The sequence below is a fragment of the Nelumbo nucifera genome, chromosome 1 (assembly GCF_055504915.1).
Source record: "Nelumbo nucifera cultivar China Antique chromosome 1, China Antique-T2T, whole genome shotgun sequence".
NCBI classification, from domain to species: Eukaryota; Viridiplantae; Streptophyta; class Magnoliopsida; order Proteales; family Nelumbonaceae; genus Nelumbo; species Nelumbo nucifera.
Genome location: NC_142649.1, coordinates 137,159,291 through 137,216,036, shown reverse-complemented (window position 1 = coordinate 137,216,036; position 56,746 = coordinate 137,159,291). Strand labels below are relative to the sequence as shown.

Here is a 56,746-nt window from a genome sequence, read left to right as displayed (position 1 = left end):
ATGCAATGAATGGATGACGATACGATGTCGGTAAATGTAGATGGTACATGGTGTCATGCATATATCAATTTCAATTTCCATGCACATTAATTTAACCTAGCTAGGTGGTGGTGGATGGAGATAAGCTAATTAAATTTACATTTAGGTGGTGTTTGATAAATTTGAAATCTAAAAAGTTAAAAAGATATTATGTGTTTAAAATTTGAAAAGAAGCATATATAATTTTCTACTTTTTAGAGGCTCTAAATAGATAAGGTTATTTGTGTTGGATAAATCATAAGGTTTAAAGTATCGGAAATGTAAGTTGTATCGAAAAGATAATTTTAAGAGACGTTTCGAGATACACTTTGGATATGCATGGACACATACAAAAAATCAAAATATGCATGAATACATTAGAGAACTTATATAAATCTTAAAAAATACATTAATAACAATAAATATAAATTTTATATGACCTTAAATAAGTTATTTAAACACTTATAAAGAAAACAATTTATTTAAACATATAAACCCATACCTCAATAGTTTATATGAAATGTGAGATATAGTGACAAATTGGTAATCATTGAAGATAATGGAAGCAGTAAAATGTGTATTAATTTTCAGAAATCAATATAATTTATATTAATATTTATTAGAATATAAATTTTATCAATTTTAACATTGAACATCCATTAAGAAGAAAAATATTTGCTTAAGAATAATAATATATACAATTATAATCAACAATTGAATATGGTGCAGTGGTTCATTTATGTTTATTATAATCAAATTACTAGGGTTCAATTCTCCTTACCTTTTTAATTTGTAGTTTTAAATATGTTGGTTTAATGACAAGTTAACTTCCAATTTATTGCTTTAATGGTGGGTCATTAAAATTTGAATTTGAATATTGTTATAAATGTAATAATTAATTATTAATTAAGAGAGAAAAAGAGTTATTAAGAGAAAGGTAATAATTATAGGGGATTTGGAGTTATTTAGGGGGGCAAGTTTCCTTAAATGAGAGAGAGAGAGAAAGAAAATCTAATATTACAATATGTATGGGCCGATACATTCAAAATACTGGTCTGTATCAGTCCTGTATCGGCTGTATCAGTCGATATAGACCCGAAACATCTGATAAGGGTTCATATATACAAATGAAAAGGAACGAAACTACTAGATTTGTAATGTTCTATGTATCGGGATGTTGCTGGAATGATACGTATTGGCCCGCATTGGCTGATACATCGCTATTATTTAAACCTTGATGAATCTTTCAACATCTGAAAATGCCTGATTTTACTACTTCACCCCTAGAACAGATTCAGATTTAAACAAACGAATGATCAATCTAACAACAAATAACGGGAACCAGGGAATTTTAAACATGGAAGCAGCATTTGAAACAAAAACGAACAGTGATATTGGCAAACAAACACACAGCCCCTCTCATTACCGTGCATCATCGGCCATGGATCTTACGAAGGACAGTTCTATAGAAACCAACTTGGCAGAGGTTTCATCACCTGACTCCAATGACCTCCTCAAACCCCCGTTGTTATGTAATAAAAAGACATGGAAAATAAATAAAAGAAATGAAAAGAAAATGAAATAACCAAATCGGAGGAACCAAACCTGACTTTGATGACTTCCTCAGACCCCCGTTTCATCACCTGACTCTGTCGATCCTGTTCAATCAACGAAGAAGACAAGGACGAGGGGAACGAAGAATGGCTTGGGGGATCAGAGGGGGTGAGGGAGAGAGAGAGAGGCCGGTCGGAGTATAGATTAGAGGGACGAAAAGCTTCCACCTCCCTTATTCTGTCGTATCTGTGCCTGGCTTGAGTTCGGGAGGTTGGAGGAAAGAAGCAAGGGATTTCAGACGGATTTGGATGATCAGAGAGAGAGAGAGAGGATTCATCCCTTCGTGCATTCAATGAGGTAGCGAACTAGCAGTAGAAGCAGTGCAACAGCTCACTTCATTGTTCAAGCAAAAGAGTTTGAATGAAAAGAAATTTGGGTTTAAAAAGGGACATACACTGTCCATTTAAATATTATCAGGGGCATTTTAGACTTTTGCATACATTGAAATGCATTTGAGCACGTTCAGTGATGGCCTGCGGTCTTATTGCTTTAGATCTGAAATTCAACTTCAGATGAACTTTCAAACATATATCTAAATACTTTTGGGTTTGAAAAGTAACATTTTCAGATTTAAGACATCTTAAAAAGATTATGAAACGTGGTGAACCAAGGAAAAGTACTATAACCTTAAGAAGATGGTGCCAACTGGACACAGGATTTGTGGTTCTAGTTCCTCCATACCTATGATTCAATTTCAATATCCTCCTCACCCCACTTGACACGGTGCGTGTGCGCCTTGGTTTCTCCAGGTCGCACGGCCAGGTCTGGTTTTGTATGGTGTTATTGTCTTCATCCTGCTTACTTATGGTGTTACGTCTAGATACCATGGAGAGTGAAGAAACTCACAAGACAACAACATTACTTGGTCTTGGTCTACATCTAGTATAATACAAGGGAAATAGAGTTAGGGGTGTCCATTATACGGTTCAAACCATAAAATTGAATTGAACCAAACCGAATTGTGGTTTGGTTTGGTTTATTGAATTTTAAAAATTGAATTAAACCGTAAACTGAAATTTTATATATATATATATATATTATATCTAAATGAAATGTGTAAAATTATAAATATATAATGAACTCTTTATTTTAAGTTTTAATTTTTAGGAGAATTATTTGAACTTTCTAAATTGTTATTATCTGTATATAGATATAAACAGGATAAGGATAGATGCGGGGATATCTCAGTTGGGAGAGCGTCAGACTGAAGATCTTAAGGTCGCGTGTTCGATCTACGCTCACCGCATACATATTTTGTTTTATTTTTGATTTCATCTGGGTGTACAGAGCACAGACGATCCTTCTTCTCTTCCCTGGTAACGGAAAGCCAATCATCTTCCGACTTTCCTGCTGTGTGATGGGTTGATGACAGACAGTCTCTCTCTCTCCCCACCTAGAAAGCATTTCTCTTTGTTTGGTTATCCAAAAACAGGGTTCACTTTCAAAAGCAATAGCAGATTGTTCCTTCAATATACAGAGAAAGAAAGCCATTATTCATGAGATGTTCCTAATGTGCTATGAAATCGGTGTAAGGAGCGCTCTGTGGGGAGCATATCCCGATTCCAATTCCACGAGATGATACACCGTCGCTGATGACCTCCTCTCTTCACCACCTCCTCAAGAAATGCACAAACATGATACAAATCAAGCAAATTCATGCACAGCTCACCACCACTGGACTCATGCTTTCCGACGTCCACCTCCAAGGCCGCTTCCTCTCCTTAGCCGCCAGCTTAGATTCCGGTGACCTTCACTACCCCGCCCTCATCTTCTCCCAGCTCCACCACCCAAACATCTTCTTCTACAACACTATGATAAGAGCCTATTCCATGACTGTCACCCCATTAAACTCCATTTCCGTGTATACCCAAATCCTCCAGGCAAACCTCCTCCCCGATATCTACACCTTCCCTTTTCTCCTCAAAGCATGTTCCCAAGGTCCCGCCTTTGTGCAGGGTCAGTCGGTCCACGGGCAGGCGGTCAAATTTGGCTTGGATTCGTACATTTATGTTAACAATGCTCTCATTCACTTCTACTCCATAACTGGCCACATCGAAGATGCAAGGCAATTGTTTGATGGTGCCGAAGAATTAGATGTCGTTTCTTGGAACTCTATGATCAGTTCTTATGCTAGGATTGGCCATATTAGGACAGCCAAGTCCCTGTTCGATCAAATGCCTGATAGAAATACAATCTCCTGGAGTGCTTTGATTGCTGGGTATGTCCAATGTGGGCTGTCCAGGGAGGCTTTAAGTCATTTTTCTAGAATGCAAGCTGAGCTAATTAAACCCAATGAGGTCACTTTGGTGAGTGTGCTATCAGCTTGTGCCCAGTTGGGTGCACTTGAACAAGGCAAATGGGTGCATGGATACTTGAAGTCTAACAACATGGAAGGGAGCGTTTTCTTGGGTACTTCACTAATCGACATGTATGCCAAGTGCGGAGAAGTAGAATTGGCTAAAGAGGTTTTTAATGGGATGAAAGCTAAAAATTTGTTGGCTTGGACTACTATGATCAAGGGGCTTGCTATGCATGGTCGAGGCCAAGTAGCACTTGCTCTCTACTCAGATATGGAGATGGCCGGTATAGTGCCTGATGATGTAACCTTCATTGGGGTCCTCTGTGCCTGCACACATTCCGGCCTGGTTGATCAAGGGCGTCAAATTTTCGAGTCAATGAGTAGAAACTACGGCATTTTGCCTAAAATTGAACATTATGGTTGCATGGTGGATCTTTTGGCACGCTGTGGGCTACTTGATGAGGCAAAACATATGGTTGACAACATGCCAATGGAGCCTGATGCCCTTATTTGGGGAGCACTCATGGCAGGTTGTAGATATTACCGGAATGTCGAACTGGCAGAGTATGTGGGGAAGCAATTGATTCAGTTAGAGCCTGATAATGGTGGAGTATATGTGCTTCTGGCCAACATATATGCAGCATCAGGAAGGCTGCAGGATGCGAGAAAGGTGAGAGAGATGATGGAAACAAAGGGTATTGTTAAGGTTGCAGGTTGTAGCGTAGTTGAGATCAGAGGAACTGTCTACCAATTCATTGTGGGTGACACCACGCATCCCCAAATAAGGGAAATTTTAATGAAATGGGAGGAGATTGAGAAGAAATTGGAATTGGAAGGATACTGCCCTAACAAAACAGAGATTTTTCTCGACATTGACGAGGAAGACAAGGAAGAAGCACTGGCTCGTCATAGTGAGAAGTTGGCGATTGCTTTTGCATTGATTGATAACGTAAATGGAGTCCCCATTCGTATAGTAAAAAACCTACGAGTTTGTAGTGATTGTCATACTGTCACCAAACTGATCTCTAAAATTTATAATCGAGAAATAGTTGTTAGAGATAGAACACGGTTCCATCTTTTCAAGGATGGTTCTTGTACTTGTAAAGACTACTGGTGAAAAATGAGACCTCTGTATAGAACTAAAAAGCTTATATCTCGATAGCTGTAAGAACATATGCAAGCGATTGCGTTAACTGCTGCATCAAAAGCTCCAAGATATTGCATTCTTTTTCGCTGCTACCATGTTTCAATCCCTGCCAGATGACCTGTTTTAAATATTGCAGTCTCTAGTGGTTTTCAAAACCAGACCGGACCGGACGGTCAGACCGGAAAAACCGGTAACCGGTCAGCCCCCGGGTCCAGTTATACTAGAAACTGGAAATTCTTAAAAACATTGAAAAAGTCAAAAAACCGCTGACCCGAGCAGTTGGACCACTAAACCATTCGACCTGGGCAGTGGTTCCGTGAGTTATCTTTTTTATTTTCACTGTTTTAAATAAAACAAAAAACAAAAAATAAAATGACTTCAATATCCCCAACCCAAAATCAAATGTTTAGGCCCTTTAGGGTTAGAGCCCCATTTTCGTTCTAACCCTTCCTTCCTCTCAACCCTCACACCCAACCAACCACCTACAGCGGCCAGCACCTTCGGTGTCCGACGGTGACCGATAACAGTGAGTTTGCAGTGGCGGCCAGCGTATTTTGCAACACTTTCAGGTTTCAGCAGTAAGAGTTGCGACAAGCAAATTTGCAGCGGTGGGCGACGAATTTGCATCAGTGGGCAGGGAGTTTGCAGTGGCAGTAATTGCTGACTATTTACAAACGGGTCTATTTACAAACGTTTTATTTCTTCTAATTAGTTTACCATAAGGAAGTTTTGCTTTCAGTTAAATAGGATAATAAACTACGAAATGACATCAAACTTCCGATTATTTAAACTTTTGAACAATCCTATTTCTTAGAGGCTGGACTGAACTAAAAATCCGAGTGATTGATGATTCCAAGAGTTCATCTGGTAGGTGCAGGCTCAAAATGTGATACTTTGGGAAGTTCGTTTGATTTTTCTTTTGATTTCTAAGTAACACAATGCATATTAGATTCCAACTAATAATAGGATCTCGTATGGTTCTTGGTTCTTGATTCTTGAATCCAAATATAGAGCTTTTTATTCTTGTAATTTGACTTGAATTTTTTGAGGGTTTTCTTCTTGAAATCTCTATATGTTCTGTTTTATTTTTCTGTACTTTTTTTTTGTATGTTCTATTTGTTATGCACTTTGTTATTTTTGTATTTAGAAAGTTTTATTTTTCTGTTTTTTCTGTATTTTTTATTTTTTTTGTGTTTTTTCTGTATTTTTTATAATTTTTCTGTATTTTATTTTTATATTTTCTATGTGTCTTGTAGTGTATTATTTTTTTATTTAGATAGTTTTATTTTCTGTATTTTTTCTATTTTTTATTATTTATAAATATATTTTTTATTTTTAATTTAGTTATGACATCATGGGTCGAACTGTTCGACATGAACGGTTGAACCGCTTAACTAGAAACCAGTCCCCTGACTGGTTCTATTTCTGGTTTGTTATTAAAAACCATGTGCAAAAGTTACTTATATGCCAAAACAATTTTTTGCCTACTTGTGTTATGGGCAAATTTATTAAATTACCCTTATGGTTTATCCTTATTATTTACATATTACCTTATAGTGCTTTTAAATTTTCTGACAATTGTCTAAAACCTCCTTGTCATTGATGTGATAACGAAGAGAAAGACTTTTACCCATTATTCTCCTTCAAATTTTTAAAATGAAACAAAGAAAAAGATGGAAAAAGAGACAGGTCAAGAGAGAGAGTATGTACCAGCGATGCAACCGTTGCTGGTGGATGGTGGAACAAGGGATGGCGGAGGTCAGCCAACTGTTTTCTGTCACTTAAAACAGTGGAAAAACTCTGAAGAAGAAGAAGAAAAGGCATCTACTCAAACTCCCATGTTGGAATCTTCACAATGGATGTGCAATGCTGAGGATGGCACCTGGTTTACTTTCTTACTTGCGCCCACAATTAATGTGCAATGCTCGGGATGGCACTGCGTTTCCTATGGAGCCTTTCTCATCTGGATCCACCATGTTCAGATGTTTGATGTGAAAAATGAATCCACAGACCATGGTGTATTGTCAAAACGAGAGAGAGAGAGAGAGGGCCATAACAAAATCAGGTTGTAGTTGGATATAAGGAAGGAGAATTTGACACTTGTCTTCCTTTCTCCAAGCAATTAAGTGATGGTTTCTTTTTGGGTTTCGACCTCCAAGTAGTAGCAAATATCTTAGACATCGATTGGAGGTATCTATTGTCCAACCACTTGGGTTCCTCCATTCTAAGAATTCCATTCTTGTTCACTTGCAAAAATCAAAGAAAGTCGTCGCCTTCTCTGCCATCGCAAAAGCTAGAGATCTTCGTTCCTCCACATCTGCAGGTGAAGGAGATGGGGATGGGGAACAGGTAAGGGAGAAACCCATCCCGGTGGGTGCTCGCTGCTCTTTCTCCCCTTTGTCCCCTTCGTCCCCTTCGTCGGTGGCTGCCGTCACCTGCGATGGTTGTGCCTGCGACGAGTCCTTTTGGTGTAGCTTTGGATTCTGGGTTTGCAGCTGGGGCTACTGGTGAGGAGGTCTTGTTGAGTTCATAGCTCAACCTATACCTCTACTAGTCCACCATCAGGCGCCAGTTAGTGCATGCAGGCGACGGTAGCCACTGACGAATGGCTCCCTCCCTCTCTTTCTCTCTTCCTCCCCTTCGTTCTCTTTCTCTCTTTCTCCTCCATTCCCTCTCGCCCCTGTTTCATCACCGCCACTGCAAGTTGCAGCAGGGGCAGACCCTTCCACGGACTGAGATACAGACGACCAAATTTTCTTCTCTTTCTCCTTCTTCCTCTGCTTCTCCTTTCTCCATCTGGGTTGGCGAGAAGGAAAGAGGGTTGACTCTAGCACTGGTAACCCAGAGTGGTTCACTGTAGCTGTCGCCAGGGAGAGATGGTGAAGAAGAAGGGAGAGGGATATTCGCCATTACTTACGACGACGAAGCAAGGGAGGTTGCAGAATGGTTCACTGTAGCTGCCGCCAGGGAGAAACTGTGAAGAAGAAGGGAGAGGGACGAAGGACAAAATTGGGTTTTGAAGAAAATTTATACATGGTGTCACGTGTGTATGAATTTCGACAAAATATTAATGAATATTAAGGGGAGGAGTTAGACAATTGTCAGAAAATTTAAGGATAGTGCACGACAACAGCTAAAGAGTAGGGGTATCATCTGTCATTACGCTAAACAATAGGGGTAGTTTAAGAGATTTACCCAATAAAAAATGTAAAATACATCACAAAAATGCAAAGAGAAATTTACCAAAAAAATAGGATAATAATTCTAATTCACATTACTAATAAAGAAATAACTTAAATTTCAGGTTAATAGAAAATGTAAAACACATCACAAAAATGCAAAGAGAAATTTACCAAAAAATAGGATAATAGTTCTAATTCACATTAGTAATAAAGAAATAACTGAAATTTCGGGTTAATAAAAATGTAAAACACATCATAAAATTATAGGAGAAACTAAAACAGCAGAATAATAATTTTTCATGTCATTAAAAAATAAATAAAATTTTGGTTTAATAAAAACAATGTAAACACATCACAAAAATCAACAAGAATGTAATCACAATATTCATATTAAAAATCAACAAACACAAAACTGTGAGTAATATTCAAAAACAATATGCAAGAAAATATTTTATTCACATTAAAATTCCAAAAACAATGAAGCAAAATTCAGAATATGCAATAAAATAACAAAACAATTTCAATTAATTACATATTATTTGTGTAATATTCAACAAAAATGAGAAAGAATATTGTAGGTATTCATACAAACAATTGTAGAACCAAACACACATACAACATGCATCAAGTATACCCGACTTTTTAAGAGATTGGAACGTCCTAGATTTTTAAAGAAGCACTTGTTGAAGATGTGCTTAAAAAAAGCCACTTTCAATATGCTTATTTGTTAAGTACTTTTTTTTTTTTGAAAATAAGCACTTATACCTGACTTTTTATACCAAACAAGTATAAGTGTTTTTTTCCACTTGATGTGTGGCCCCCAATACTTCTTTTAAGTACTTATAAGAATAAGTACTTCTTAGCAGCGATTAAAATATTGATACAATACGCCCGATACTGGGGTATCGTATCAATATTGGACTTGACCGGCATAGGATGCGTCACAATTGGATACTTATCCTACCAGTTGTGTGTATCAGTTTGATACGCTACTATGTCGACGCGTATCGTACTATATGACCAAGAGCATGTCTCTTAAATCACCACACCACTTATAACTTTTTAATAATAAAATAAATACATTAACCTTTATCAACATTAAAGTCTAGTAGTCTACATACAACCCTAATAAATAATATATAATAATATTCAACAACTCCAACTATAAATTAAAAAGAATAATTTTTTAAATTAGTATTTTATCAACATTAAAGAATAATTTACCAAATCTACATATATACCAAAAATTGATTTTTAATTTCAAGAAATTTATACAAATAAAATAATTATTTTAATGCTTAAAATTTATAAATTTTCACATTATATGTATATTCAAATTTTTATAAATTATTAATTAATATTTTAATTTGCGTTAATAATATTGTCTTTACTATTTAAAAAATAAAAATATTATTTACAAAATATTTGAGAATATAACATAAATTGAATTGGTCAATCCACTAATCTACATTTATATAAAAATAAAATAATTTTGTATTTTAGAATTTTTATAAAATAAAATATTAATAATGGAATAATTATTTTACTAATTAAAATTTATAAATTTTCATATGATATATATCTTTAAAATTTTAATAGATTTGATATATTTTAAGTTAAGATTATATATTTTTATAAATTATTAATTAATACTTTACTTTACATTTTATAATAACATATTTATTTGAGAATTGATTTTTTTGTATGTTAAAAAATAATTAAAATAGAAATATTGATATAGTAATTCAAATAAAATAGTTGCATATATTTTGTGCATTGGAGTTTAATAAAAAAATAAAATAATAATGGCTTTTGTTCATGTACTAATTTCTAAGAATCTATATAATATGTTTTAGATTCTTGATTGATGCACTATCAATAAAATTGCATAATATCTATGCATCTCGCTATATTAGTTGTAATATATTTCTTCATATATACCATTAAAATATAAAACTCCTATGTATTTATATATTATTTATAATTATTTTGGCATTAAACTTAATATTATTAATATATTTATGGAATTTATGTGCATTTTCCTAGTGTATCCAAACGTTTCCAATTTTTCGTTCATATCCATGTGTTTCCTAAGCGTATCTATATCCATATCCATATCCAAGTTATCTGATATGATATCCGATACCGATACTTTGATCCTTGCTTCTTAGAAGTGAAATAAAATAGGGCCTTAGTCAGTTGTGGAAATACCTCTTGCACTTTGAATTGGCAAAGAAGTAAACCTGTGAATTTGCACAAACAAATCTGATACCCTAAACAGTATTGTTTCCAAAACCAGATTGGACTGGACGGTCGGACTGGAAAAACTGGGAACCGATCACCTGACTGGTTTCGTTTCACCCCAAAACCATTGATTTGGTTAGCAAACCACTAACTCAGGCAATTAAACCGTCGACCCAAACAACAGTTTTTTGTCGTTTTTTTGTTTTTTTTTTTATTTTTTTGTCAGTGTGAGTCGTTCATTTAGATCAATCGGACCATTTGATTTGAGAACCAGACCCCAGAACGGTTCTTTATCTCATCCAATTTTAAAAACCTTGTTTACCAGGGTATATATCTTGGCACCGCTGAAGCGGCAGAGTTCAATATTCAGAACCTTAACTACTGCTGCTATTACTGCTCTACCTCTCTACTCGTCTCGCCAATCCTAATCAAGGCATTATATCAAGACAGCTAGCGCGTTAAGAAAAAAAACACAGCTTTACAAGTTCAGATCTGTCTTTTTTCCATCTCCCTATGAATTTGTGGCGCTTCTGCTCTCGGTTAAGCAGTTCATCAACAGCTCCAATCAAGCTGGAGTTACATCGCCATCTTCCTTTCCTCCCACACAACACCCTCAACTACAGTCTGCAGCCATACACACTAACCAATTCAACTATGAATAACATTGGGTTTTAAAAAAAAATTATTGGCCACGTGATGTCACATATACACGGATTGTGTATAAACATTAAGGGATGCTAACGGTGGAGATAGAGCTAATCAATTATCAGAAACTTAAGAATATTCTAGATAGTACATAAAGAATAAGGGTAGAGTTAATCAATTAACTAAACAATAAGACAATAGTAGGCAATAAAGAAATTTAGTTATTATTACTGATAAACTACATCAGGATCGGTTGTTTAGCGGGATCCATATCTGAATAAAATGATATAGAGAATTAGAGTTACAAGGGAAGGAGATAAAAAGTCTTAACTCCCAGCTACCCAAGGAACATCCTGACCATGTAGCAATTACAAAGCAGCCCAAAATATAATGTTTTTGTTTACCCCTTGCCTAGCTAGACCGTTTGCCAATGCATTTGCACTTCTCTTTATCCATGTACAATGAATTTCCATGTCATTGGTGAGCCACTTGAACTTCTTCTTTTCATTGTTGTAATTCCAAAGCATAGAACTGTCCTCTTTTAGCCAATTTACCACAGTTTCATAATCACCTTCTATAATCAACTTTTTGATATTCATTTCCTTAACCCTTTGTATCCCTTCAATAGCTCCTAAAATCTCAGCCCTCAAGGAGTCTCCCACCCCAATCGGACCAGAGTACATGGCTAACAAATTCCCTATTTCATCCCTTATCACTCCCCCTACTCTGGAAGGCCCTGGGTTGCCTATGTTGCTACCATCAAAGTTCAATTTGATAAACCCATAAGGTGGAGGTGTTCAGCAAGAGTTTAAAATCTTTATACTTCAGCCTAAATCTGCGATCTCCTTCCAATTCCTTATCAACTCATCAATTGATTACACTTTAAACAATTCCAATGTTCTCAACCAATGTTTCATCCTAATGTGGATAATCTCCATGATTTCTTCCACACTTCTCTCCTTATTTGAGAATATCCTTGAGTTCCTCTCCTCCCAAATAGACCTGTTCATGGGTCGGGCCAGGCTTGGGCCGAGCTTTTACTCTTCATAAACATAATTTTGTTAGGCCCAAGCCCAAGCCCGGCCCTAATAAAAAGCCCGAAGTCTGGGCCTGAGCCCGAAGCCAGACCTAACAGAAGAAAGAACTCACTGCCGGTGACTGTGTTCGTCGGTGCTGAGTTCGTCTGTGTGTGTGAGTGTGTGTGTGTGTGAGAGAGAGAGAGAGAAAGAGAGGATTCACCGCCGCCGTCGATGCTCAATTCATGGTGAGATGCAATTTTGACAGTGAAAAGTGGAGTCAGTTCGCGTCTGAGAGAGAGAGAAAGAGAGAGAGAGAGAGAGGACTCACCGCCACCGCCGGTGCCTATGTTCATCGCCTTGCCGGTGTTTGAGATTTGAAAGAGAAGAAGTGAGAAGAGGAACGAGAGAGAGAAAGAGAGAGAGATAGAGAGAGAAAGAGAAAGAAAGAAAGAAAGAAAGAGAGAAAAGACTCACCGCCGGTCTGCTGAAGTTGTTGCACCGGTGAATGTTCGCCAGTTCTGTGGCTGCTTGAGAGTGTGAGGAGGATGTGAAGAGAAGAGAGGTTCGGCATTGGGCAGGGCAATTCGGCTAACTGGAAAAGTAGAAAGAGATAAATGAGAAGGGTTACTTAGGATAGGGTTGTTGGGTTTAGTCTATAGGTCGGGTCGGGTTATTTTGGCAAATCCCGAGCCCAACTCGAATTTATTGTGGGCTAGGTTTTTTGGCTTGAGGTCAAGCCCGCGGGCTCATTTGCGTGTTCAAGCCCGTCTAGGGGTTGGGTCAGCCCGTCGGGCCACCCGGCCCATGAATAGGTCTACTCCCAAACAGTCCAGCATATCGCAACTCTACCACACCTCCACATGATCTTAGCCCTTTTGGTTGGCCAATTAGGCATGGAGGTAAATAAACTTGGCACATTCAAAGGGGGAATCCACCTACACCCAAACAGAGAAGTAAACCATACCCAAATAACTTTAACAAACTGACAAGAAATTAGTAAATGGTATCTAGATTCACCATCGGATTTATAGAGAACACACCAGTGAGGAGACAAGCAATTGTTGGGTCTTTTCCTTTGGAGTAGATCCCCTGCATTAACTCTTTCCAGAAAGGCTTCCCAACAGAAACTCCCAACCTTTGGAAGTATAGGTCGACACCACACTTCTTTAACAGGGAAAGATGATTCAATAGGAGGAGAGGGTAATAGTGCTTTGAAGAAAGAGGCACAAGTGTAGGAACCCGAGGGAGTGAGTGTCCAAATTCTGCTATCTGTCTTTGAAGGCTTAATGATGACCCCTTCAAGAATGGATAGTAAGGCTAAAGTACAGGCTAACTCTGTGTCCTTGACATCTTCTCACAAACTTAAATTCCATCCAAACCCAGAAAGTGAATTAGGAGGAATAAGAAAGGAGGAGACTGGTTCATTTTTCAGGGTAGAAATAGCAAAAAGGCCTAGAAATTGATTTTTCAAAGAGAAATCCTCAACCCAAACATGTTCCCAAAACTTAATGAGGTTACCTGAGTGCAAGTCGTACCTGATCCATGGAGAGAATAAGGGCAAGATGGCTTGAATAGCTTTCCAAGGAGAAGCTCTTGTAGTCCTATCTAGAATTCCTGAATCCCATCCATTATCTGCCAGCCCATGTATACTCCCCACTATCTTAACCCACTGTCTTTCTTTCTCCAATGAGAATCTCCACAGCCAATTCCCTAGTAATGCTAGGTTCCTAGTCCTAATGTTCCCAATTCCCAAACCTCCCTCCTTTTTACCCCTACAGATCACCTCCCACCTGACCCTATGGTCCTTCTCCTCCTCCCCTAGCTCCCATAGAAAATCCCTCATTAGTTTTTTTAACCTACTGGTCACCTTAACCGGAATCCTAAAGACTGACAAAAAATATATAGGAAAGTTAGTCAGAGTAGACCTAATTAAGGTGATTCTCCCTCCAAGAGACAAATAAATTTTCTTCCAATTGGTAAGTCTCTCTTCAAATCTCTCCACAACAGGGGCCCAAAAATCACCTTTCTGAGGATTATCCCCCAAAGGTGAACCAAGGTAATTTAAGGGCCAGTTAGAAACTACATATCCCAAAATGTCTGCATATTCACCAATCTCCCCTTCCCCCATATTGACTCCAACTATACAACTTTCCTCAAAGTTCACCCTAAGGTTTGACATTTGCTCAAAAAGTTGTATAGTGAGTTTCAAGTTTTTAATCCAATTGATATCCCCTCCTTCACAAAACAGAATCGTGTCATCTGCAGATTGTAAGTGTGTAAGTGATATGTTATCTCTTCCAACTCTCCACCCTCTTACTAGTTCCCTAGAATCTGCTTTGGACATCAATCCCCCAACACTTCAACAACCAATGTAAACAAGAAATGGGATAGGGGGTCTCCTTGTCTAATCCCCTTCAAAGCTGGGAAATAGTCCCCCACTGTCTTGTTCACCAAAATAGAATATTGATAATCCCTAATGCAACCCATTACACATTTGCACCAGATGTCTCCAAACCCAAAGTTAATTATCACCTCCAATAAGAAGGACCAGTCAACCAAGTCATAAGCCTTTTCCAGATCTATTTTGCAGACCACACCTCTTCTTCTAAATCTCTTATAATTCTCTAAACTCTCATTTGCTACAAGTTCCTTGATTTGTCTCCCTTTCACAAAAGCTCCTTAATTGTTTGAAATGATAGTTGAGAGCACCTTTCTAATCCTAATTAACAGCACCTTATTGATCATCTAATAAAAGCTATTTACTAGACTGATCGGTCTATAATCCTTTGGATGACTTGCATCACTTTTCTTGGATACTGATGTAACCGTTTTTGGTCACGTACCATTTTTTGTGATGTATAAATTTTTTGGCTAAGTACCTCGTTGTTTGACCCAGGGGTGATGTGCCTTGGTGATGAGCTACTTGGTGGCGAACTCCCTGGGGGAGAACTGCTTGGTGATGAACTGCTTGGTGGCGAACTACCCAGTGGCGAGCTCCCTGGTGGAGAGCTACTTGGTGACGAACTGCCAGGTGGCGAACTGCCTGGTGGTGCTCCCTGGTGGCGAACTGCCTGGGGGCGAACTGCCTGGTGGCGAACTCCCTGGTGGCGAACTGCCTGGGGGCGAACTGCTTGGTGGCGAACTCCCTGGTGGCAAACTACCTGGGGGCGAACTGCCTGGTGGTGAACTGCCTGGTGGCAAACTGCCTGGTGGCGAACTGCCTGGTGGTGAACTCCCTGGTGGTGAACTGCCTGATGGCGAATTGCCTGGTGGCGAGCTGCCTGGTGGCGAACTGCCTGGTGGCGAACTGCCTGAGGGTGAACTCCCTGGTGGCGAATTCCCTGGTGGCGAACTGCCTGGTGGCGAGCTGCCTGGTGGCGAACTGCCTGGTGGCGAGCTGCCTGGTGGTGAACTGCCTGGGGGCGAACTGCCTGGTGGCGAATTCCTTGGTGGCGAACTGCCTGATGGTGAACTGCCTGGTGGTGCTCCCTGGTGGCGAACTGCCTGGTGGTGAACTCGTCACTTGACTTGCTCCTAGGTGGTCTGCAACTCAAAGGATGGTGGAGCTCCCTGGTGCAGCGCAACCCGACTACCCTCCGCGTGGGGTGATTTTCTCTCCTTTGTAGACGGCGGGAGCTGAGGGATCTACGAGAACTAAATCAGAGGACCCGGGGGTATTTTCCCGGCGGGGCTCTCCGATGCCTAAGTTAGCATTCTGATTACAGAGGGCTTGGAGAGAAATGAGAGAGCTAGAGAGCGGGGGGGTTACCATCCTTTTTCCTCCCCTTTGGCTTTGGGGGTCGGAGTCCTTATATAGTGGTGCCCTCGCGGGTTAGGTGGGTGAAAAGCCATCAAACGGTAAGACGTCATATCCCGTCAGAACCGGGGTACGGTGATGAACTCCTCGAGGTTGTTAGGCTGGCGCTTATGCCAGGCGGCCAGGTCGGCGCTTGGTCCAGGTTTTCAGGTCGGCGCCTGTGTTAGTTGGCGAGTCGGTGTCCGGGCCAGGTTGCCAGGCCGGCGCCTGTGTCTGTCGGCGGGTCGGTGTCCGGGCCAGGTTGCCAGGTCGGCGCCTGTGTCCGGGCCAGGTTGTGAGGTCGGCGCCTGTGTCCGGGCCAGGTTGTCAGGTCGGCGCCTGTGTCAGTCGGCGGGTCGGTATCCGGGCCAGGTTGCCAGGCCGGCGCCTGTGTCCGGGCCAGGTTGTCAGGTCAGCGCCTGTGTCAGTCAGCGGGTCGGTGTCCGGGCCAGGTTGCCAGGCCGGCGCCTGTGTCTGGGCCAGGTTGTCAGGTCGGCGCCTGTGTCCGGGCCAAGTTGCCAGGTCGGCGCCTGTGTCCGGGCCAGGTTGTGAGATCGACGCCTGTGTCCAGGCCAGGTTGTGAGGTCGGCGCCTGTGTCCGGGCCAGGTTGTCAGGTCGGCGCCTGTGTCAGTCGGCGGGTCAGTGTCCGGGCCAGGTTGTCAGGCCGGCGTCTGTGTCCGGGCCAGGTTGTGAGGTCGGCGCCTGTGTCCGGTCCAGGTTATCAGGTCGGCGCCTGTGTCAGTCAGCGGGTCGGTGTCCGGGCCAGGTTGCTAGGTCGACGCCTGTGTCCGGGCCAAGTTGTTAGGTCGGCGCTTGTGTCCGGGCCAGATTGCCAGGTCGGCGCCTGTGTCCGGGCCAGGTTGCCAAGTCGGCGCCTGTGGCAGGCTGATCCGGCCAGGTCGCGCGCATGCTGCGCGCGTAGGCCGCGCGCAGGCCGCGCAGATCGCACGCATGCCGCGCGTAGGTCACGCGCAGGCCGCGCAGGTCGCGCGCATGCCGCGCGTAGGTCACGCGCAGGCCGCGTGCAGGCCACCCGTAGGCCCCGTGCAGGTCGCGCCAGGCCAGCCAGACCGGTGCCCGGGGGGGACACCAACTTGGTAAGTTGTTGCCTGGGTGCTTGCCTTGTTGTCACGAGGTGCCACATGTCGCAATTTCACTGGAGGGCCAAATCTGCCCTCATCAATTGCCCCCACTCCCGAGCTGAGAGTAACTCAGCGAAGGGAGTAGATTTCTTTTGGCCCGTAAGTCGACGAGCTAGTAAGTTTTGATCCAATTCCTTAGGCTTTGGGAGCTGCCTGTATGTGGCGAGCTGCTAGTAAAACGAGGGGGTCTCCACCAGTTCAGTAGTGTAGCCCTTAGGCTCTGGGGCAACTTATAGTTCACTTTTGCTGATTTTGTTCCTGCTGAGGAAGCGACTGGATATTTAGCAATAGTGTGGCCCGCGGGATTTTGGGAGTGACTCGTAGTCTAGTCTTCTTTGACCTTTGCTCGTGCCGGAGAGGCGACCGGGCCTTAAGCAGTAATGTGGCCCATAGGCTTTGGGAGTGACTCGTAGTCTACTCTTTTTTGACTTTCCCGTGCCGGAGAGGCGACCGGGTCTTAAGCAGTAATGTGGCCCGTAGGCTTTTGGGAGTGACTCGTAGTCTACTCTTTTTTGACTTTTGCCCGTGCCGGAGAGGCGACCGAGTCTTAAGCAGTAATGTGGCCTGTAGGCTTTTGGGAGTGACTCGTAGTCTACTCTTTTTTTACTTTTGCCCGTGTCGGAGAGGCGACCGGGTCTTAAGCAGTAATGTGGCCCGTAGGCTTTTGGGAGTGACTCGTAGTCTACTCTTTTTTGACTTTTGCCCGTGCCGGAGAGGCGATCGAGTCTTAAGCAGTAATGTGGCCCGTAGGCTTTTGGGAGTGACTCGTAGTCTACTCTTTTTTGACTTTTGCCCGTGCCGGAGAGGCGACCAGGTCTTAAGCAGTCATGTGGCCCGTAGGCTTTTGGGAGTGACTCGTAGTCTACTCTTTTTTGACTTTTGCCCGTGTCGGAGAGGCGAGCGGGTCTTAAGCAGTAATGTGGCCCGTAGGCTTTTGGGAGTGACTCGTAGTCTACTCTTTTTTGACTTTGCTCGTGCCGGAGAGGCGACCGGGTCTTAAGCAGAAATATGGCCCGTAGGCTTTGCCTATGAGGTGTCGAGCTATGATTGTGCTGCATCAGCTTCGTAATGCCGGTCACCCACTCCTACAAGAAGCTACTAGGAGCTTGACCTTCGGGGGCAGCACTACTAACTTTAGGTCGCCAGCTCACTCGGGAACCTTGGAAGGCTCGACCAATAAGGGCGTCTATGTAGTCTGTTGGCTGTCAACTCCCGCGGAAGCCACGAAGAGCTCATCTTTGTAGGGGGGACCTTGCGGAGAGGACTGATGAGGCATTATCTGAATTGAAAGTAAGGTTGGTAGAGCTACTTAGTCTATTAGCTCCCTGCATAGTTTTTGAGTTCATAAAAAATGTAAACTATAAAGTGATAGCTTCAAAAAAGTGAGGACTTAGCTTTGGTAAGATGAGAACTTAGCTTTTGTAGGATGAGAACTTAGCTTTTCGTAGCGTGATCCCACAGACAACGCCAATTGATGTAACCGTTTTGGTCACGTACCATCTTTTGTGATGTATAAATTTTTTGGCTAAGTACCTCATTGTTTGACCCAGTGGTGATGTGCCTTGGTGATGAGCTACTTGGTGGCGAACTCCCTGGGGGAGAACTGCTTGGTGATGAACTGCTTGGTGGCGAACTACCCAGTGGCGAGCTCCCTGGTGGAGAGCTACTTGGTGACGAAACTGCCGGGTGGCGAACTGCCTGGTGGTGCTCCCTGGTGGCGAACTGCCTGGGGGCGAACTGCCTGGGGGCGAACTGCCTGGTGGCGAACTCCCTGGTGGCGAACTCCCTGGTGGCGAACTGCCTGGTGGCGAACTGCCTGGTGGCAAACTGCCTGGTGGTGAACTCCCTGATGGCGAACTGCTTGGTGGCGAGTTGCCTGGTGGCGAACTGCCTGGGGGCGAACTGCTTGGTGGCGAGTTGCCTGGTGGCGAACTGCCTGGGGGCAAACTGCTTGGTGGCGAGTTGCCTGGTGGCGAACTGCCTGGTGGCGAACTGCCTGGTGGCAAACTGCCTGGTGGCGAATTGCCTGGTGGTGAACTCCCTGATGGCGAACTGCTTGGTGGCGAGTTGCCTGGTGGCGAACTGCCTGGGGGCGAACTGCTTGGTGGCGAGTTGCCTGGTGGCGAACTGCCTGGGGGCAAACTGCTTGGTGGCGAACTGCCTGATGGCGAACTGCCTGATGGCGAACTGCCTGGTGGTGCTCCTTGGTGGCGAACTGCCTGGTGGTGAACTCCCTGGTGGCGAACTGCCTGATGGCGAACTCATCACTTGACTTGCTCCTAGGCGGTCTGCAACTCAGAGGATGGTGGAGCTCCTTGGTGCAGCGCAACCCGACTACCCTCCGCGTGGGGTGATTTTTTCTCCTTTGTAGACGGCGGGAGCTGAGGGACCTGTGAGAACTGAATTAGAGGACCCGGGGGTATTTTCCCGGCGGGGACTCTCCGATGCCTAAGTTACCTTTCTGATTACAGAGGGCTTGGAGAGAAATGAGAGAGCTAGAGAGCGGGGGGTTACCATCCTTTTTCCTCCTCTTTGGCTTTGGGGGTCGGAGTCCTTATATAGTGGTGCCCTCGCGGGTTAGGTGGGTGAAAAGCCATCAAACGGTAAGATGTCATATCCTGTCAGAACCGGGGTACGGTGATGAACTCCTCGAGGTTGTCAGGCTGGCCCTTGTGCCAGGCGGCCAGGTCGGCGCCTGGGCCAGGTTGTTAGGTCGGCGCCTATGTCAGTCGGCGGGCCGGTGTCCGGGCCAGGTTGCCAGGCCGACGCTTGTGTTTGTCGACGGGTCGGTGTCCGAGCCAGGCCAGGTTGCCAGGTCGGCGCCTGTGTCCGGGCCAGGTTGTGAGATCGGCGCCTGTGTTCGGGCCAGGTTGTCAGGTCGGCGCCTGTGTCAGTCGATGGGTCGATGTCCGGGCCAGGTTGCCAGACTAACGCCTGTGTCCGGGCCAGGTTGTCAGGTCAGCGCCTGTGTCCGGACTAGGTTGTCAGGTCAGCGCCTGTGTCAGTCGGCGGGTCGGTGTCCGGGCCATGTTGTCAGGTCGGCGCCTGTGTCCGGGCCAGATTGCCAGGTCGGCGCCTGTGTCCGGGCCAAGTTGCCAGGTCGGCGCCTGTGCCAGGCTGATCCGGCTAGGTCATGCACAGACCGCACGCAAGCCGCGCAGATCGCGCGTAGGCCGCGCGGGCCGCGCCAGGTCGCGTGCAGGTCGCGCCAGGCCACGTGCAAGTCGCGCCAGGCCAGCCAGACCGGTGCTCGGGGGGGACACCAACTTGGTAAGTTGTTGCCTGAATGCTTGCCTAGTTGTCACGAGGTGCCACATGTCGCAATTTCACTGGAGGGCCAAATCTGCCCTCATCAGATACCAAAGTGCACATTCGAATGTATGTTTGAACACGGAATTACAAAGTACATACTGTATTTATGTGACAAGAACGTTTTTCAGACAAGCAATGCCAAATCATGTTTCATCAAAAACTTATTTATATGATCCAAACTAGGGTAAAAAAAAAATTAAGGTACCTTTTCTATTTTTATCTTCTGGTAACATGGATTTCACTACTCAAAGAGTAACAAGGCCAGATACAACCATATTACTCTCTGAAGTCTAAACATATCGAAAGCAACCGCTGAGAAGGGTAAAATAGTCTATTCTCCCATACAACAGGATTTGGTCACCAAAACAAATAATTTCCTCATGAAATGATTTTAATAGAAAGATCAATCATTTTCCTATTTGTGTTTCGATTAACTCAGAAAACAGACGTTTCCCTACAACTATTACTTTTTTTTTAAATGTATGTTTTCCACGCATGTTTTAGTAGTTTAATGCAACCACCAAACACCAAAAGATTAGCACTTAAAATTTTTTTTTTTGACAGTCTGTTTACCTTCATTATAGTGTATCAAAACAGATCCCTGACCAAAAAAAAAAAAAAAGGAATTCACCCAAAGCCATAATCATGGTTAACGCCCATGAATTTATGAAAGAGCCTTTCAAATGTTAGTAACAGATTACAAGCTCCTGGTAAAAGCATATACACAAGGTTCCACATCCTTCTACTTGGATCAGATATACAAGGTTCCACAATAACATGACATTAGCTCCTGAACCAAAAAGGAGTATCACTTTAAGTTAAAAATAAAATCTTGAAACCAACTCCTGTAAAAATGGCTATTCTGTTTTTCCTCGCAGTTCTTGGTAATGCCAACTTCAATTGTGCCCAATGAAAGTGATTATGGCTTGGATAAGTGTTAGAAGTAGAAATCATCTCCAACAGTATATCGACATTAGCACCGAAGCAGGTCCAACTATCATTGCTCAAATTAGTAGTACCTTGGACCAGGAGGAGCGCATCCTCCAGATTGTCGCCATTCACTGGTTGGAAAATTTTCATAGGAAGGTCTGGGAGGTGGTGTTCCATTAGGGGGACCTGCAGACAAAGGTGGTGTTCCATAAGGTGAACCTGCAGACAAACAATCAAGTCTTCCATTATCTTTACAGAAGTGATGAAATAAATAAAAAAAAAAAATTGTGGAGAGACAAAAGAGACCAAGAAAAAAAACGGGAGACAGGACTGAATATGCAAATAATTAATACGGCCGCTGATAATAATGTTTAACGGGAGACAGGTTCCTCTTAGAATCAATCAGGAGACCCCCATAGTATTTAATAAGACCATATGAAAGACCGGTGAGAATGTAATGGAAGTTGTAAGTATTCTGGAATGTAGGTTCAATCATAACCAAGGAATGCCGTGGCCAGCCACAATATCATAGATTCGCACTGGACCTACTTGTGTCCTGGAAAGTAGCATGGCTTGACCTTTTGTCTGGAAAGTACATGAAAGGATGCTTACCACAGCCTCTCTAGTCTATTACTTACAAAAAAAAAATTGAATTCTTGTACATTGACATTGTGCTGCTAGAATGGCTGAGGGTACGTTAACAGTTTTTTTTTTTTTTTTGATAAGTGGATAAAGAGAATTGTGTTACTATAAAGAGGGCAAGATGCCCACAAAGCAAAGCTGTACAAGAAACTATACAAGTAACATTAAAGCATGTACAATGATTTCACAAAAAGAAATCAAAAGATAATTGAAATCCAATCCTCTTTAAAAGCTGACAAATGAAACTCCAGAAAATTGATGGCAACACTCTGGTTCATCGGACTAAAGACCACTCAATTTTGCATAGCAGTTCCTCTGCAATAGTTTTTCCTGAGAAAAATCCTGCTGCCTCACAGGGAAGGGCATCAGATCCCACAGAATTCTTCCCTTAGCAGAGGAAACAGCCATCTCTCCAGGAGCCCAGTCACTGACTGGGGAACTACCATTACCTATGAAAAGCTTTAGGAAGTGATTCCAGATATGATGGGTAACTGGACACTTTGAACAGTATATAAAGTATAAACAGGATAATATATGGATTTTCATTTTTTTTAATAGGTAATATATGGATTTTCATTGATAAGCACAAGGGCCCAGAAGAAATGGGGGCAGACCAAAAAGGATAATAGGTTGAAGTTGTGTCAAATGATTTGACGATCAATACTTTAACAATGGATTTGGCACTGAAGACAGTGGAACAGCGAAACCCGATTCATTTGATCCCAAATTATTGGGACAAGGTTTCATTGGGTTGAGTTGTTAGTTATGTTTGCAGTGTCTAATACTTGTATATTTCATAATGTACTGCATCATTTATATAAGAATGTTTTATGATATCAAAATATTAAGAGTAAGAAATTAAAGTACAACTGATTTCTATCCAAAAAATAATAATAATATAGTATGACTGATGATCGGATGAGTTTGCTATCATTGATTAAGCCATAAGTACCTAAAAGCATAGTTTTCAAGGCGCCAAGGTGAGGCTAGGTGACAGAGGGGCGCCTTCTCGCCTAAGCGATGGATTTTTTTATGTAGAAAACATAGATGCTAGGGTAGTTCCCTAGGTACCATAACCATATTTCCTTAATAATTATTCATAATTTTCACAAGTATAGAGTTCATATTAAAGTATAGAAAATCAACATTTTTTTTTGATGAATGAAGAAATTTATTAAATCAGAAGAAACACCACTGAAGAGGCACGAGCTGTTACCTCTTCAGAAAAGTATTGCATCAAAATAAAACAGAATTAACCATAAATAAAATTACAAAGCAGCCCAAAATAGCTGCTCCCTTGTAGCCCCCTGCTTAGCTAACCCATCCGCTAAGGTGTTTGCTGATCTTCCCACCCATAGAGAGGTAACAGTCATATTTCTTGTAAGCCAGTTTACTCTCCTTAATAAATCTCTATGTTGCCACATGGCTGAAGCTGGGTCTTTCGACCATCCCACCACAATTTGAGAGTCTCCTTCAACTACCAAGTGCTGAACCCCTAATTGTTCTGCAATCTGAATACCTTGTACCGCCGCTAAAATCTCAGCTCTATTAGAGTCTCCTATTCCCATGGGGCCTGAGAACAAGGCTAATATGTTGCTCTCCATGTCTCTCAGCACCCCTCCTATCCCCGATGGGCCTGGGTTTCCTTGGCTGCTGCCATCAAAGTTCAACTTTGCCCATCCTTCAGGCGGAGGGGTCCACACTACAGATTCCCTGTCCTTCCTTGTATGGCTGTTAACCACCACTACCCAGTTTCTCCAAATATCATCAAAGGAAAAGGTATGAAGTCCAAAGTTCTCAACCAGTGAATGACCCTAGTCAATATACAATCCTCAACGGCCTGAATGCTTCTTTCTTTTTCTTTGAAAATCCTTGTGTTCCTTTCTTCCCAAATTGTCCACAATGCAGCTGCTCTAATACATCAACACATCAATTTTCCTTTTTTTGTATGCCACACAAAAAAGGAGGGATCGAACAGTTGGCTTAAGTCTGTGGACAGATTCCACCTACACCCAAATAAAGAGAAAATCCAACTCCAAATAGCTCTAAAAAAGGAACAAGATACAAGTAGGTGGGAGCAATCCTCACCACTAGCCCTGCAAAGTACACACCAGTTAGGGGATAAACACATGAAATGCCTTTTCCTCTGCAAGAAATCCAAGGTATTAATCTTTCTATAAAACACCTCCCACCAGAAAATAACAACTTTAGGTGGAACAGGTCCAGACCAAATCTCCTTAGATGGAAAACCCCACTGACTGAAGGAAGAACAAAGAGCCTTGAAAAAGGAAGCACAAGAAAAGTAACCTTTTGGATGAGGGGACCATAATCTCACATCCACACTAAGTGGGTCCAAAAAGACATTGCCAAGCAAAGACAACAGGTCTGAAACACTGTTAAGTTCATCATCCCTCAACCCTCTCCGAAAGCCAAGGTTCCAACTTAAGGACGAGGGTGAAAAAGGAGAAGGGAGAAAATGAGAGAACTTTTTCCTTGTAAAGGGAAATAGAATATAGGGACGGAAATTGGTCCTTTAAAGCAACAGAACCCACCCAAGTGTCTTCCCAGAATAAAACAGAGTTACCAGAGTTGACATCATACCTGACAAGGTTGAGAAATTGAGGGAGGATACTCTGGATTGCTTTCCAAGGAGATGCCAACGTTGCTTGTCGTGATACATCCGCATCCCATCCATTTTCCAGTCTGCCATGTATACTCGCTATCACTTCATGCCACAACCTCTCCCTTTCTCTAGGCCATCTCCACAACCATTTTCCTAAGAGGGCTTTATTCTTGAGAGTTAACCTTCCTAACCCCAGTCCACCTTCCTCTTTGCTCCTACGTACTATTTCCCAATTAATTAAATGATCTTTCTTTTCCTCCCCCGGCTCCCAAAGAAAATTTCTCATTAATCTCTCCAACTTCTTAGCCTCCCTATTAGGAATCCTAAAAACAGATAAGAAATAGATCGGTAGTTCGCTAGGGTGGCTCTCAATAAAGTCACTCTACCCCCTATAGAGATATAGTTCCTTTTCCAAGCAGCTAATCTTTTCTTAAACTTTTCCAAAACTGGGTTCCAAAAACTACTCTCTTTTGGGTTAGCCCCTAGAGGGAGACCTAGGTACTGCAAGGGCCACGAAGAGACAGGACAACCTAGACAATCTGCCACAGACTGAATACTCTCCTCATCCATATTGACTCCTACCACACAACTCATATCCATGTTTATCTTCACATTGGAAGCCTTCTCAAACTGCTATAACAATGCTCTAAGGTTCCTCACTTTTTGCCTGTCACCCCCTTCACAAAATATTATGATATCATCAGCAAACTATAGATGGGTTACTCGAACATTGTTCCTTCCTATCCTCCAATCACTCACCTCCTCTTCCCTATCTGCCTTAGAGATTAATCTATTGAAAGCATCTGCCACTAAGGTGAAAAGAAACGGGGAGAGTGGGTCACCTTGTCTAAGGCCTCTACAGGCTGGGAAAAAATCTTTGACCATCCCATTGACCAAGACTGAGTAATGGTAGGAACTAATACATCCCTTTACCCAGTTGCACCATCTATCTCCAAAGCCACAACACCCAAGGATCTCTAGTAAAAAACTCCAATCCACAAGATCATAAGCCTTCTCTAAGTCTAGCTTACACGCAAAACCTTGGCTCCCCGACTTTCTCATGTCCTCCACACACTCATTTTCTATTAGGATCTAATCTGTTATTTGCCTTCCTTGCACGAATGCACCTTGTGCTTGACTAATGATGAATGGTAGTACTATTCAGATTCTCATGGACAACACTTTGGCCAAGATTTTATAGATGCTTGTCACCAAACTAATCGGCCTATAATCCTTAGGGTGCTTTGCATCTATTTTCTTTGGGATAAGGGCTAAGAAGGTTGCATTAACTCCAGGGCTTACCTTTTTTTTATCTGCAAATTCCTGAAATAAGCCAACAAGATCTTCTTTAACCACATCCCAACAATCCTGATAAAAATCCATTGTGAAGCCATCTAGACCAGGTGCTTTGGATCTATCCGTTGAAAACATTGCATCTCTGATCTCTTCTTCAGTGAAATCCCTTTCTAACCAATTTGCTTGTTCTTCTGTTATCCTAGTCCAATCCAAATCTTCCAATGTTGGCCTATTATTCAAAGGTTGCCTATAGATTGATTTGAAGTGATCCACAAACAACCTTGCTATCTCATCTTGATTTGTTACTTCCTCCCCATTCACCTCTAACTTGGTCACGAAATTTTTTCTTCTCCTCCCATTGGCCAGCGCATGGAAAAATTTTGTGTTCCCATCCCCTTCCTTGATCCATTTATGTCTTGACTTTTGCCTCCATGAAATTTCCTCTCTTAAAAGGACCTCTTCCAAATCCTTCTTTAGGTTTCTTCTTAACACCCTTTCTTGCTCACTCATCATCCTTTGGGCTTCTTTGGAATCTAATTCCTCAATCCTAGACAATAAACTAATTTTTTGCTCCTCTACTCTTCCAAAATGTTCCCTGTTCCACTCCTTAATTTTGGATCTCAATCTCTTCAGCTTTTTGTGGAATCTCACTCCCTTCCATTTCACCCCTCTTAACTATTCTCTCCACCACTCCCCAATCAGATGCACAAAGTCCGGGTGAGTCAGCCACATTCTCAAATCTAAAAGGTCGTGGACCAGAGGTTATTGTTTCAAGGCTTAGCTGAATATGGTAGTGATCAAAAGTGACTCTGGGTAATGCTCTAGCCATCAAGTTTCTCCAATGACTCTCCCAATCTTCATTAAAGAGGAATCTATCTAATTTCGAACAAAGAGGGTTTTCTTGGAAATTAGACCAAGTAAAGTTGGCTTGTAAGAGAGGTAATTCCTTTAGGCCACAGTCACTAATAAATTCATTGAACTTTCTCATGCTGGTAGTAACTGTTCTTTGGGGGTTATTAGTTTCATTACAGAACCTAATTACATTGAAATCCCCCCAAGGCACCAAGGACCCTCCCATAAGCCTCGTATTCCATACAACTCTTCCCACATCTCATTCCTCTCTCTATAAGTGTTTGGCCCATAGACATTGGATAAAACCCAAGTAAATCCATCCCCCACATTCCTGACCTTGACAGACACAGAGAATCTCCCTATTAGCTCCTCTACTAATTCTACCACATCTTCCCTCCATAATGTTACTAGACCTTTAGAGGCTCCCCAGGAAGGGGCCAATGTCCAACAAACTCCTCTTGATCTCCATACACTTCTCACCCACCTTTCATCCATTTCTGCCAACTTGATCTCCTATATCAACACTATGTCCGATTTCTCTCTTCTTAGTAAGTCTTTGATGGCCTTTTTTTCTTTTGCTTCCCAATCCTCTCACATTCCAACTGATGATTTTCATTGAACACTTCTTTTCAAAAAAACCCTTCCCAAAAAATTCCACCTTACAGCGGAATCTTTCTTCTTTCCCCTCTCCCACTAAATTCAATGTCACCCTCAATATCTGAAATCAACCTCTCCACTTCTGATCTCTTTTTCTTTTTCCTTTTATTATTACCCTCAGCCTTCCTAGATGATGCATTAGTTTTTGCCTCCCCTCCCCCCAACTTAGGACTTCTGTGGTAGTCCTTCTTTTGAGAAATTTCTGCTCTCTCCCTTTGATCTAACTCCTCCTCCTTTACTTTGTACTCCTCCAACAACTCACATATCATCTCCCATATTCTCTCTAATTTCTCCTCCTGTCTCTCTCTAGGGGCCACTCCTTCCTTTCTCAGTTCATTCTCAGGACTGCCAATCTCTCTTCTCTTCCCCGTGACTGGAACTTCCACTTGGGATGCTGGAGTATCTGTTACAAGCACAGAAGGCACATTAGTAACCAAAACCAAATGGACAATCGTACCAGTGTTGTTGGGGATCAATGGCCATCATTCAAGGGAGGGGGTGCGCATAAGGAGAAAGGGCCTAAGTCTGTTCCTTGAGGTTGATTTTGCCGTAGAGAGTTTATAGTAGGAGTCAATACCCTATCATCTTTAACAGTTGAACTATTCTTCCCGTGTCTCCCTTCTTCTGGTCTTACGTTACAAATCAAAGTGTTAGGATTTTTCCTTACAGACCTCATATCCTGATTTTCCTGAGCTACTGGATTGACTTCCTTTACGAGTGCAGGCAGCACCTGAACCTCATCTTTTGTCGAATGATCCGATACATTCACATCGTCTTCTTCAACTCTTTGAAAATCATCTTCCTCCTTGTTCTCTTGAAAAAGTACCTCTGTACCCAAGCTATCTTCATCAAAAATGTTCCTCGAGATGTTCAGATCAATACTCCCTAGGCTCACTGTATAGTCTGAATTAGTATCGCTGAACTCTTCCTCCTCAGAGCATTCATGTTGCTTTTGCTCTTCACAATCGCTTCGTCTGACGCTCCTTGGGTTGCGTTTTTCAGGTGACGGTCTGTTCATTTTTCCTAACGCAACCCACTGTAGGGAGTTCCTAGAAGGTGCGCTCTTCGTTGGTCGTGGTTTTCTGTCGGTTGAGCTCAACAAAGGAGAAGATAGATGGTGTTTACCATCTATCAACTCTAACCCCCTAGTCACGTGACCTTTTAAAATCCCTATGGTCCCTTTCGATGGACTGATATTATCCGGCCCAATTAGTGTTTTAACAAAGTGTTCCCCCTGCCCCACTCCCACTTTAGATAGGCCCACAGAGGTTGGCCCACTAAACATTTTATCCCTTCTATTATTAAGTGGCCCAGCTTTTAGAACCTGGGGCCCATCTCTTGAAGAAGGCCCATTTACAATTTTCTGGCCCGGATTGGAAATTGAATGGGCTTTATTTATTTTAAATGGATCCAGCATTTTAGCTCCCCCACTCCCTACCTCCTTCTCACCTTTTCTCAGCCACACAGGTGCATTTAATGAGGTAGCTTGCACGCCATCTGTTACTGCTAACGCATATGACCTGTCAGGTCTCCATCTACTTACTGCCTTGTTGGTCAAGTTTTAGACTTTCCATCTTCAGCCAAGTTTTCGAATTTTCAATTTCCTTGTAGCTTGACCAACCCCTTACTGCCACGTAAGGTTTCTTCTTCAACTTGACCATCTTCCTCCCTTCGAGCTTCCTTCCACATTTCAGCTTCAATGGAGGAAGTCAGCCAGACCGCCATGAAAGCTCCTTCAACTCTCAGGTTCACTTTCCTGGGAATCTCCTCAGGCTTGACACCATTCAGTAAAATTGATGCAGACCTTAGATCTCCCCAAAAGACACCGGCCAGTTTTGCTCCACACAATGTTGCGATGGCTTCTGCTACTTCATCCTTCCACAGATGGAAAGGTAGACCCACCACGCACACTTTTACTCCATCCATCACCGAGGATTCCTTCGAGTTTGATGAAAGAGACCACCTGAAAATGTTCACCGACCCCAGTTTATCTTGTACGCATACTGCCTCAACTTCTGGCTTATTATCCAGGGAATCTAACAGAACTTTGCACCTCTCGAAAGGAGTTAATACATATGTGGTCGTCATCCTTAATTGTTTTGTCACCAAATCAGCAACCTCCTCCCAGTTTCTACCTGGTTTACCGACTTCAACAATAAGTTTATTGGACCACTCTCCTGCTGCCACTGATGTTAATAATGCTGCTCTATTACCATCTTGCACTAAGGTAGGGGCCGTTTGTTGGGAGGCTCAAAGTTCACTACTGTCTTCAGGGGAGCCTCTCTTTCCTTCTTTTCTGAACCTTTTTCCTGTCTCAACTTCATTCTAGAGATAAATTCTCTCAGAGCCTTGACTATTTCTATCCATCCTTGGCTCTTCCTCCCTTCTGGAAAGCATACCATCTGCTTTCTAGCATTATCATACTTCTCTGATAGTGCTATGAAGAAACCTTTGTAGTTCTTCCTGCTTTCCACCACATACCTCCTTCCCATCTCTGTTAGAAGTTCTTTCCAACATCTGTCCTTTCCTTTTGCACTCGCTGCAACTACAAACTCTATGAACCATTCTACCACGTTCAATCCTACCAACAGCACCGTAGCCAGCTTATCCTCCCTGATTTTCAAGCTAATCTGTCCTCTGATTCTTAGTTCTTCCAGCAGAAAACTCTTTGCCTCCACCTTGAGATGCCTTCTCCATCGATTAGCCTCCACGAAGTTCTCCATACTCTTCTCTCTTAGAAATTAGAATCCTCAAATTGCATCAGATAGTTCTTTCTAATTCCATGACTAGTTCTTTCATTCTGCTGGCTTTCAGCTTAGTCAATCTCTCAACCTCTGATGCTGCCTTATCAATAATCTCTAGTGAGAGCAAACCCGATTCCGTTATCTCTGGTTCTGGTGATTCAAGGATGAAAGTAACTTTTCTAAACAGATTCCTCTCTTCTTGATGTGAGTCCATCAAATTCCATAGCTCAAACAGCAATGCCACAATATCTTTCAACTACATTTCAAAACAGACATTTACTTCCTAGCTGAGAGTTCATGAGAAGAAAAAGAAGAAGGAAAAGAAAATTCAAAAAATAAGGGGCTGAACCCTTATTTTTATTATAGGAAAAGAAGAAAAGAAAATGTGTTGATTAGACAAAATTTTAAGGTCTTCCTTGCTTATTGGTTCAGGTTTTAAAGTCTTTGGGGGTTCAATACATTATTTAGCAATGTTTATATTGATTAAACCCTAACAAATAAGAAAATAATAAAAAGAAATTAGTATATAAACACACAAAATGAATATTTTAGTTTAATAGTGCCTATTTTATAATTATAATGTCAAAAAACAAAGAATAAAAAAGTATTTTATAATACATAGTACAAAACTGTTTGGCGATTAGGCGAGGTGAGCCTCAAAGGGCGCCTTGTCGCCTAGGTGTCGCCTTGACAACTATGCCTAATGGTTTTTGCCACTCAAAGATTTGAAAATAGAAAAAGTTCAGCCGTATATTGCTATATGGATTTTTGAAGCCAGTAGGATGCTCATGACTTTATGAGAACATGTTCGTAAAATCATCACTTCTAAAGTATACCTGCCAAGTCATACACCAAAAAAAGAAGACCAACTTCTGCATGTCATACCATGTTGGATCTGACAATAACAACATGCACGTCATAATCATGCTTTGATTCTAGGCTAACAATATTCTTTAAATGGAGCAACAATCTATGCCAAGCACCAGGTTCACTTCAGGATTGAACCATATGATACAACCATGCTTTTGTCAAATAAAACAAGCCTTTGCAGTTTTCCATGTCAAAACAATGGTTTATAGAATCCATGAAATGACATAATTGAAGAACTACACAATGAGATAAAATAAACTGAACCAACCTTTTAGAGGGTACAAAGAAAAAGCTTCAATAACAGCACATATAAATTTACTAATATAGCCAAGTAGCAACTGCTTTTGCAATTTTCTATGAGAAAATGGGATAAACAAATAACAATTACTGGTTTGATATAAATCAGAAACTGTGATCAACAAACAAATATGTTCAAATACTTACCATAAGAGGTTGTCAATGGACTGTGCAGAAATTGGGATCCCCTTGGAGCTTGCAGAGCAGGTTGAGGAGATAAAGGGTCCCCAAGGTGCCTACCACTATTGCTGAATGAGGAACGCCCAATTGGAGGGCTGTAGAGACTCTCCCTTCCAAAGTTGGATCTACCAGAGGGATCAACCTCATAATAGCTCTGGTATCTATTACTGCCTACGGGAATGGCACTCCTGCTTTCCAGGCCAGATCTGTTGTATGGATCAATGCCTCCGTAGTCTGGTCTGCCGAAAAGGTCATCTTTGCCATACCCATGTGCATTACTGTCATCCCTAGGAAGAAAACTCCTACCATAATTTGAGTAGGTCCCATGCGGACTATCCCTTGGAATAGAAGGATTGCTTAACCCCGACTGGTACTCTCCAAGACTATATTCTGGTTTTCCATGTAGTGCAGTCCCTGAATATGTTGGATTCATCTATAGCATTCAAAAACCAATCAGCTTCCAAGTTCAGACATCCAAATCCAGTTAAACCAACTTTCTTTCAGAAAGTTATCTTTGAAGGAATAGTTTATTCAACAAGAAAGTAAGAAAAAAAAAGATTTATCATAAACCATAGACAACTGAAATTTTAAAAAACCCAAAGTATGAATAGAAAGCAGAAACGGATTCTAAACTTAGTAAGACCCGCAGTTTTATGACCTCCACATAAATAACAATTTGGAATACATCAAATTCATTTTAATTCTAGCATGGATATGGCATTAAACAGAACGGAATGGTGAAACAGGATTCATGTAGCCAACCCCATACCCATATAGTGACAAGGCTTCAATGATGATAGTGATAATAGAGACCAAGCCACAAAATTATCACAATAATAGGACCTAGATGTCCTAGGCACTAAACATAAAACAGGATGCATAGAGAGAAATACAAAACTTCTGCTCATAATTCAAAGTCTCAGAAGCTCAAAACAAGCATGACAGCTTTCATAGTTTCACTTACTTGCTGGGGCCTCCTGTAATCATAATCTGGTTGAGGAAGAGGTGAATGAGAATTCTTCCAATGCCCAGAAGGTGCTGCAACACAGGGTACCATCATTAAAACAAGATATAAAAGGGATATGGCAAAGGAAAATAACAACTGACCCAGGTGAGTGATACATCCTCATCTTCAAACAACCTGGTAAGGGTGCATGATTTTGCAGTGAAGGGCTATTGTATGAATGGATGGAACTTTCATGAGAATAAGGTGATAGATTGCTATTCGGCTTGAAGTTGGATGGAGACCCTAGTGCACGCTTCATCTCATCCAAATATCTCTGCGACTCTGCTCTGCCGAGCTCAGGAAACATAACCTTACAGAGTTGATGAAGACATCATTTAAGCATTGCAATCAATGGAATGCAAATAATGGGCATGAAAAATCTTACATAATTACCTGGTCAAAAAACTCAGCTGATCCAGGCATGTCTTTGCTCGTGGGCAAGACGTAATTTGCTGACAACACAAATTATGTTAAATAATAAGATGCTTTATTACCAAGAATACTCTCACTGGGTGGACTCTAAGAAGTAGTGAGAAGCTGTGTTAATGGAAATGTTTATTAAATACCTAGCATCTCATTAACTGCTTCTGCAGGTACTTCTTTTCCCATTTCCTTAAACCGTTTTGCTGCACGAAGCTTCAACTCATCTGGTTTTGGGAAGATAACAACTGCAACCTAATTTGGACATGGAAAAAGAAAAGGTAAGAACCTGTCTACATCTTTAGTTATCTTTTCTTCCCCTTTTTTTCCTTATTATTCTAATTACATATTCTCATAAAACTATATGATCGGGACTCGGGATATTGTCAAGCTACCTTCCGGTAGTTTACAAATGGCTTTAGTTTACGTTTGCGGGCACTCATGTAAACATTTGTTTGATCAAGAATGTAATTGCGTGGTGTCTTAGCAGCACGAGCTAATAGAGTATTAAAAATCCCTGTTGCTCGATCCATTAGACGGTCAAAACGTTCACCATAATTTTGCTTACGCAATAGTCCAGGTACCTGTTCCAAGTGATAATCATATGCCACACTCAGACTAGAGGGCAAGGAACAATAGTAAGTGACAGGTTTTGAAAAACAAAGATATGAACTTATACATAATTGAAGTAAATGAGACAAATAAAATTCCTCCAGAACTGCAAACCTTCATTTGGTCCAAGGCCAGGTTAGTCCCAAGCAAAACATAGCGTTTTCCAGGGTGCTCCTTCACCCATTTCTCGGCCCAAGTAGTCTTTCCAGATGCTGGTAATCCAACCATCATAAGTACTTCACAATCCTTGGGGCTAGAAAATGTAGGCCCCATTATCGCATTTCCATCCTCAAGTGCAGAAGCCCAGGGATTATAGCCTTCTTCAGGAACTAGACCGTCTTCAACACTAAATTGCAAATGAACAATAACATTCTTCAATAAAACATGTGGAAACAATGCAGATTCCCATTTTAGATTTCTTGTTGGAGAGTCCACAACTCCAAGACCCTTTGGACCTGCATCAAATTGCTTTGCAATACCCAGCCATTTCCCATTCTTGGAGAAACCTATGGAAGCTAATGATTTGTTTTCAAGGTTAACTGCACAAATAATTGTATCTCCAACACTAAATTTTGTGCCATAATCTGAAAATTTCCCTGCATTTGAAAATCTCCCTGTTCCCCCAAAGCCAAAGCTGTGGTTGGTTTCCCCAAGATTTCCAACAGCATCATCCCCTCTTGAAATTCCAACACGACATACATGCTGCTGATCAGGGGGAGTATCTTCCATGTCAACTGGCTGAGATGAAAGAATTTTGCAACCAAAGCAATATTTCCCTCCAGTGATGCCAAAATTTGCCCGAGCACCCGACCAGCAATAAACAAATCCTTGATCATAAAGTGCATGACCTTGAAGACCGTCTCCTTCAATATTAAAATCTGGTGAAATCAACATATAAAACAGAGGTGAATATACTTACCAAGTTGAGTGAGGAGAAAAAATTAGCCGATTAACATCAGTTTACACACCATAAGAACATAAGTGAAGAATCCAAAAGTACAGTCTATAGAGAACATCAAAGTTTGTTTTTCATTTTTGAAGTGGAATGGACCAATGAACTGACGAGGAACACTTCCAGCATCCTTCTACTTTCCATCTCTCCCACTATGTAAGATATGCAGACATAAATGAACAGTGCAAATTTATTGAGTTGCACCATCTTTTTTTTTTGGTATTTTCGAGTTGTACTGAAGAACCAAGTTCGGCTAACTCGTTGCCAGACAATTCATCTATGGGAAGGGTCTTGATGAGTGAATTGTACCTATGAACCAATATCCTAGGTAATCTGTTATTTTGCGATCTTCATTTTCGTTCTATCTAGGTTTATTGGTCTCTTCTAGGCGGTTTATTCGTACATGATTATAGCCGTATTTTTCTTTATATTACTTTCTATTATCCTTTTAAATGAATTCTAGTTATCGATAAAAAATATAAATCTCCATGTCATGTAACTAAAATCATTTACTTCTAACATATAAATTTAAGCCCCATTATACAAATTAAAAACCAAAACCGAGTCTTATTCATCAGGAAAATACTTAAACAAATAGAAATTTCCTAAAAACTCAAGAAAAGAAGAACCTGCATAAGCATTTCTCGACTTGGAACTCTTAGACGGGAATCGAAAAATATTAAAAAACCCTAGATGGTGAACTTTCGCGACTATAAAAAAAAAGGCAGTAATATTGTATAAGAAGTAACATGATGAAAAACCTAAATTGCAATCGGCGGGGTTGAGCACCACCCGCTGCTTCGCTTCTGATGCCCCAGAATCTGTAACGGCGACCTTTGCCCTTTTTGCGCCCGGTTCTTCCGCCTTCGGGGCCTCATGCTTTGCCGAAGCCATTAAAGACTACAAAGATTATCGCTGTAAGTCTCCTTAAGCCAGAGAGAGGGGGGGGATAAATTTTTGGGACAGCAAACTTCCAGAGAAGGAAAAGGGTTCCCGCTAATTTGCACTATTATGTTAAGTCGTAGTGAAAATTCAATACGACGCATGAATCAAAAAAAAAAAAAAAAAATCAATACGACGTTACTTAGAAATCTCTCTCGGACTCACGTGTTGAGTCATGAGCGAGGGGGACTCGCACAGACCTGCCGACTCGGACAACCTAAGCTGGTCGCTTAGATATAGTGGTAAATGCGTACGTGCTGTTTTATATATGGCAATTGTAAATGGAAATAATATATTTAAAATTCTTTATAAGTTTTATGTATTTTTTTGTTTTTTATTATTTATTAAATGTAAATTGTAAAATTCAAATACATTTACATAAACATCTAATTTAAATATATCATAATTAAATCGAATTGTAAAGGTTTAAGTATCATTGATAGGATTATACCTACTTTGTTAGATTTTTGTTTTTCTAATGTTTTATCTTGTTAATGTATTTTTTCTCTTATTGATTTATCAAAAAAATATAAGATTTGAATTAAAAGGATGAAATGAAATGAAAAGTGTTGGTGCTTGGATTGCCGAGGACAACAAGATAAATTTGCTCCGCTTATTTGACGAATTGACTAGGAGGATTTGAGCTGGGGTCGGCCAAGGTAGAGCCAAGGACGAGGATCAATGATGTCCAAGTAGGGCAGAGGCCAAGGACCGGTGTTGTCTGAAGAAGGTTGAGGTCGAGGACTAGTGGGATCCGTGGAGTGTCGAGAACCTGTAAAGGAAGGAACGTCAGAGGCCCCGGGTGAAGACCTGAGGCGGGGACTCCGACGGTCAAGTTCATAGGGCGTAGTAGGGAGGGCAAACAAGGTCCGAAGGTTTGAACGAGGTCGCCGGGAAACTAGGGAGCTAGAGTGCAAGTTCTGGGTCTAGATCCTAAAAAGTCGTTCCACAGAAAAAGATTCTTTACCTTGGGGGAGTGATGCCCTATTTATACTTGAGGTCGACTGATGGCGGACACTACGAACGGTTAGGATGTGATCCGTCCCTGAGCGGGTGGCCATCCGAGCTTGCTGCGTGTGGTCACGCCATTGGTCCCACGTTGGGCACTGACCCCTTCCCTGTCTGACGCATTGATTCACTCTGAGCCTGGCCACGTGTCGACGTGTCAAAGGCCCGCCAAATGCCCTACATCACTTGCTCCCACTCTCGAGGCCATGGCGAAGGTCTTATCTTAGGACCTCGGCTTCGACCGAAGAGAGTGTTCTTGCTAGGAGGTACTGAGCAGCCTTCTGTGGTGAGGGCCTATGTTGTGGCCAACTTGGAGAGAGCAGTCTTCTGGCGAGGAGGTGCTAGTCCCGATTTCGGAGTGCATCCGTCGGAGTGTGACTGTCGGAGTGCGTCCGCCGAGGCGAAGCCGTCGGGGCACACCTGCCGAGGTGAGACCGTTGGGGTGCATCCGCCAACGCGAAGCCGTCAGGGCGCATCCGTCGAGGCAAAGCTGTTGGGGCGCATTCGCCAAGGTGAGACCGTTGGGGTGCGTCTGTCGAGGCAAAGCCGTCGGGGTGCATCCTTCGAGGCGAGACCGTCGAGGTGCGTCCACCGAGGCGAAGTCGTCAGGGCACATCCGCCGAGGTGAGACTGACAAGGTGTGTCCGCCAAGGCGAAGACGTCAGGGCGCATCTGCCAAGGTGAGACCATCGGTGTGCGTCCGTGGAGGCGAATCCGTCGGGGCGCATCCACCGAGGTGAGACCATCGGGGTGCGCCCGTCGAGGCAAAGCCGTCAGGGCGCATCCGCCGAGGTGAGACTGTCGGGGTGTGTCCGCCGAGGTGAAGCCGTCGGGGCACATCCGCCAAGGTGAGACCGTCGAGGTGCGTCTGTCGAGGCGAAGCTGTCGGGGCGCATCCGCCAAGGTGAGACCGCCGTGGTGCATTCACCGAGGCGAAACCGCTGTGGTGCATTCATCCACTAAGGTGAGACTGTCGGGGTGCATCCACCGAGGTGAAGCCGTTGGGACGCATCCACCGAGGTAAGATCGTCGAGGGTGTTGGAGTTGTTTCCTTCAGCATGTCTCTTCAAGTGGGGGGGGGGGGCAATGCCAACTGTCAAACTTGGAAGAGAACTCGCTTACTCAGAGGGTCTCACCGAGGCCTAGGCCAAAATCAAGGGCCTTCCCATCGGCGGCCACCCAAGGGGCCATGTGCCTTGGAACGTAGTCCAATCCGAGCATGTGACCTTGGCAAAGGTTGTATGCTGCAGAAGGGCACTCGATCGAGACTAGAACATATGCACTGAGGATTTAAGGTGAGGTAAAGGAGACTTCCTTTATTACAAAAAAGGTTTTTACATAGTCGGCCGAAGTCGAGCTCTTATGGTCACATGGTTCAGCCTACGGATGCAACTGAGGCCGAGGTGATGACGATGACTGACTACGGCAACGACCATTGAGACAGGGTGATGAGATCGGTGTTAACAGCGCCAAGCTGCTTCCTGTCGTCATGGTCGTCGTCGTGGCTGTCCCATCATTCGTGATCGCCATGGTCGATATCGGCATCAATGTCAATGTCGGCCTCTCCACTTGGGCGTTTGCCGGTCGAGGCTTCTTCGGTGGCAATATACTTCTGTGCCTTTTCCATAAATTCTGCATTGGTTTTGGGTGGCGTTTTGGCAACAAAGTTCTTAAGGGCCAACCCGGGGAGGAGACCTTGGATCGCTACATGCACGAAGACCATGGGGTCGTGGTCGCGGACCTCCATTTCTTCTTTCTTGAATTGGTCAATGCAGGACCGTAGGCTCTCACCATGTGCTGTCGGACGACCATGAGTGAAACGATGCTCTTCTGGTGCCACTGGCTGTTGATGAATTGGGCGAGGAAGAGATGGGCGAAATGGTCCCAAGAGCTGATGGAACAGGGTAGGAGACCGAAAAACCATCATCGAACTGCCCTCCTGAAGGTCACTTGAAAAGCTCGGCACTTCAATGCATTGGAGTACCCATACAAGAGCATGAGTGCTTGGAAGCTCTCCAAGTGTTTGTCTGGGTCCGAGGTGCCATCATAAGTCTCCAACATGGGAGCTTTGAATTGAGGCGGAAGAGGTTCCGAGGTGATGGCAATGGTGAAGGCATCCATCCTAGTGGAAGGGTGCTGATTGGCCGAGGCATCACTTCGGCTCTCCTTGACTCGCCAAATTTCGTCCTTCACTGCGCCAATTTGTGCTCGTATGTTGGCGATCTACTGGCCAATGAGCACCTTGGCTTTGTCTTGGTCTTCGCGGTAGCGAGACGGACCAGTTGCATCTCGATTCCTTTTAGCCTGTCGATCATTGAGTTAGTCTCGGAGGTCTGAGGTGTGGGGCGGTTGGAGGGTCCTCGACGGCTGACTCACACTCTAGCCGCTTCCGTCGGATGTTGAGGGGTCCACCTTGGGGGGCGCGACAAGGTGCTTAGCTGGTCGATTCAGCGTGGCAGCCACCCTATGGGCGGCCTCCTGCTGGTTTCCGCACCTTGTCCAGCCTCTGCGTGAGGTCGTCGAGCCGATCAAGGATTGTCTAGAATTGGTCCCTGGTACCAAGTTTTGTGTAACTTTCCTGCACCTAGCCATTTCGTTGGAAACTGAGTCGTTGGGGGAGGGTTTAGTAGTCAGTTCCCACAGACGGCGCTAATTGTTGGTGCTCGGATTGGTCGAGAACAACAAGGTAAATTTGCTTTGCTTCCTGGACGAGCTTACTAAGAGGATCTGAGTTGTGGTCAGCTGAGGTAGAGCCAAGGATGAAGATCAATGATGTCCGAGTAGGGCTAAGGCCGAGGCCGAGGACCAGTGGGATCTGTGGAGTGCCGAGAACCTGCGAAGGAAGGAACGTCAGAGGCCTTGGGTGAAGACCCAAGGTGGGGACTCTGACGGTCAAGTTAGTAGGGCGGACGAGGTTGCCTGGAAACTGGGGAGCTAGAGTGCAAGTTCTGGGTCTGGATCCTAAAAAGTCGTTCCAAAGAAAAAGATCTTTTACCTTGGGGGAGTGATGCCCTATTTATACTTGAGGTCGCCTGATGGTAGACGCTGCGGACGATTAGGATGTGATCCATTCCTGAACGGGCGGCCATCCGAACTCGCTGCGTGTAGTCACGCCATTGGTCTCACGCTCGGCACTGACCCCTTCCCTGTCTAACACACTGATTCACTCTGAACCCGGCCACGTGTCGATGTGCCAAAGGCCTGCCAAATACATAAAAAAGTAATAATTTAATTTACAATTTAACCTTATAATTAAATAAATACTAAATTTAAAAGAATTTGACCAATTGTACATGCATTGTTTACATATTGTCTTAAATCACCCTTACTGTTTCTAATAATTGTGTATAGTGAAATCGTAATAAAAATGATAAAATGTCCTCCAAGAAAACAGAATCGGAATGAATTGAGGAAACTACTCTCCCAGAACTCGCAATTGGCGACCGGCTTTTCGAGGACGCTCGTTTAAGAACACAACCCACGTGTTGTTAATAATGTAGGTTAGCACAGCTAGTCTTGATAAGCAGTGTGTAGACTCATCATGCCGAGTGATTAAAAAATATAGAGGCATCTACAAGCATTAATGTGGATGAGCTCTGTGCAGTTGACTCCGACACCATACCCTCAACATCAAGACTAGCAGAGGTAAGTGCTATTTCACTTTTGTTAACACCATTAAACACCTTGTAGCTGTATAGTCTTATTCGTTCAATTTATGCTTTTTAAACATGATGCGTTGTGGGTCAAGGCCTATCAGTTGGGTTGCATGTCACAGGGGATGGAATATCGAGGCAACCATCTGCATCGTCTTCTGCTTTGGTGGAACGGCGTTCCCAACTCATGGAACAGCTCCACAATCTTGATTTGAGCTATGGGGCAACATCTCCAAAGGGTTTTTCTATACAAGCCATCCTCCCCTTCATGGAATTAACAGTTCGAGGTAATGATACCCAATTTGAAAGGGGAGCTAATAGAGGATCTCTGCCCGACACTCTTGCCTTCTGTATATTTATAAAAATCAGAAGATCAGAAGATTGATCTAGATATTTGAATCTCTAGCAAAGATAATTAATAAAGTGAGAAGGTGAATCTAGATGATCCAAATTGATTAGAAGATGGAATGATGGACCAACCCGATTAGATTGATTCAGAAAGTCTTGGACATTAATAAAGAGAAGAATCTAGAGGTTTCTACAACAACGAAACCCATGACCATGAGGATTATGAGGTTTGGAGCGACGCGCATCTTTATGTGCCTTGAATGTTCTGGCAATCACCACGGTCTCGGCGTTCACCAACTGCTATTGCAACCGGAGATCGGTGCAGCTTGATGCTCACACTTACTGTTTCTGCTACCACTCGTGCCACTCCAGATGCAGAGGTTCGAACGCAGATCTTCACTCCACATGTTTAGATCACCGATGACATCGGAAAGTCGATGCAGATTTTGAATAAAATTTGATGAAAAAAAAAGAGAGAAACAGAGAGAAGAGACAACACTCCGATCTCAGTCATGGTGAGCTGCATATCAGAGCGTTGTCGATCCTCTAGCTTGGTTCGTTGGAGGGGTTGACTGAGTGTTGAATCGAAGGGTGGATGAAGGTGATGGTGGTTGTCTTTTGCAAGGGGGAGATCAGAGCTACTGCATTGTGATCCTCATCGACGGAGTGGATGGAGAGAGAAAGGGAGGAAGAAGATGAGAGACGAGAGATGGATTGGACATTGTTGCAGCTGGGCGTAACAGTCCCGTTCAAAGGCAGTGATTCTTACTCGGCTTACAAAAGTTGGACAAAGGGTAATATTGGGTTTTAAAAAAAAAGTATAGGTTACGTAGTGTCAATGTTTGACCCGGTTAATGGTTCTCGGGTTGTTTTCAAATTAATTTCATTTTTTTATTTTAAAATAGAAATTAAAAAATAAAAAATTGAAAAAAGAAACTTTCATATCTTATAATCTTATTTGATTATTCTCAATGGCCAAAATTAGTTTGGATTTTTAGTTTTTCTATTTTAATTTTGAGTTTTCTTATTTCTATATATATATTTTTTTTAAATTGAAATAACAAAAAAATTACAACTCTAATGAAGAAATTGGAAAATCGGTGTAAGAGATGAGAGATTAAATCCTGACCTTATATTAAAAATCTTCGATACACTAATTGAACAAACAATTTAGAATCTTAGAGAGATTTAGAGAGATGGAAAAGATGAAAGAAGAGGGTAAGCGGTGTTATAGCAGTAGTGATGATAAACATGGAGATAGTTGTTGTCAACGGTTCCTCCTCCTTCTTCTTTTCAACTTCAACCATCCACCTCCTCAAAGTCTCACATTCCTTTCTCATAATAATGCATATATATGGTGGACTTTAACCAAAATCATAATCTAACAGTCAAAATAAAAAGTTATAAATAAATTTTACATCTTACAGGTTTAATTCGTTCAAACTAGATGGTTGAATCGCTGATCGAAAACCAAAAGCCAAAGCGGTTTTATTTCCAGATTGATTTTTAAAACCTTAATTTTAGTCAAAAGAAAGTTCTTCAATTTTATTCATATTTTTTATAGTAGTGTAAATATAGAATTATAGATGTGTTCAATTTTTTGTATTTTTGTGTGTAAAAATAATTTTGATATGTCACACTTACTTTTTGTTTAATATGACAAATATATGATATGCAAAATTTATGTATTTTTTCATTTTTGTATTTTTATATTTTATTAATTTTTATTATTTATTTATGACATTAAAGGTTAAGACATTTAACCCAAAAGTTGAACTATTTATTATTAATTTTTATATTTCATTTTTATCAATAAAAATAATTCTTGTTTATCACACTTATTTTTTTAATTTGGTTAATAAAAATATCACAAATGTGTCTAAATTTTTTCTACATTTTTGTAATTTTTCATATTTATTTCTATTTTAAAATTTTTATTACTTAACTATGACTTCATAGGTTAATCAATTTGATTTAGATAGTAGAATTACTTAGCCACCACTTAGATAAAGAATGGTTTTGTTTTCGAGTCAGTTTTAAAATATATGAGTTTCTATTGTTAAAAATATTGACATAGATCTAATTAGTAGCATTTATTAGTGAAAATTAACTTAAAAATATAGAATTTAATAAGAGAAAATGAGATTTAATACCTTAAGTATAAAACTTAATGAGAGGGAATTAAATGAGGTGAAAAGTAATAATTGAAGTTATATTTTCAACATTACAATTAGAGATGGATTCAATACACAAATATGGCCATTTTAATAACACTAAAGCTGACATTAAAACTATAATAAAATAACTTTTATATCCTTTCTCTAACAAAGAAATAAATGATAATTTTAGTCCAAAAAAAATTTTACATTACATCCACACCTTTATATATAATATAGATATAATCTAGAGGTCTAAAATACAATTGAATTGTTGGAGAGGTCAAATCTCATATAATGTAACATATTATATTAGTGTGTTTGGTATGATAGAAAATAAGAGAGAAAGAGAGTTATATTTCTTATTAAAGCAAAGCTTTCCTGTCACATAAGAAGGCTTCTCCACACATGCCTACTTTTTTATACAAGTAAAATGATTCATGAACAAAGCGAACAAATAATGCATACAAGGTCCCAACCAGTCTCAGTGGAACACTCACGTGGCTATAGAGATAAATAAATTTTGACTTACATTAAAAGCCGTACGTATAAACCGTAGTCAATACCAGGTGGTCATTAACTATGGATGACGATTGAATCCTAACAAAATAAAAAAGGGGGTGTTGGTTAAATTAAGGTTGCGTTTGGAACGATGCAAATAGAATGTAAATCTTGGTTAAGACTTCAGGGTAAATTTGTACTCTGGTTTACTTTTGGTTGTGTTTGGCAATATTACATTTATACATTGATAAATGACAGATAAATGCATATTTACATTGATAATAAGATGTAAAAGTACATCAATAAAACAGAAGTAAATTTGCATTTAAGTAGAATTTTGATAAAAAAAAAGCATATGCTTTATTGGAATTTATATTTGCATCTACTACAGCTAAAAGTCTATTTGGTAAGAAGATAAATTTGTGAGTGCAAAACTAACACTACTTTGCAATTTATTTGAACCATTTTACATTCTACATATTTGCATTCACACTTATTTGCATCCTTTCCAAACGTAGCCTAAGGGATGTTCAACGGCATGGTTGATTTTGTTCTTGCTTTCAAAAACAAAAGCAACCATTTAGTTTAATGATATCTATTTCATTATTATAAATGTGAAGAGTTAAGTATACAAGAATACTATGTAAAAAGGGAAATCAATGCCAGCTAAAGAGGTTTGATAAATCAAGACTCTCCATGAATTTTATAAATATCATCTAATTGGTTAATATATTTATGATAATGGTTGATTAGTCACAAATTTTTAGATATCACGACTTTCCGATATCATGATCAAACCCATGTAAAAAACATCTTAGTGATTAGGGCAATCCTCGAAAAGCACCCTTATGACCTAGGCATGACCTTGGTAATTATAATTATAATTATAATTTTTACATCATATGATATATATAATATTTATATAAAATAGTTTTATTACTAATTTATGAGAGCAAGCTCGATGCCCAAACAATATTATCAAGCTTGGGTTTGCGGGTAGGGATGCAAAATGGATTGACACATGATCCAATCCAATCTGAAGTCCAATCCTATTTTATTGGATTTGGATATGCTCATTTCGGATTTGAATCAGTCTATATCTGATTCGAAATGATCCAATATATATACTAATAAACATGTACGTGCATTTGTACGTGACCGTGTCTTTAAGACAAAACTATTTACAATTCATGGACGGTTTTGAACAGTTATAAGTGGGCAGTTTTTGGAGTGAGAGTAAAGGACATATACGCCCTTCTTATGCCCGTTGTATGTCACTTAAATAAGGGGTAAAATTTTCTAATGAAAAGTCTAGAAAATGGAGCAATTTACTCTTTTATTTTTATTATATATATATATATATATGTGTGTGTGTGTGTGTGTTATTTATTTATAAATATGTTATTTATATTTTATTTTGTAAATTTTTATTTTTTATAAAGAACATGTATATATATGATAAAAATAGTTGAAAAAATACTTTTATTTTTTAATTTTCTTTATTTAAATATTTATATTTTCTTTTTCTTTTAATAATTTATTATTTTTAAAAAAATTAAACCGGAATGAATCATATTCGATTATCCAACATCCTTGTTGGATTTGAATCTGAATCAATATGTGTAAGACTAGGCTAGGCCTTGGCAGTTCAAAATTAAATCGGAATGAATCATATTCGATTATCCAACATCCTTGTTGGATTTGAATCTGAATCAATATGTGCAAGATTGGATTCAGATATACTCTGATTCAAATACAATCCGATCCCTTCGCATCCCTAATTGCGGGTGAGGCTGGGCTAGGCCTTGGCAGTTCAAAATGCTCTCATTACCAATTTACCATTATAAACCTGAGCTAGACTGGCCCTTGATCATCTCTCTCATTAACTAGCCTCCCCTTAGAAGAAAGGGACAAATAAATTCAAGTTAAGAAGTTGAATCTTGTATATTTTAATAACAAATCAAATCCAATTAAGCTTATTAAATAAAAAATTCAACAAAAAGGCGTTTAATACATTGGTGAGACACTAATATTGGTGATCAAATTAAAAAAAAACCACCTAGCAAAAATAAAACAAAAAAGATAAATTAAACAATAAAATTTCCTTATACTCAACACCGGATTGTCATTAACTAGTTGCATGATAATAGATCAAGAATAAACATGTAAAATTTGAATTGGCCCAGCCTGGAGCAGTGTAAAATTTTTATGAGCAGGTCTAATTAAGAGGTAAGGGCATAACTATAAATTTATAAATTAAAAATTAGAAATAAAAGAAAGAAAAAGTTGCAAATAGGGCATCCAAGTCCTAAATTTTAGCCGTTTATAGCTATGTCCTTGTTGGAAACATCACGTAGAGAAGTGTTTTTTTTTTTGCAACTTGGCCTTAGGTAAACATCTAAGTTTTAGCCGTTTCAAAGTTTCAATGTTTCAAACTCTTCCAAACATCAGGTAGAGATCAAACTTCACTTTTTATCTCCTATAAATGCATAGGTTTTGATAATAAATTGTTATATAATAATAGTATTATTTATATAATAATAATGATAATAATAATTTATTCTAAATAATAAATTGATTTTGTTTTGGCCATTCTTGTTATTGTTTATTTTTGTTTTTAGCAAATTGATTAGACCATTCTTTTAATTCTTTCAATTTATTTATAAAGTCTTGATTGTTTCATTCTTGAATAACAAAACCCTAATGCACGATCAGGTATAATTGGGTCCAGGCACCCTGTAAGGTCAAAACAAATGCCCTAAAATTCCTGTGAATCCTAGATTCAACCAAAGGTATACTATGAAATATGGTTTTAGAGGGAAGGCCAATGGTCGGCCATGGAAATCTAGTTCTAATTCATACTTTTTCTCATGCTTAATTAGCTTGCTAACTACTCTTCATTCGGACGGAGGCGTGCATATACTCAGTTCGATCGTCATTTATCAGGAAATAAAGGAAAGAAATGTCCTTCTGATAGAATAAATTAGTATACACTGAAACATTTACACACATAAACAGGCGGAGAAGCCATCCATCTTCAATGAAGTATTTGAAGAACCACTCACACTGGTTCTGGTCTTCTGGGAACATTTACAGTAATGTTTACAATAAGATCTACAGAAAAATTCCTCGTATATCTGTTTCCAAGACTAAACTCTTCTTCGGCCAGCGATCTTCCTCCTAGGGAGGAGAACGAAACAAGGCAACAGAGATATCAGCAAGCTTCTTTCGGTTGAGCCGGGACCCTAGAGCTCTTTTCTGCCTTGGAGCGTTTGGTGCCTCCTGAGCATCAAACTTGCTCTCATCTTCCAAATCACCGAAACTCCTTAAACCCATTGGCTTCACAGGAGTTCGAAAGGCAAAGTGCCATTGCTTTGCAATCAGAGTCTGTAAAGGAAAGAAACAGAAATTAATACCCAGTTCTTCTCACCAGACAAAATACAACAAAAACTTAAATTTGAAGTCATGAACTTACAGCTTCTCTGATTGTCTTTGATACATGGAATAGCTCCTTCAAATCATCATGATCTACACTGCAGAGCACCCGAATCTTCAAACAAAAGCAACCCATTAAAACTATGTCAGCCCACGAACTCCGAAGTGAAGTAGAAACCAGAAACTTAAACCTATTAACTTGGAATTGGATACAGAGTACGTACCAGAAGGTCCTGCGGCAATGCTTCAAGAAGAGACTTTCCTGAATTACTTTCTGTAGCTTGATGCTTCTCCAATGCGGTTCTGAATAGGGGACTGAGAGGCGATGCCTTCATACAGTTGGAAACCAGAACCCTTTTCCTTCCTATTGCCCCTATACAGTGAACAAACCCCAAGCTTTGGTTTATTGCACATCTACATTTGAAGTGTTCAGGCCCCTGCGCTTTACCTCAGAACGGGAATTAGCACCCAATGCCATTGTTCTGCTCTGTTATTCTTCTCAAGTTCCACTCTACCAACCCTCCAAACTCTCCAACACCCACCAAGATTCGATTATCTTCTTAAGTTCCAATCTTCCCTGCTCTGCATCAACAGAAAAAGTTGCAGATTGAAAGCGTTATAAACCAAATAAGGAAACAACACGGGATTCTCCTAGAATCCATTCATAATGTAATACATCAATCTCAAAACAACAAACTAGAAACCAGCATTCAATTCCACGACAGAACAGAGACAGAAGAAAAGGAAAAGGAAAAGGAAGCATAGACTCAAACGCAGAATCTTCTAGAATCACCATTAACCCAAATAGACTCAAACAATTCTTTCACCCATGAGCCATGATTACCTGATAAACCCAAAACTGATTTGAGAAAGAAATCGTTGAAATCGATTACTACGTTTCCAACAAAGTCCAGTCCACCAGATCCACCAACCCCGAAAGTCGCTCGTGGTGAAAGATAACTACTTCAATTACAAAATTTGCCTCCTTTAGACCGTCAGAAAGCTTCTTGCTTTCCCTTTTATATCGCCGAGATTCTACGCGTACAGTGTAGAAAACTCTGGTTTTTGCTGGAATCAAAGAACTCGATTACGCCCACCTGCGTCACATGGGCGTGGCTTCAAGTCACCATAGTTAGTTAGCCGGCTGCTTACTACCGAACATCCAGCAGGGATAAGATCGTTCTACGTGGACACGTGTCAGCTATGGACTGGTAATTTTTTCAGCCGAAAGTCTAGGTTCTGTAGTTGGTTGAGCTCAGCTATGTCGGGTTCCTTTAACAGGAGCTTTGTAGAGAGGTTCGTTGGTGGGGGTCATATGAAATGTATTAAGAACTACGATCGCAATACTGATTTCCTTAGATCAGCCGTCTGATGAAGAATGATGACCATCAATCATGAGTAAGCACACTAAAATGATCATCTAAGGAATGGATGGTGATCAAGAAGCTGTTTTTAGCTGCGGATTTTAGTTGTAAAAGGTATTAGAAACATCGGATCAGTTCTCTTAGTATTTCCGACTTTTGATAGGATACTCACATCTCGATTTTCGTGGGCCAGCTGGCAAGCTCATCATTTAAGCCAAACAAGCTCAAATTCAGGCTCGGCTCTCGACTCATGTAGAGGAGCATACGAGCCAGGCTGGTTCATTCAAAGAATCAAAGCCATGGTAGTACGTCGAATGGGGTTCAGATCAGACGGCCAAAGAAGCCGAAGATACGAGAAATTCTAGTGAGCAACTTTTGTTTACAAAATCCAGATTTTCTTCACTATACAGACAAGGTGGGATCGATCCATCAAAAAGACAAGCAAATTTTTCGATAAACAGCACGGCTTACGTTATAGTTATATAAGGCGTATTGTTCGTAGAGGGCAAGTCCGTATCTTCTACCCACAAGAAATCTGTTCACATCTATTCACACATGAAAACATCTAATCCTCATACTTCGTATTATGCACGGGAGATATTTCTAATACATGGAGTAGAGGTGTAAATCGGGCCGGGCTCGACACGATTTTGGACCGGCCCGGCCCGGCCTGGCATGAAGGCCCATGGGTCGTGCCAAGCCCGACACGGAGGTACTTGCTATGCTAGGCCAGGGGTTTGAGGCCAATGGGCCGACATGGCCTAGCCTGTGGCACAACACAACCTGTGGGGCCTGTAGCGGGCCACGCTCAGCCCACCCGGAATATAGCCATTGGGCCCCCCCAACACGGCCCACACCCCCCCTCCCCCAAGGGGCCCAACGGCTAGTTTCAACTTTGGGGGGGTTTACAGAAATACCCCCAATAGGTATAAACATCCATATTAGGGGGGTATTTGTGTATTTTGCATTTTTGCTTATGGGGAGTTAAAAATGACATAAATGCCCCCCAACAGCTATATAACAACTAGTTTAGGGGGTTTTTTTTGGGTAAAGTTATAAATAACTTTACAATGGCCAAAATACCCCTCTCAACAACTAAATAACAACTAGTTTTTTGGGTATTTTGGGCAATTGAATTATGTTCAATTCCTATAAATAGCCCTATCCTCCACCATTCTCATCACACCAATTCAACAATTCTCCTATTAAGTTATTCTCTTAATCTCTTCAGTCTTTCTTCTCTCAGTCTCTCAGATTCTCAGTCTCTTTCAGTCTCTCATACATTTTTTGCAATTTGAGTGAACTTTGATAGTCTCATAGTCTGATTGGTTGATTGTCTGATTCTTCAAGTTAACAATTTGGGAGGCTTGGAGCCTTGGACGTTGTCACGTTGAAAGGCTTTAACCGTTGAAATCAAGTTGGGATTCTGAACCGGCAATCTAGGATTCCGGGGTAAGTCCAATTAAATTAATTTTATTTTTTTTAGAATTTGAAAAAAAACGGCCAGGTCTTCCCAAAACCCCAAGTTTAGAAGCCCAATTTGGAGAATATTTAAAATAGAGGATGTTGAGGGGAAGGGGAAAAGAACAGTTTGCAAAAAATGTAAAAAAGACTAGCTATTGTAGCAAGGGTGGTAGTGGTCATTTGACCAAACATTTTCTCACACATGAGAAGGAAGAAGAAATAACCCACAATTTAAATGAATTTTTGAAATAATGGAAAATAAATTTTAAAAATATTGGGAGAAGTCGGAGTCTCAAAGAACATTTCTTGCCACCAATCCCGCCATGGCATGTGATCCGTGATCTACTAACCCCTCCGGTGTCTACATGCCACAGTTCCATCGGAGTCTTGTTTAGTTGTTTTAGTGTAGGACCTGCAGGCAAGGTTCAAAATTTCATTACGTATCGGCCTGTATCGGCTGATACGTATCGTATCTTTGAGGTTTCGGCATGGGGAACGATACCAAATCTTTAGTACCGTTCCTTTTTGCCGTTTCGAAAACATATCGTGTCTGTATTGGTAACGTTTCGGTGAGTATCGGCCTATTTTGGTGTTGTATCGGTAACGTATTGGCCAATACAGTGCGATTTTACTGTTGCAGAAAACAAAACAAAAACTTCATTCGAAAGAGGGCTTCTAAACCCATTTTAGAAGCCCTCTTTCTTCCCAAAACCCTCTAGAAACCTTCATACAATTCTTGGAGATTGAAATCTAGCCAAAACCCACCAAAGCATCCACAAATTTCCAAGATCCAACAAGTTTTTCAAAATTGTTAAAAAATGAGCAAAAATATGTATGTTTTTTCAATTTTTCTTACAATCTCAGCCAATGTTTTGTGTTGGGAAAATCTATGATGTGAAAAAGATATGATAGGGGAAGGGTTTTGACCAATCAAAATCCACCCATGAATTTTGATAAATAACACCTGATTGAATACCTTGTTTATGATTCCAATTGACTGGTCAGAAGTTTTTAAGATATGATATCTTTTCCATATCATAGTTGAACCCTTTTGTGTTTTTTTAGTTTAGATGCTTAGAAACATCTTTGTGTATGTTGATATGTTATTCTTGTGCAAAAAATCTCATTTATTTTGCTCCTATATGTAGATCTTTGTGAATATTTGAAAATTTTCTAGAATATTAAAAATCTGAAAGAAATGAAAATTTTAGGTTTTTTTTTTGTGATCTACCTATAAATATTGATTATGTTGTAGATCTATGGATGATCTATCATGCCCATAGATCGATTTAAATTTCTTCTAAATAATTGTTTTTTTTTATTTTTTATTTTTAGAATAATATATAATATATAGATAATTTCTTCTGTTTTTTTTTTTTTATGATTTAACCCTATAGGTTGAGTATGTTGTAGAGCTAAGATTGACATCAATATATTGAAATATCATATGAAAAATTTAATTTGTTTTTTATTTTTATTTTTAGATTATAAATATTTATTTATTTCTCTAATTTTTTGCTATGATAAAATTCTAATAATAAATATTTACAATAAATATATGGATGCTCTATTATGTTCATAAACCCATTCAATTTTTCTGTTACATATTTACTTTTTAAATTTTAGTTTAATTTTTAGAATAAAACACGCAAAATAATTATTTCAATAAAAATAAATAATTATTTAGTTTTTAGAATAAAATATGCAAAATAAGTATTTCATCTATTATGTCCATAAATTCATTCAAATTTTCTGTTACATATTTATTTATTATTAATTTTAATTTAATTTTTAGTATAAAACATGAAAAATAATTATTTGAATAAAAATAAATAATTATTTAGTTTTTAGAATAAAACATGCAAAATAATTATTAATTTTAGAATAAAAATAATAGATGTCCATGATGCCATTCAAAAAATATTTGTTTAATTTTTAGAATAAAACATGCAGAGTAAAAATAAATAATTATTTAAAAAATACAGAAAAATGTTTGATTCAATAATTACAAATTTTACGTAATTATTTGATTCAATGATTGTTAATTGCTTAAATGGATTAGATAACACTTGGAAAAATGTTTAAAACAACTAAAAAGATTTTTTAGTAATATTTAAAAAGTACAAAATAAAAGGCATTGATATATTTCACATGATAATCTATAATTTGAATGTGAATATAATTGTGGCCTCAAAAATATGAAAACAATTATTATTTGCTTAATTGGATATTTGTATTAGATAATAATTGAAAAAATATTTAAAAATATTTTCATAGTAACAATTGAAAATTAATTTACTAACACATTAACACTTAAAATTGGATAATTTATATAATAATTGAACTTTTATGTGATTCATGACTTCATGTAAAGTTTTAACTTTTAAACATAATGGGATTCAAATGTTGAATTTGTAAATTATAATAGATTTAAAATTTGGAGTTGGAACTTGGAAGATTGGAACTGAATTAAGTATTTTATTAAATAGTATGTTTTTGTACCCGTTTGTTGATTATAATATGTTTTTTTTTATATAAAAACCCATTAAAACACGTGATTTTTATGTATAAATAGCTCATTTAAGTCTTATATTTAGTGATATTGATGTTTATTTATGATTTATTAGAGTATTTATAGCATTTCCTTGTGTTTTCATGTGTATCTTAATTTTTCGTCTGTATCCATGCGTATCAAGGCGTATCTCGATATGTTTCTTAAATTTTCCCTTCTGATATGCATAGCGTTTCCGATACTTTGAACCTTGCCTGCAGGTACCACACTACGACACTACCACTGTACCAGGGTTAGCTAGATGCAGTCATGAATCATGATGCAGAATATAAATTACAGCTTTACAATTACAAGACAAAAGAGGGTATGATATTACAGACTATTACGATACTACATACACTGGATATTTCATTTTTCACCTGAAACAGATGATGAAAGTGTGTGTAAATGCTTTCATCATAATGTATATGAATTTTTTGTTTAAATTGTAAATTTTAACAAATAACCCACAATTTTTTATTTTATCAAATTATTATAAATTTTGTTTTAATTTTATTTAATTTATTTTTACCGGGGAGGGCGGCACAGCCAACCTTTAGCGTGGGCCAGCCACACCTCTAACATGGAGATAGTGTGTTTTAGATAAACATGGGTAGAGTTTTTGTGAGCAGGAGATCAGGAATCAAATGAGCCTAGCTTTTGGACCGACATTTTAGGTTATCGAATGAAAATTTGAAGTGGGTCTGGAATCTAGGATGTCTTTATCAACACTGTAATCCTTCCGTTCTTAGTCCTATATCTTCGGGTGCTTTCCATTTCCCAATTCTTTCTGGAGAGCCTCCCAAATGGATGAAATCCTATTACAGGTAGAATTCCATTGTAGTTCAATCACTCAGTAAAAACCAAAATCCCAATATATTAGAATTTTTAGGAGAGAAACTGAAAAAAAAAATCAGAAATGAAAAACTCCAAAAAAGCACAAAAAAATAGAAGATCAATTAAGCTAATTTTTTTTTATTTTCTGCAACAAAATGTAATAAAAATTGTTAAATTTTCCATACTCTCAGCCCTTATAACCATGCATCGAGAATTGAATATTTGTATATTTTTATTTATGGAGAAATACTTCCAATACATGACTGCACAGGACTATAGATGAACATCTCCCGTAATTGCATGTTGTTATTTAGATTTTAATTAATGTTATTTATCAAAATTCATGGGTGAATTTTGATTAATGTTATTTATGAAAAATGTTTTCAACACACCGTAGGATGTACTGCAACAGCTAAGAGGCATGTTGCATCAATTAAAATGTCACATGGATTTATAGGCTGTGGAACGTGGGCAGTCAGTTTTGCAATAAGATGGTGTCGGGTGTCCCATGTCGTTATATGTTGGGAAAATTCCCGATTACTACTTTTACTTTGGGCCTAGTTCCATTCAGTATTCTAATTTTCAAATGTGCCAATTTAATATATACTGTTAATTAGCCATTAAATTAGCATTTGAAAAAATATAAATGTTATTTAAGTATTATTGAATTTTCTTTATCAATTATCTAAATATTGACAAAAAATGAATAGTTCCAAATCTTTGCATCTCTTATTCAAGAAAGTTGGAGTTACCAGAATGCCCATTGGGACGTGGCCCCAACTTTCTTGAATAGAAGAGAAAAGGTTTTGGAATTGTTCATTTTTTGTCAACATTTGAATGGTTGATAAAGAAAATTAGATAACACTGAAAGGGCATTTGTGTCTTTTCAAATGCTACTTAACGGTAGATACTAGATTGGCACGCTTTAAAAGCTCAGGCATTGTATTGTCACATTTTAAAGTTTAGAGACCAAAGTGGCACTAGGCCCAAAGTACAAGGTACTAATTGGGAATTTTCTCTTATATGTTTGGATTTTGACATTTAGAGAATAATAACCCAGTAGGTGAGGTCAGTTAGCATTATCCTTTTGACCGTTGGATTTGTAACGGTTTGACCATTTAAAGTTTATTTTTTTTCTTTCTCGTGGCTTTATGAGTTTGTGTCTCTTCGAACAAGTGCACTGTTTTGGAGAGAATGGCTCATCCCTCATTCCCTCCTACTCACTGCAATTCTCAGTTTCTCAACAATGGTTCTACAACACTGCTACACTTTGGGTTTGGAAAAGTGTTGACTAATAAGTTCCATTTAACTTTCTATTTATTACTTTTTATAACAATCTTAAAACCACATTTATGGAACCTATCTCTTCTACCCCTTTCATGGAAATCGGATGCTATCAACAGTTCCCAATTTTTCTAAGATTGAGTCATTCAATAGAACCAACTACAAGTGTTGGAGATAACACCTTCTCCTTGCCTTACAACAGTTAGGAGTAGCCTTTACTTTGACTGAACAAAACCCCCTGAATATGGAGGAACCAACCCATTCTATTGTTATACATAAGGGTGTACAATTGGTCGATTTGGTTTAGTTCGGTTAAAACCGAAAACCTAACCAACTATTCGGTTTGACCATCTCTCCCAACCAAACCAAACCGGACTACAATATAAAACCAAACCGACCCTAACTGAATTCAATTCGATTTGGTTTGGTTTTTTGTTCAGTTTTAATGATTAATAAGCAACTAGCTATTAATCTTTAGTCTAAGTTTTAATGAATAATTAATGCAACTACAATCATTTAATGAATAATTGAATGACTAATTATTAAAGCAACTACACTCATTATTCACAAATAATTAATGAATAATTAATAATTAGTCTAGACTTTAATACTTAGTTGTTTAAAGTCTAGGCTATTTAATTAACTATTATTAATTAAACGCTGAACTAGGCCCTACCTCCCGAAGCACAATGGGGAATTGTGAATTAATCAATACCCATTGAAATAGATAAAATTATTAATTAACAAGTATAAAATATTGAATAGAATATTATATAGTTAATATACTTAATTAAATGCAACCACTAATTTGGTTTTCGGTTCGGCTAGGTTGAAAAGCTCAACCAAATCGAACCGAAACAAAAAACCAAATTTTTAAAGAAATGAAAACCGAATCAGACCGATATCTGGATTAACCAAACTGAACTAATTTATTCAGTTTGGTTCGGTTCGGTTTTTGATTTATCAACCAAATTTGAATGCCCTAGTTGTAGAACATTGGCTCATGGCTGACCACCTCTACATGAACCATATCTTGAATTGCCTATCCAATGAATTGTACAATGTCTACTGCTCCTATAATTTTGCCTATGAAATTTGAAGTGCTTTGGACAACAAATATGCTTTGAAAAATGCTGGAAATAAAAAATATGTTATAACCAATTTCTTGCATTTTACAATGAAAGAAGACATGAATGTATTTGCCCAAATCAGATACTTATGTGAGAACTAGTAAAAGAAGGCATGACATTGTCAAACAAATTTATTGTTGATTCTCTCATAGAGAAATTGTCACATACATAAAAATGATTTCAAAATGAGTATGTGTGTGTGTTGAATTTTCTTGATTTTTAATGTCATCTCATTTTCCAAGCACATCAATGAACATATGACAACTCAACCTAAGTAGACCAATGAGCATATGCCAACCCAAGCCAGCCATGATTGGTTTGTTGTATCCTTTCTGCACCCTTTTACAAAAGCCATGTTCCTATATTTTCAGTACCTCATCTATTGCGCTGAAAGAGAGAGCATTTGTTATCTAAATTCCCTATTTACCTCCATTAATTTTCCCCATGTAAACTTGTGTCCTTTTTTATCTTAAAATGTCCCTATGAAGACTGAGTTTTTAATTGCAAAAAAGAGATATATCCTTAAAATAAAGAATGCCAAATGCAACCTAAATCGGTGGGAATGAAACTTTTTAAAATATATGGACTCTTCATCCAAGAGATGCATCGTACTCCCCACGCCTAGGCTCCAACCCCGTCAAAATCGGATTTGGTCCTCACAAGACCGTTTACAGTCTCTTACAGCTTTGAATTGGGAATATCTCCCCATGAAAAAAAAGCATACAAGTATAGAGATATTCCCAATGCAAGGCTCTAAAAGGTTGTACGAACAGTATGAATATGGTTTCAGTAATGTCTTAAAGTATGAATACAAGTACGGAAAATTAATGGTAGGGGGGACTTAATTAATTATCAGAAACAATAGAGATATTTTAAGACAATACTGAAACAATAAGGGTAGTGTTAGTCAATTTCCTAAACCTAAGAGATAATTTTTTATGTTGTTTTCCCTTATTTTGTGTTTCTTACTCTAAAAATACACCGAACAAAGTGATTCCATCAAATTGTGAGCATCCTCAATATAACCACGACAATGCCATACCACATCCAAAGCCCTATTGCATAAGGTTATGATAGAAGGGCAATCAACCATAATGGCCACCTTCAACCCTAAATAAATGTGTATGATTTATTTGTGGGTGATATTTGATCTTTTGAATTTTTAATCTACATTTTGATCTTTATGTATGCATTTTTTGGATCTCACCATTTACAGGTGAGGTGACTTTAAAGAGAAAAGAGTAGAAAAGAAGAAAAGAAGAGAGGAGGGAGGGTGGCCGGACTGTGGCTACTCTGCTACATTTGGTTGACAAGAAGAAGAAAAAAAAAAGAAGGGGAGAAAGTTTTTTTATGAAAATGGGAAATGCTACCCTTTAAAAAATTCAAGCAAACACTGGTTCATGTACGCCTAAAATTAAGCATTTTGCCGATTTTTCTTCATTTGGAAGTTTTTATCGTTGAAAAAACAGGATTCTGGGAATTGTGCTTGACCGAAGGGATCTTATGGATGCAGCCAGAGCTGTCGTATTGACCCTGGCACAGCTGTTTTGGCTCTGCGGAGCAAGCACTGTAG

General features: G+C 40.0%; 1 protein-coding gene, 1 long non-coding RNA gene, 1 other non-coding gene and 2 pseudogenes across 5 annotated transcripts; 3 read left to right on the top strand and 2 right to left on the bottom strand.

Annotated features, from left to right (window-relative positions):
- The first annotated feature begins 2,805 nt into the window (after nucleotides 1-2,805).
- Nucleotides 2,806-2,878, top strand: TRNAF-GAA (transfer RNA phenylalanine (anticodon GAA)). Its single transcript has one exon. It is a non-coding gene; the product is annotated as a tRNA-Phe (tRNA).
- Nucleotides 2,879-3,266: 388 nt separating this feature from the next.
- LOC104612295 (pentatricopeptide repeat-containing protein At5g66520 pseudogene) lies at nucleotides 3,267-5,048 on the top strand (annotated as a pseudogene).
- A 15,821-nt stretch (nucleotides 5,049-20,869) lies between these two features.
- On the top strand, nucleotides 20,870-21,407 carry LOC148803873 (uncharacterized). The gene is made up of 2 exons (XR_016080237.1): nucleotides 20,870-21,148; nucleotides 21,184-21,407. It is a non-coding gene; the product is annotated as an uncharacterized LOC148803873 (long non-coding RNA).
- Nucleotides 21,066-41,193, bottom strand: LOC104612273 (uncharacterized). Of its 2 annotated transcripts, XM_088894439.1 has the most exons (10): nucleotides 40,584-41,193; nucleotides 39,446-40,451; nucleotides 33,663-34,426; nucleotides 33,332-33,520; nucleotides 33,083-33,191; nucleotides 32,910-32,968; nucleotides 32,652-32,826; nucleotides 32,475-32,548; nucleotides 31,478-31,943; nucleotides 21,066-21,568 (listed from the first exon to the last, which is right to left on the bottom strand). In XM_088894439.1, the coding sequence occupies exons 2-10, from the start codon at nucleotides 39,537-39,539 to the stop codon at nucleotides 21,429-21,431; spliced, it is 2,070 nt and encodes a 689-aa protein (XP_088750565.1). In that variant the 5' UTR covers nucleotides 39,540-40,451; nucleotides 40,584-41,193; the 3' UTR covers nucleotides 21,066-21,428. The 2 variants fall into 2 exon arrangements, with proteins under 2 accessions (XP_088750565.1, XP_010277936.1); XM_010279634.3 differs by lacking the exons at nucleotides 39,446-40,451; nucleotides 40,584-41,193 and adding an exon at nucleotides 35,262-35,647.
- Nucleotides 41,194-46,046: 4,853 nt separating this feature from the next.
- Nucleotides 46,047-47,528, bottom strand: LOC104612274 (F-box protein SKIP27-like; annotated as a pseudogene). The gene is made up of 4 exons (XR_016081457.1): nucleotides 47,388-47,528; nucleotides 46,768-47,125; nucleotides 46,584-46,658; nucleotides 46,047-46,495 (listed from the first exon to the last, which is right to left on the bottom strand). The product of XR_016081457.1 is annotated as an F-box protein SKIP27-like (transcript).
- Between the last annotated feature and the right edge of the window lie 9,218 nt (nucleotides 47,529-56,746).

Coding starts and splice junctions, on each gene's coding strand:
- LOC104612273 (XM_010279634.3), bottom strand. CDS start 35,394: ATGGCTTCGGCAAAGCATGAGGCCCCGAAGGCGGAAGAACCGGGCGCA. Junction 34,427..35,261: donor CCCCGCCGATTGCAATTTAG/GTTTTTCATCAT, acceptor TGATTTCACCAG/ATTTTAATATTGAAGGAGAC. Junction 33,192..33,331: donor CATTTGTAAACTACCGGAAG/GTAGCTTGACAA, acceptor TGTCCAAATTAG/GTTGCAGTTGTTATCTTCCC.